Source organism: Phyllostomus hastatus, unplaced genomic scaffold (genome assembly GCF_019186645.2).
Source record: "Phyllostomus hastatus isolate PE091 unplaced genomic scaffold, TTU_PhHast_1.1 phas_scaffold_1066, whole genome shotgun sequence".
Taxonomy (NCBI): Eukaryota; Metazoa; Chordata; class Mammalia; order Chiroptera; family Phyllostomidae; genus Phyllostomus; species Phyllostomus hastatus.
This window is the reverse complement of record NW_025334004.1, coordinates 34,876,637-34,942,727: the sequence shown is the minus strand read 5'-3', so window position 1 is coordinate 34,942,727 and position 66,091 is coordinate 34,876,637. Positions and strand designations below refer to the sequence as shown.

General features: G+C 61.5%; 5 protein-coding genes across 9 annotated transcripts in view; 2 read left to right on the top strand and 3 right to left on the bottom strand.

The window, feature by feature from the left end:
* Positions 1–8,924, bottom strand: part of MTG1 (mitochondrial ribosome associated GTPase 1) — an 11,409-nt gene extending 2,485 nt beyond the window's left edge. Inside the window, exons 1-9 of the mRNA XM_045854458.1 lie at positions 8,743–8,924; positions 7,673–7,737; positions 5,291–5,395; positions 3,222–3,302; positions 2,700–2,756; positions 2,381–2,471; positions 1,021–1,082; positions 521–617; positions 297–378 (exon numbers count right to left, since the gene is read on the bottom strand). Coding sequence (XP_045710414.1) covers positions 297–378; positions 521–617; positions 1,021–1,082; positions 2,381–2,471; positions 2,700–2,756; positions 3,222–3,302; positions 5,291–5,395; positions 7,673–7,737; positions 8,743–8,854 — 752 coding nt within the window. The 5' untranslated portion in view covers positions 8,855–8,924. The remainder of the gene's footprint in view (positions 1–296; positions 379–520; positions 618–1,020; positions 1,083–2,380; positions 2,472–2,699; positions 2,757–3,221; positions 3,303–5,290; positions 5,396–7,672; positions 7,738–8,742) is intronic.
* Positions 8,925–10,269: 1,345 nt separating this feature from the next.
* On the bottom strand, positions 10,270–20,886 carry PAOX (polyamine oxidase). 2 transcript variants are annotated; one of them, XM_045854455.1, is made up of 7 exons: positions 20,614–20,886; positions 19,609–20,095; positions 18,736–18,926; positions 16,663–16,915; positions 13,925–14,037; positions 13,255–13,412; positions 10,270–10,639 (listed from the first exon to the last, which is right to left on the bottom strand). In XM_045854455.1, the coding sequence occupies exons 1-7, from the start codon at positions 20,795–20,797 to the stop codon at positions 10,502–10,504; spliced, it is 1,524 nt and encodes a 507-aa protein (XP_045710411.1). In that variant the 5' UTR covers positions 20,798–20,886; the 3' UTR covers positions 10,270–10,501. The 2 variants fall into 2 exon arrangements, with proteins under 2 accessions (XP_045710411.1, XP_045710412.1); XM_045854456.1 differs by lacking the exons at positions 10,270–10,639; positions 13,255–13,412; positions 16,663–16,915 and having other exon boundaries at positions 13,949–14,037.
* A 4,656-nt stretch (positions 20,887–25,542) lies between these two features.
* On the top strand, positions 25,543–32,153 carry ECHS1 (enoyl-CoA hydratase, short chain 1). Its single transcript, XM_045854457.1, has 8 exons — positions 25,543–25,699; positions 26,561–26,758; positions 27,214–27,341; positions 28,098–28,197; positions 29,268–29,372; positions 29,858–29,977; positions 31,224–31,291; positions 32,007–32,153. Exons 1-8 carry the CDS (start codon positions 25,612–25,614, stop codon positions 32,070–32,072), a joined length of 873 nt encoding a protein of 290 aa, XP_045710413.1. The 5' UTR covers positions 25,543–25,611; the 3' UTR covers positions 32,073–32,153.
* A 4,721-nt stretch (positions 32,154–36,874) lies between these two features.
* Positions 36,875–47,659, top strand: CALY (calcyon neuron specific vesicular protein). Of its 4 annotated transcripts, none has more exons than XM_045854303.1 (6): positions 36,875–37,072; positions 42,810–42,964; positions 43,943–44,056; positions 44,871–44,984; positions 45,888–46,230; positions 46,452–47,659. In XM_045854303.1, the coding sequence occupies exons 2-5, from the start codon at positions 42,830–42,832 to the stop codon at positions 46,206–46,208; spliced, it is 684 nt and encodes a 227-aa protein (XP_045710259.1). In that variant the 5' UTR covers positions 36,875–37,072; positions 42,810–42,829; the 3' UTR covers positions 46,209–46,230; positions 46,452–47,659. The 4 variants fall into 4 exon arrangements, with proteins under 4 accessions (XP_045710259.1, XP_045710258.1, XP_045710261.1 ...); XM_045854302.1 differs by having other exon boundaries at positions 36,877–37,138; XM_045854305.1 differs by lacking the exon at positions 36,875–37,072 and adding an exon at positions 38,013–38,094.
* A 3,926-nt stretch (positions 47,660–51,585) lies between these two features.
* Positions 51,586–59,973, bottom strand: LOC123829076. Its single transcript, XM_045854576.1, has 2 exons — positions 59,936–59,973; positions 51,586–55,547 (listed from the first exon to the last, which is right to left on the bottom strand). Exon 2 carries the CDS (start codon positions 55,515–55,517, stop codon positions 54,306–54,308), a length of 1,212 nt encoding a protein of 403 aa, XP_045710532.1. The 5' UTR covers positions 55,518–55,547; positions 59,936–59,973; the 3' UTR covers positions 51,586–54,305.
* Positions 59,974–66,091: the final 6,118 nt, after the last annotated feature.

The window sequence follows — 66,091 nt, the reverse complement described above, 5'->3', positions numbered from 1 at the left end:
CGCCCCCACGGACACGCCCCCACGGACACGCCCCCACGGACACGCCCCCACGGACACGACACCGCGCACGTCGGGAACAAGCAACACGCGGTGCGGCCCTGTCCGGGGAAATCCCAGGAAGGGACCGAAGGCAGACAGGCCCGGGGTGCGGGTGGGGCAGAGGGTGTGCGAAGCAGCTTCACAGACGCATTCGCGCGTGGAAACGAATCACACGACGCACAGACTGTTGTCTGCCGCACCCTAGCCGTGCCCCTTCTTGAACTACGTCGGAGAGGAGAGGCCCCCGCCGCACTCACCCAAACAGCTGGTGCCTGTTGAGGGTGTAGAGAAGGTAGTCAGCCAGGGTCTCCTCCCCGACCAGGTGGTCCCGCACGGTTCCTGGAAGCAGGCCGCCGAGGGTCTCAGCTGGAGGCTGCAAGGGGCGGCCGTGCCCCCAGCCTGACCACTCTGCCTGTCCGTACAGAGAGGGCACTAAGGGTCACGGTGCCAGGCCCCAGGTGGGGCCCCGAGGGCAGCTCACCACACAGGGCCAGCTTTAGGCCCGTCTCCACGCTCTCGATCCGAGGGGCCAGCACCCCGGGGGTGTCCAGCAGGAACATCAGCGGCCGCTCACACACCTGTGGGCGGAGGGCAGGGCTCACCCTCAGGAAGCCTCCAGCACCCTCTCCCGCCAGGCCTCCTGCCAGGTGGCCCCCCCACAGGAGACACGGGAGGGCTTCGCCACCGCCCCATCTTCCCCACCCAGGAGGAAGGGGACACGCGGGGACGCTGAGCTGTGGCTGAGACGAGAAGCGCCATGTAGCCCTGGCCTGACCGCTGTGTGACCTTGGGCTCCCATGTGCCTGTTTGCTCAACTGAAAACGGGAACAAGCGTGCCCCTCCACACACAGGTCTGGTGAGGCTGGTGCAGGGCCTGGTGCAGGGCAAGGGTCCCGTGGGAACGGAGACGGAGGGGAAGGACAGGGCGGGCACGGCTCGTCTGTGCGTGCGGAGCCCTGGGCCCAGCAGCCGAGGCCCTACCTGAATTCTGGACATGACAGCTCTCGTGATCCCAGGCTCACCGCCCACCCTGGTGGCTTTTCCTGCAGGACAGAAAGAGGCTGTCAAACACGCACCACACACGCCTGGCACGGCAGGCGCAGAATACGCAGTGAGGCGGGCGGAACCCTGCCAGCAAAGTCCCGGACGGGCTGTGTGCAGGGCTCGGCCCCAGGTCGGCTCACAGCCAGGGCCCCGAGTCTGCCCGCCCCCCGTCCCCCCTGCCACTGGAAGGCACCCCGACGCCCACTGGAGACAAGACCAGAGGGCCCTGACCCGGAAGGTCGGGCCACAGCTGCCCCTCCCAGCAGCCACCTGTCTCCCTGCTGGACGGGACCCTGTGCGCCCTGGCCGAGCCTCCAGCCTACGCCTCTGCCCCATGGCTCCGCCCAGGGCAGGCCTGTCTGGGGGCTGCCCGGACCCAGGGGTCAGCCTGTGCTCTGAACACCGGCTGCCCAAGATGTGCCCCAAGCAGGCTCTGCACCATGGAGCCAACTGGAGCGCAGAGGGACTCGTGTCCACTGGGGGACGGACAGGGGCACATGTGGTCCACCCACACGACGCAACGTGTTCAGCCGTCAAAGGAGTGAGGTTCTGACTCCTGCCACGGCGTGGGCGGACCTGGAGGACTCTGTGCCTGGTGACACAGCCCGTCCCAGAGGGACAGATGCCCATGACCCCGCTCACGGGAGCTGCTGCGCTCACAGGTGCAGAGACAGGAAGGACATTCTGGGTCATCAGGGCTGGGGCAGAGGGGCTGCTGAGTCACGCACCTTTAATGCCACCACCCTCCCTAAGCCGCAGGGAAAGAATAATAAACTTTAAAAAGTAGACGGCAGTGACCGCGTCCCAGGGAGCGTGGGGCTGTGTCCGGGGAACAACATTAATGAGGACCACGGGCAGGTGTGGGGGTGACGCCTGCACAGACGTGCTTTACACTTTGGAACACTCCACAGAACAGGGACGGACACAGGGGAGAGGGCTGTGGGCACTCCCACGTGCCTCGTGATCAGAGAACCAGGTGGGGCATGGGGACACCCGGGGCCCCCAGGGGTGACCCCCACAGGCTGCCACGCCAGGGGGCGCTCCTGCCTGCCACCAGACTCCATCGTCTGCAAGGCTGTGGGTGCAGTAGGTGAACAACTTAAATAAACGAAAAGGCAAAATCGCCAAGGTTTAGAAAGGCCATGTGCACAAGGAGCAGAGAGAGAACAGGTTCCGTACAGAGTGTCACCGGGAGGACTGTCTCACGGTGCAGCCGAGCCTCAGGCTGCCAGCTGGGTCCCGCGGTGGCAGGAGACCAGCCCGAGGACAGAGCCCAGGAAGGGCAAGGCCGCAGTACCTTTCCTGAGGTGCTGTCTCCTGATCGAGTTGATGAGTGAGGACTTGCCCACGTTGGGGACGCCGATCACCATGATGCAGAGCTCCACATTCTGCAGGGGAAGAAAAGCCGCCGTCGGGGGCGCCAGACCCCCACCGGGACCCACTGGCCCACACCACGGGACCTGGAGCAGGGGCCAGCTGAGGGGAGAGGCCCCACCCCCACCCCAGCAGCAGAGCCCCGAGGTGCCAGGGCCCGGTCGGGCCCAGGGGTGGAGCAGGCCAGCCTCAGGCTCCTGAGCAGCAGGGGCTGTCCCAGGGCCAGCACCGCCCCAACCAACCTCTCCTCGGTGATAGCGGTAGCTGCTCCGCACCAGCTCCGTGACCGCCGGGATGACCTGCAACAGACACTCACAAGGTGCTCACCTGGGACACGGGTGCCCCTGGGCTCTGTCCGCATCACAGACTGGGACTGCGCTCTGGTGGGGGGGCCCCCGCGCGCCCTGCCTGTGCTGGCCTCCACCAGGAACGAGCGGGAGAGCCCCCCCAGGAGGGTGACAACAACCCCCTCTGACAAAGACGCGTGTCCCCAGTAAAATCTCCAAATCCCACCAGCAAACAGGAGGTTCTGGGCTCTCGGAAGGCCGTCCCCCTCACAGCCCAGCATGCGGTCTGCAGCCCGGCTCCGCGCTCTCACACCCGCGGGCCCTCGGCTCCGGGCGCCGGGACACGCGTGAGCCAGGGACACCCTCGAGTCCTCGGGGGGCCGCCCTGAAGCCCCGCCTCTGGCGAAGGTGTGCAGCGCCTGCGCGTCTCCGAACGCCGTCAGCAGACGCGTCCGGGTGCAGGACAGAAAGGCCCACCTGCTTGATGTTCTCGTCCTTGACACAGTTGGTAAAAATGACATCTTTTAGGCCTTGTCCTTCCAAGTGCTGTATGATTTTCTGAAAGAGATATGTGCATTGCACTTTATTTTTATTTTTATTAGATTTTATTTATTTTAAGAGACAGAAGGGAGGTAGAAACGGAGAGAAACACCAATGTGCAAAAGACACATCGATCGGTTGCCTCTCTCACGCCCTCAACTGGAGACCTGGCCCTGACCGGGAATCGAACCGGCGACCGGTCGGTTCACAGGCCGGCACTCAGTCCATTGAGCCACACCAGCCAGGGCTCCATTTTAAATACCAAATAAAAGCTGGGCTGGTGTGACACTGTGAAGTCCGAGGACCCAAAACTGCCGGTGTACACTTGGGCTCAGAGCCACCGTGGCTGGGGATGAGGGGAAGGACAGGCTCAGGCGCGGCGGACCGGGTGCCGTGGGCAGCACGCACGCACTGTGTGAGGGGCCTGGGGAGGGCGGCCTGGTCCCCGCCGGGGCCCAGGGCAGCTGGCTGCGTGAGGACAGGCGGGAAGGGCCCCGTCTCGGCCGAGGGCTGGGCTCCGTGGGGAGGAGCCTCAGCACACACAGACTGCCGTCTGGGGACTGCAGGCCCCCTAATAACATGCGGCCAGACTGAGTGGTTCTGAAGCCCCTCCAGCACCGCCATGCAGCCAGTCTCCTCTCCCTCCGGTGTCCCCCCCACTCACTCCTGGGGGTCCTGACCACCTGGCACAGCACGAACTCTGCTCTGAGGCTGGAACCCAAACTCATCGCAGAGCACGTGGAGACTCTCAGAGCCCAGGAGTGAACTAAGGCCGGTGGGCGTTCGCCGGTCTTAGCATTCGGGGAGACCGGCACTGCCCTGTGTGACCAGCTGCTGACCTGCACGTGGCTGCTGCTGAGGTGAACGAAGGTCACGCTCGGTCAGTTTCAGTTACGCGCTTCAACGAGGCAGATGAAGACACATTTGAAGCCACGCTGGGAAGTGCATGAACGTGTGGGGACGCCCTGCCCAGAGCTCAGAGACCCACCCCGGGGCCTCGGCCCTCCCCTCCAAGACCTCGTGCAGCAGCACCTGGGGGGAACGCGCTGCAGCCCGGGCTGGGTAACCTCGGGGCGCCCAGCACGATACCAGAGTGAGCGTCTCAGGGCAGAAGCAATCGCTGGTGACGCTCAAGTCTCCTCCGAGGAGGCCACGAGAGCCTTCGCTCAGAGCAGGGGCGGCACAAGCTGGGGCTCTCGGGGAGCAGGCGCCTCTGGCAGCTCAGCACGTGACACGTCCCTGGAAACCTGTGGCAGGGGCTGTGGTCGGGGCGTGAGCAACTCAGGTGTGCAGAGAAACCCGAAATGCATTCTCGCTGCTGCAGTGCAAGGAAACTCTCTGCATCACAACTGGGAAAAGAAGGACTTCAAAAGACCCGGGCTCTTTGCAAAGCACCCGACCACACAGCGTGAAGTGCAGATGCACACTCACAGCAGCGCTCCGGAGCCCCGTCTCCCCCGGGACCCGCAGGGAACGGCCTGCACCCGTCACCTGTGTCCCTGGCCCTGCCTGGCTCTGGAGAAACCCGCTGGCTCCTCAGGGCCTCCCCCCGCTTCCCGTCACACAGTGGGCAGGAGGCCACCTGCAGGCCGGGCCAGCGGTCTGGGAGACTGTGGAATGGGTGAGTGTGGGCACCACGGGGAAGCAGCCATCACAGGAGGCCTACAGCCTCACGCAGCCACTGCAACACAAACTAACTAAAACGAAATAAAACGTGACAGTCAGCTCCGGGGCGCAGGAGCCATGTTGCAACCGCTCAGCCTCACGTGCAGCCAGAGGCCACCAGGGGGCGCTGGGCGGCAGCGGCGGCAGCAGCAGCACATCCTGGCACCGCCCCCGGGGGAGGATGCGCGCTAGGGGACCGGGACCGCCAATCAAACGTCAGTGGAGCACGTAGCCGAGGGCGCAGCGCCAGAGCACGCCTGCCGGGCAGCGGGTCTGTCTCAGCGGTGAGCGCCTTGGGAGCGCAGCGAGCCCTGCGCCAGTGCGGCCGGGCGGGGCCTCACCTGCTGGTCCTTCAGGTCGGCCAAGTCCATTTTGTTGAGGACGAGCAAGTGAGGCTTGATCCCGAGGGTTTCCTTAAACAGAGGGTTTCGGCCTGAAAGGGGGATGTGGCAACATTAAGGCAGAAATTCCTCCAGAGCGTGTGCTGGCCCATCGGTCCGCCTGGTCCTCTGGCCCAGCTCGCTGCTCCCTCAGCAGGGAACCTTCAGAAGGAGCCCAGGCCCGGTCTCAGGGCGGGCGCCCGTGCAGCCTCAGCAGCCTCGCGTCCCTGAGCCAGGACTCTGGCCCAGCGCTGCCCTCCCCAGGTGGCCACGGAGCCCCTGAGGCCGCCTCCTGTGGACCGGAGGCCACCAGCAGGGCCGTGGCCCTACACAGCTTCTCACACGGGAATGGCGGTAACAGAAACAGGAGATAGATCCGTGGAATGTTTTGTACACAGAACACTGTTTGTCCACAAAAGTTCAAAACGAATGACCTGGTAACCCGAAAAAGTGCTGTCCACGAAGTCCTCACTAGTGCGCCTCTTCTCCCACCACCACTGCCACGGAGGAGACAGCCCCCTGCCCCTGGGAGACCCCCACTGAAGCTTCCACCTCTTCACTCCCATCGCTGGGCCGCTCGTCCTCTCGGGCAGGGACCCTGGGCTCACTGCAGGGTCACCCTTGTGTGACACTGACGGGAGGGAGGCCTTGGCCTTCACCTCCTGAGCACTCGGGCCCCTCCTGGTGCCTCATCTCTGACGGAGTCTGGCAGGCCTGGGCTGCAGGCAGCAGGCACCTGCTGCGTCCTCACCCAACACACAACGTCCCACACCCTTCCCTCCGAGGCTCAGCAACCCTGCGCCCACTCGAAACACCAGAAGCCTCCAGGGCCGCGGAAGTCAGGCCTTCTTGCCACGTCCCGGGTAAGAAAGGCAGGATGTCTAGAGACCAGCGGAGATGACCTCCCACCACAGTGCTGAACAATAACCAGACTAAACACTTCTGACCAACATGAAGCAGGACATGAGTTGTTATGCTTGCCTACAACAACGAAAACCGATACTTTATTACAGACTTTCGCACAAGCCTTTGAAATGCTGAAAACTGTCCCTCACCCTCCAATCTAAAGCTGGTGTTCTCACAATGCTCCAACCAAAACCGTCATCACATAAAAAGAATCAAAATGTGGCTCAACAGAACAAAACCCAGGTCTGAAAAGTAAACTCCTGAAGGAACAAGAGCATCGCTTCTTGCTGATCTGTGCCTCAGGCGTGGTACCGGCTCCGCTTCCCACCTGGAGAACCCTGGGCTGGAGCCTGACAGGCAGAGGCCTGGGACAAATGACGCCACCAACGCATTGACAGGGAACTTCCAAAAGCAAGGGCCTGACCCCACACCAGAGAATCTGATTAAGTGGTCTGGAAAGGGGCCCAGGCCGATCCTCTTAAAAAACCTCCCGGGGGAATTTCAACGTGTAAGGAGGGATGAGAACCACTGCATAAGATGCCTGTAACCAGGGCAGGTGAGGCTGCTAGCTGCTGTGGTGGCTGAGGACCTGAGCAGGGACCAGGCCACGGAGGCGGGCGGAAACAGAGCCAGGAATGCGCCTGCAGCCTCAAGCCCTACCCGACTCAGGAGCAGGGCCTCCCCTGCACCACTACAGCTCTGCACCAACTCCAACGGGCCCCCCCCCACAAGCCAGTCCCCAGCACCAGCCACCTGTCCTACTGTCCAACTCTCCTGTCCTACTGTCCAACTCGGCTCCACCTGGATGTGGTGTTAGGCCCCACAGGGTCCGGGCTCAGACCCCCAAGACGGCCCCCCTCCCCCAATCTCAGACTCCACTCACAAGTCCAGGTTGTCACCCAGTCCCATGACGCCCCCCTCGGGTTCGACTAAGAGCGGATCGCAGGACTCAGAGGGACGTTGGCCTCACCAGATCGCCAGGTCACCATAGCAGGGCACACAGGCAAAGCGGGCGGGGGAGAGGGTCTAGGGAAGGGGCGGAGCTTCCGCGTCATCTCAGGAGTGCCACCCCCAGGCCTCCACCTGCTCACCCGCTCTCCCAGCCCCAGCCCCTCAGGGTCTGTGGGGACTTCGTTCCACAGGCAAGAAGGATGGACTCCTCGGTCATGGTGACTGATTCAACCTCCAGCCCCCTCCCTCCCTGGGGGCCTGGAGGTAGGGACTGCACCTTCCAACCCCCAAGTCAGGGGCGTCCCTGACACCAGCCCCCTCCCGAGGGGCTTTCCAAAGTCGCCTCGTTAGCATAAAAGACACTCTTGTCTCTCTCATCACTTTGGAAACTCCAAGGGTTTTAGGAGCTCTGGGCCAGGAGTGGGGACAGAGGCCAAAAATGTATTTCTTATTATAAGTCACAGCATCACAACCAGCAAAGGATATCCGGGCATCGTGGACCTCGATGATGCAGTCCACCAGCTTCAGGCTACTCTGCATCTTCTTCAGCCCTGGAAAACAGAACACCTAAGCCAGGTGTCCATGGCCTTTTGAGAGCACTAGCACATTTCAGCTGATCTGTCAGGAATGACACACCACCGCAAGCACCCTAAAAAAGAGTGCATCTGAGTGACAGGCTTTGCGTAAACACAACCATAATCAGCCCCTGGGCCCCTCCATCAGGTTCAACGTGAGCGCCCTGCCTGCAGGGCAGCCAAATCTGTCTCCACCACCTGAGGCTTTGGTGCCTCTGGGTGGGAGATTTAACCTCTGTGGGTCTTCGTCTGGGCCTTAAGCCGGTGATGCTGTGAGGACCTGAGCTGCAGCCAACTCACCCCTAACCAAGAACACAGCCGGCAAAAGTAACGAAGCTCTTCCGCCCCCAGCCCCGCCCACCCCACCTGCGGCAGCCTTCTGCCCAGCGACAGCGACACTGCTGCTCGGCCTCCCCTTCACAGCAACGCTGCCACTCACGCACACCCTCCAACGTCTCGCTCCTTCTTCCCACCCCACCTGTGCCACCCTCCCCCCCCCCCCCCCGCGTGCATAACATTGGGCAGCAGCCTGGAGTGGTTCTGAGAGACCTCGGGGGCTGGGGCAGGACAGTGGCAACCACGACACGGAAAGGGCTGGTCCGGTCCTAGACGCGCTCTTAGGACCAGATTATGATACTTAGAAGCTCCCAGACAGGTTCAGGCAGAAGATTAGAAGTGACTCTATGTTTTAAGGTGCTGCAGGTATCATAACTGAATACAACTTGCGAAGCGCTTTCCTATCCAGAGTTCCTTTAGTCCTCAAGATATTAAGCAGGAATATTACTTCTTCTTAAAACCCGACGTGGAAACAGGCTTCGGGGAATAAAGTGGCAGAAGGGTCTTGCTGGGGATCAGGGATTAGCTCATCCCGGGTCACCCTGGGTCACCCCGGCCGCCAAAGCCGCCGCCTCCCGACGCGCTCCAGGGCGACCAGAGAGGACCCGGGCGCCGGGAAGCCGCCCCCTCCTGCCAGGACCTCACCCTTAGCCATGTGGCCCGGGAACCAGCGCGCCACATCACGACCTCCCAAAGGGAAGCTCTCCCGCCAGGCGGCCCGCGCGGCGCTGCACAGCGCGCGCGGAGTCAGCCTCATGGCTTCGGACCCCCGAGCGCTGCGCCGTGCAGCGCAGGGAGCCGCTCCCTCCACGGACCTCTCCGCCCAGCCCGCGAGCCCGCCCGAAGGTTCCGGCACTCCAAGGTTCCGCGCACGGCGTGGGGGGGGGGGGGGGGGGGGGCGGGGGGCGCGTGCGCACAACGCTGCCTTGGGCTTCAGACGGCGCTCCAGGGGGTAGGGCCCGGGGCTGGGGCGGGGCTCCGGGACTGCTTCAGTCTGGTCCCATTTTACCTACCAACTTGGTTAAATTTTTCAAATATTTTAACTTTACCGTATAAATGTATTGTCCTGCTTTTCAAGTACTACAAGTTTTAGTGTAACAGACAAGCCCTCTGCAAGTGCTGGCTGCTGTTACTACACAGAGAGCTCGAAGCCGACACCGTGGAACCTAGTCCGGGCGCTCAACGCTCCTCAACCGCGCACTGGGTTATGAGACCCTTCCTCTAACGGAACTGTTGAAGCGAGCTCTTCAAGACCCAACACGCTCAGGTTCTCAGCACGAAGACATCATTACTGCGGTCTGGACGGCCTTAAACCTCCTGACACTCAGCGCTAAGTGTCCTTGGAGTTGAGACAAGCGCGCCCACCACCTGAGACAAGCCCTGTCCCGTGGCTTCTGGGCTCCTGATGAGTCAGACATCGTGGAGGGCTCAGCCCCAGCCCCCAGCCCCCAACCCCTGGGTCCTGCCTTTGCCTCCTGGGATACAGAAATGTCTCCCCAAGGCTCGTGGCTTGATGAAACTGTGGGTGTCCACAGTACAGATCAGTGCACCTGATGGAAGCAGCTTTGTTTCATAGCCCTCAGACAGTAAAACTAATTCTGGGTTCTGCTCACAGTGCTCTGACTGGCAGCTGTCCAACAGAACTATTCCAGCGACACACAGAAGTGGACACACAACTCCGGGGCAGGGAAGACCCCTTTCTTGGAGGGGCCACTTGACCCAAGACAGGAAAGACAAGGCTCTGTGCCAACACTCACCCCAACACTGCCCAGTGCACCCCCAACATGCTCCCCACACTCACCCTGAAACACACAGCTAGCAACTCTGTCCCTCTGCACTCGAGGTCTCACTGTTTGTTCTCTTCTTCCTCAAGACACAGCACCTCCTGGGCCCTCCCATCTTCCCACTCACTGGCCCCTGTCTGGCCCTCTGAGCAGCTGCGGGTGAACAACAGGAGGTCTGTTGGCTATGCTGCGGTCCCAGCCACCAGTGAGAACTCAGGAACTCCCGGACAAGGGGCAACCACAGCACCCAGAGTCCAGGGAACACAGGGGCGGGCGGGCAGGCCGTGTGCCGGGGGCACAGAACCCTGCAATGACCTGAGCCTGGGGTAAGGCAAAGACAGAAGCCACAGAAGCTGCAGCTCTGGGTGTAAGGACGACTCTGGACACAGAGGCTTTAACATGCTTTATGAGCAGCCAGCAGCATCCACGGCCGGCACACCTGTGTCTCGCTTCTCCAGGAAGACCTCCCAGCTCGGCTGCAGTCCAGCCCTGGCCAGACCCAGCAACAGCTGTGGAAACGATAGCCCCAACCCCGGCTACAACGCATTCCAGTGTCCAGCCAGGCTGAGTAAAGGAAAGGGTGGTGAGAGCCTCCCCCAGCACTGAGCGAGCAGGCAGGCTCAGGGCCCGGGCGGCTGCGCCTGGGGGTCCCGCAGAGCGATAAGCCGGTCGGCCTCCCTCCAGCCAGACAGCAGAGCCCCGTGTGTGGTGGAGTAAAAGGTTCGGTGTGTGGCTTCTCCCGCAAACAGGACCTGGAGCTGCAGAGAAGGGGGTTAGAACAGGGTGCCGCAGTCAGTGGAGCTGTTGCATTTGCGGACACGGAGCTGACGGGGAGTGCGTGACTCGGTTCTTCACGGAATCCCACACCCTGATGCAGCCACAAAACAACAGCAGGTGCTGCTCGTGGGAAGTGGCCTCAGACGGCAAGCACTCAGGACTAAACGCGACTGCAAAGCAGAAGACACAGCAGAAGGTCTGGGAGGAAACATTGAGAATATCCCCCGACACTCAGACACACACACACAAAAAAACACAGAGATGGAAATTAGGAGAGAAAAAGATAAGAACACTTGAGGACCAGTCCGAAGTCCACCACCCAAACAGCAGACATCTCAGAAAAAAGATAAAAGAGAAAAGCAGAGAGAAGATGACATAATTCACAAGAACTTCCCAGCTGACTGGGGGGATCAAGGTGAGCCATGTGAGAGGAGAAACACCTGCCGAGGGTGGCGAGCCCGCAGACTCAGTGGGAGTGGGAGCCTTGCACTCTTCCGAGCTTCCTAAGGGTCTGGCACACGGGACACAAGGAAGAAGGAACTCCAGGTGGCTCTGGACTCCCCGCAGAAACACTGGAAAAGGTTCCAACCCCGAGGGGCGTGACTCTCACACTAGGATTTTATGTGCAAAGCGGGCTTTTGCAAGGCTGCAAGTTCTTGGAGACTCCTTCCACAGAAAAGGGGGTCTGTGTCCTGCCCCTGGAATCTGGATAGAATGGCGCCTTCTGACCCCGCTTGGTCACAGGAGGCCATGCAAATGTCCTGGGGCTAGCCCGCTGCAAGGAAGCCCAAGCCACACAGAGCAGCCACAGGAAGGAGCTCCAGGCAGTGTCCCAGGCAAGCTCCACCTTCATGCCATCCTAGCCTGTGGCAGCATGTGAGAGGAGACTCGGGTGACCCCAGGCAGGGCCCTGAGTCACCCACTGTGGTCAAGTCTTCCCACTGAGACCCGAGACACCGTGGGGCAGAATGAAACCACCCCACTGTGCCCACCTATGGGATCATTGTTCCTGCCACTGGGTTCCGGGTTTGTTACCTAGTGACCAGGACTGGACACCTGCACTGTAAGGGTAGAAAAAAGGCACTTTCACACAGGCAAACTTTCTCTAAAAATTCACCTTCCATGTACCCCTTCCCAGGAAGCTACTGGAATTAACAGCCCAATAAAGTGAAGGAGCAAACCCAGAGAGGACGGAGAGGGGACAGGGTCCGGGACAGGAGGAGGCACAGGGAGCACCAGGTGACAGTGGTGAGGGACAGGGCTGGGGGAGGACAGAGGGTGTGGGGTAGACAGAGCACAGGCTAAGCGGGGTTTGGGGCAGGGGCAGGGGCAGGGGCAGGAGGGATGTGGGGCTGGAAGGGCCAGGCTCCGGCTCTGCCTCGGAAACGGAACCTGACAGTCACCAGCACCCACAGTGATGCGAACAGCTAGCAGAGCCCAGGCCAGAGGGCCCAGAAAACAGCCCTGCACATGCTCACTCACACACATGCCTGTACACACTCACCGGTACACACACGCTCACTCGTTCTCATGTAAACACACGTGTGCATTCGCACTCACGTGCCTCACTTGCACACACACATCTGCACACTTGCTCACAGGCGCATGCACACACACCCACACACTGACACCTACAAATGAGCAGGGGGAGACACCACGCGGTGCAGCAAGGGTGTCGGCGGTGCCCGGAGCCAGCCCGGTAACACGAACACTAGCGGTCTCACCAGAAGCCGCCGGCAGAGCGCTGGGCGGCAGAGAGTGGAAGAAACCTAAGCCCTTGCGTGCCAGTGGGAGTCCAGAGGTGGCCCCATCGGTCACACAGACTGAAAAGTGGTGACACAGCTCTCAGAAGACAAGGCTGAGTGTCGGGTGACGTGTTGATTCTCAGGACTAAGTTGTTCATTCTAAATGTGATAACAGTGCTGTTGTTACATGTTTTAAGAGGTTGTCCTGTGCCTTTTAGAGATGAAATATGTGCAAACAAAACGTCGCCAGGGGCAGGCTGAACAGCAGCAGTGCGGGCACAGAGGGGCCCACACCCCTGGAGCCCAAAGGTTCTGCCTGCTTCTGTACACTGCTGACGCCTCCCACAACCAAATGTTCTACAGAAAGTGGTGGAAGAGCCTTGTCTGGGTGCTCAGGCCTTTGCAGTGTGTCTGTCCCCAACACCAAAAGGTTACAGGTTCGACCTCCGGTCAGGGCGAGTGCAAGAGGCAACCAATTGATGTCTCTCCCTCTACCCCTCCCCCCTGCCCCTTCCTCTCCCTGTAAAATCAATAAAAATAACCTCGGGTGAGGATTAAAACCAAAGTGGTGGCAGAAACCTGTTCTTCGTAAGTTTAGAGACCAGAGTCAGCCAGAACAGCCTGGAGCACCCTCCACCAGCCTCCTAAACCGTGAGACGGTGTTAGATGGCTCTAGAAGTCTCGGAGGCCTTCAGCTACGTGCATGGATGATTCTGGTGAAAATGATGCATTTTAAAATTATTCTTAATTTCTAAAAGGGATTCTGAGTCTCAGGGGTCCCAGCCCCACCCACACTCCCTTGGGTTCCAGCAGCTCCCGGGGACACGGACCGCCCAGGGCTCACATCATACCTGGGCCTTCTCTCTGTCCGCAGGGAGGGGCTCGGCCAGCAGGTCAATGTCATCCCCGGTGGTGCCCACGGCCACGTAGCTATAGGAGCCCCTGGTGTACGGGGCGCTGTGCCAGCGAGTCCTCAGCACACTCTTGGGGGCGGGAAGCTGCGGATTCCCTGAACCACAGAGACGCCAGGTGTGAGCCCGGGACTCCTGCCCGCACGGCTGCGCTGGGGCCTTCATTTCCGAGGCTGGCCAGCGTAAAAGGAAAGAACCTACCCAGGAAGGAAGCCAAGCCTCGGAAGGTAGGAATGAGAGGCTCTCCCTGTCTTCTCCGCCCTGCCCCCCTGAGGACACCACCAGCAGCAGCAGCTGCGTTCACCCCCTGCGTGACCGCGGAGGTCGCTGTGCTCCGTCCAGCCTCTGCGGCCTCGTCTGCACGGCCCTGATCAGGGACAGCTGCAGTTGCTTTGGTGGCATATTTTAGAAGGAAGCAGAAAGTGTTTGCAAAGCCACTTCAGTTCCTCAGAAACAAGAACCCCGGTGAGTGGCCCCACCGACATGAGGAAGGGTTGCCCCTAGAAGTTCATGGAGGCAAACCCAGCTCTTCCCTGCTGGGAAGCTCAGCTCCCGTCTGGAGATCAGCCCACACGGAGCGCAGGCAGAGCAGGGCCGTGCTGGTGAGTACCTGTCACCCTGCGAAGCAGGCGGGTCAGAGACAGAAGCACCTCCTCATCCGACAGCGTCTCCATGAACTCAGACTCCAGTCCGGCAATGAACCCGCAGAGCACGTGGGCAGACCTGCGCGGAGAACACCCACTGAGACCACCCACGTGGGGCCCAGCCCTCCGCAGTCCGGGGTCTCTCAGCCAGGACCCAGCCGCCATGCAGGGAGCCTGCAGCACCCACACACAGCGTGCCCCGGGGGCTTTCCCCGAGCCAGGGCGCTGCAGGTGTGGGCCGAACTCCTGGGCGTCCTTTCGTCACACTGGGCGGCTGCAGCCGGGCCTACAGTAAGAGCCGCGGTGGGGACAGGGCTGTCCCGGAGCTGCTCCGAGGCTGCAGCAGCCTGCACGAGCGGCAACCCCCACCGCGCACGCGCAGTAAAAGAAAGCCGCAGTAGCTGAGAGTGTCCTCCACGAGGCAGCAACAGTTACTCATTGTGTTAAGTCTTGACTCCGTGGCACTTGTCTTTCTAAGGTTCCACGTGACGAAAGGGGAAGAGGCAGGAAGCATTTCTACTGCGCGGGGACCTTCCGTCGGCCAAGGGCTCAACCAGCCGCGTCCTTCATGGAGGCCGTTTTAAAACCGCCCACTACCCTGGCTGGCGTAGCTCAGTGGCTGGAGCGCCTGGGCTGCGAACCAAAGCATCGCAGGTTCGATTCCCAGTCAGGGCACATGTCTGAGTTGCAGGCCACGGCCCCCAGCAACCGTACATTGATGTTTCTCTCTCTCTCTCTCTCTTTCTCCCTCCCTTCCCTCTCTAAAAATAAATAAGTAAAATCCCTTAAAAATAAAAAATAGCCCTGGCTGGCGTAACTCAGTGGATTGAGCACGGGCTGCAAACCAAAGCATCGCAGGTTCGATTCCCAGTCAGGGCACATTCCTGGGTTGCAGGCCACGGCCCCTAGCAACTGCACATTGATTTTTTTTCCTCTCTCTCTTTTTCTCCCTCCCTTCCCTCTCTAAAAATAAATAAATAAAATCTTTAAAAAAATAAAAAATAAAATAAAACCACCCACCGACAAGCTGGGTTTGGGCTTAGGTGTGAGGCAAGCGGTCTCTGGACACCCAGCAGAGTGTTTGTCACCAGAACAACTGCAGATATTTTCTGCAGATGATAAAATTTAAGCCTTCGAGCAAAAGTCAGAGTTTTAGAAAACCCATGCCTGCCACCAACAGCTGACTCGGGCCTCACCACGGACTTTTCCAAGATCAGTGGCGACACTAAGTCAGTTCCTGACGCTGCACCGTGGAACACACCGACGTACGGATGACCTCACGGCTGTCATTCCAGAACGGCCCCCTGAGAGCGCGGGCCAGTGAGAGATCCACGGACGTGAGAGACCGCGGCCGGACTTCAGCGGAACAGAGTGGACCTCTCAGACCCCACACGGCAGCCAGCCCTCAGGGGAAAACTGCTGGGTTTTGGTGCCTCGTCCCAGAAGACCCACAGTTATCAAGGCATTTGGACAGCACCCTTCCCCACCGGCCTGCCGGGGCCCAGACCCTCCTCCGACTCCGCCCGGAGGGGACTGCGCCGGAGACACGACGCCGTCCACAGGCAGAGCCGTGGGCCTCTTCTCACTGCTCCACGTCAGAAATAGTTATTTTTCATGAAAAAATATTAGTTACACTAATATGAAATAGGTGTGCTCTCTCTGTAAAAAGGAAGCATTTTGAAATTTCTCAGTTTTAAGCTCTAATGTGGTGCATGGGCAGATACAGCCCACAGGCACAAATGCTCTTTGGGGTCCTTGACAATGTTTAAGAGTGTAAAAGGGGGTCCCGAGGCCACAAAGTGTGAGAGCCACTGTCCTAGGCCACGGCGTGTCCCACGAACACCCCCAGGTGTTCGGGACCATCAGCCCCACGAGGCCCTGACCACAGAGCGCAGCCGTGGGGCCTGAAGCCGGTGACCATGCACACCAGTGACCAAGCCACTGCTCACCCACAGCCCCGGACACAGGTCCAACCCCGAGTGTCAGCTTGATCTTCAGCGCAAAGGAGACACGCGGGTCCCCTCACAGGGTGGAGCATCGCCGCACTCGCATGGCTGTTGGGGACGAGTCTGCACTGCCCTTCCTACCCTGAGTCCCCAGGCGGGGCTCCCCAGGCCCCCCACATGTCTGCAGGGAAGCCTGGGACCACATCTGCCGACTGACCACACGGGCTACCTGAGCCTTTTAATCTTGTCAGAAAAACCAGTCCCCCCGCCCCCACAACGATTCGCATTCTCCTCCCTGGGTGGGCACTGAGCCCACTGACGCCGCTTTACCTACGCTGTGTGTCTGGGCTGCACCACTCAGCCCGAGACTCACGAGGACGGCTCGTTCAGAGCTGCCTCCCAGGCACAGTCACGTCCAGGTCTCAGACTTCCGTGACTACAGCCCCAGCTGCCGAGCGCTTCAGCAACCACTTCCTCACTCACGGAGCATGCCTCCGTCCGTCCACCACACTCTCTGGGCCCCAGCGTTGCTGACCAGCTGCACACGGTGGGGGTCCTTCTGTCCAACCAGCCCAGGGTGCCTATCTACCATCGGCGCTTTGGGGCGCCCTTGGGATCCCCACCATTAAATCCCCCAGGCCCCTCCTGGTGAATCGACACACTGCTGGATCCTCAACAAATCTGTGGCTGACGAGCCAGCCCCTCCCAGCACACGCTCACGCCTGAGGCTGCCTCGGAGAAAGGGGGAGTGCACGTACCCGAGGGCAGGCAGGACCCAGAAGCCAACCAGCTTCTTGACCCACGCGTCCTGCAGGGCGGGGGCAACGTCCTCCAGGGGCGACGTGTTCTCCCACACCAGCTGGATGTGCTGGCAGCCGGGCTCCCAGAAGGGCTCCTCAAACTCCAGGTAGATCTTGTTGTTGGTGCCAAAGCCCATTTTCCTGACGACCTCCGCCTTCTCCGGGGGCAGAGGTGGCTCGAAGAAGGTGTCCAGACGTTCTTTAAGGAAACCTGAAATTCACAATTGGACTCAACTTACAGCACATCACTCTCCTAAACTGGGGTAGATAACCCAAGGAGCCCCCCCGACGCCGCCTGAGGCCTCAGAGGCCTCCCAGCACACGCTGCCCGCTCGGGACCGGGAGAGGCCGGCCACCAGGACTCACAGCCCCGGGGGGCAGGCCTGCAGTGCCCAGGGCATGAAAGGCCCGGCGGCCACCTGGACAGGCCCCACCCCAAATGCTCTGCAGGGACGGAGTCTCGCGTCCATTCCTTCTGCCTCTCAAGCCCTGCAAAGCACATGTGGCTCAGGATCTGTGGGGAGAAGCCACGAGAGGCACAAGCCTCAGGAGGCTACATAAAAACTATTCTGCCTGGAGAAAAAATTAACTTAGCTCTAAGTCAAACAAAAACGGGATGAAACATTCACAGCAGAAGCCACTCTCTTCAGGCGCACACGACCTGCAAGTCAATGCGACGAGGTGGCCAGCCCAGAGGAAGCAAGGCGGGCAGCGGAGAGGACCGGGAGGGCTGCCACATCGGCCGCAGCCACACCCCAACCCCCGTCCAGACCCTCAACGCAGACTCTGCTCCTGGATTCACCCCGCAGGTACGTCCGCAAGAGCGTTCTTCCATACACGTGGAAAACGTCATGTGAAACAGAAAGAGGAAACACAACCCGCAATCCACCCACGTTAAGCAATGACACCCACGTACAAGGACATTCAGTGTGTGGCTGTGAAGAGCAAGTGTGCCATGACATGACAGTCATAACGAGGCACCTGCTGATCACCGCAGGGGCTCAGGAAGCACCCGAAAATCTGAAGGAGCAGAGCCGTTGGGGGCGGGCTCTGCGGTGGACCTGTGTGTGCTGCTGTGGAAACAATGGCAAAGAGACTAAGCCAGCCCTGGCCAGTGGGGCTCAGCAGCCTGGGCATTGCCTACAAAGCGAAAAGTCACCAGCAGATTCCCGTCCAGGACAGGCCTGGGTGTGGGCCAGGTCCCCTGCCTGGGGCACATGCAAGAGGCGACTGACTGATGTTTTTCCCTCACACCCATGTTTCTCTTCCTCTTTGTCCTTCCCTTCCCCTCTCTCTAAAAATAAGTAAATAAAGTCTTTTTAAAAAAGATTAAGAAAAGAAAGAGAGAGAGAGAGAGAGAGAGAGAGAGAGAGGGAAGGAGAGAGAGGGAGGGAGAGAGAGAGAAAAGGCCAACAAAAGGGCAGAACAACATGTTAATTTGTCTGGATGATCCCACTGGTGGGACGTCCAGGAGACTCTTCATCTTGCCTCAGCTCTGGCACCTGCTAGCCTTGTGAACTCGGGCAATTAGGTGACTTATCTCGGTTGACTTTGATCCAATACTGTGGGGCCTGGTAAGGCCCTCAGTCCTCAGGATGGCAAACCTGGATTTCAACATCTCCACCTTGCACCAAATTATCAACTCCTACTCAGAGCCTCTGTCGAAGGCGTCAGCTCTAGACGCCCGCAGATCACATACTTGGCCCCTTCCTTGGCGACTGCCTGGAGCTAGTCCTGAGGTGTGGCTTTCACCCTGTCTCTCAGGCAGACCTCCGTCGCGGGCGGGTTCCCAAACTTTCAATAAATTGCCCCCAAAGGAGAGAACAGCTGACTTGCCCTTTCTCAGTGAAACTCCTGTTTGCAAAGCATGCAGACTGCTCCAAAGCACAATAGAGTAATTCTCTCCAAAACTTAGAATGAAAAATGGGAGCTTAGTAGCCAAGGAAGCCCCAGACCCAGCTGGGGGAGGGGGGGAGAAAGCCAGAGGCAAGGTGGGGGAGGGGGAAGACCTGGCTCAGAAAGTGGCCTTACCCAGCGGCACGGTGACAACCACGTGATGTGCTGGGAAGCAGCCCCCGTCCTCACACTCCACCAACACTGGAAACGTCTCCCCGGCGTCCGGGAAGGACCCATTCCAGTGAATAGTCTTCACAGGCTTGTTAAAAACCATCACGTCCTGGGGCAAAGAGGCCACCAAGCAGTTTGTGACTCCTTGGTAGCCCCTGGGGGAGACAGAGTGTCATTGATTAGAAGACCTGCCTGGAGGCAGGACCTGCTGCAGGCGACCTGGTGCCCACTTGGGGCACCGGACAACAGAGGCGGCTGGGCAGGGGGCAGGGAGGGCCTGGGGCGGGCTCGTGCCAGGCTCCACCCTGTGGCTTCTGAGTCACCACGGGAGTATTAATAACATCCTCCTGGCTAAGGGGAGGGTTCAACGGGCGACGCAGGCAGAGAACAAGCGCCCCTCCCAGCACCCTGGTTCTGAGCATTCAGATGCACAGCGGCCCTCCCCTGTGCGGGAACGTGGGCGACACCAGGCAGAGTCCAGCAGGACAGTCCTGGGAGTGTCTTCCGAGGGCCCAGGATGGGGACCGCCACCCTAAGGCAACAAAGGGCCCCTCACACTGTGCTGAGCACCTAAGGGGCCTTGTGAACACGGACAGGGTGGGAGTTGGGGGGAGGGTTACAAGATGCATTTTTTTTCATCACTTTTTCTTGGAAATGTTTCCTTTTTCTTAAATGAGCAAAACCAGGGAAACAAATGACCGGCTCTCTAAAAAGGGGAGACAAAATGTCCCCTTGTCACTCCCACAGCTCCCCTGCCTCCCAGAACTCCACCTGAGGTAGACAAAGAGGGCCTGGGGAGCGGGGAGGGGCCTGGGGAGCGGGGAGGGGGCAGCATACCCAGGAATGGTGCAGTCCAGCCCTGGCAGCACGGTGTACTCCCCAAAGGGCCCGAGGGCCACCAGGTCCATGCTGTGGGTGCCACTCACACAGCACTCCACGTTGAAGAAGTTGTTCAGAATGGCCAGCTTGAGCTTTTTGGCCTCCTCCCCCTCTGGCCAGCCGGCCACACGCCGATGGATCTCATTCTTAAGGTACTCCCCGACGCTGGGCACAGGGGCCTCGGCCACGTGCAGGAACTCCCGGGACTGGTCTAGGAGGCTGTAGAACAGACTGCCCATCTCTGCCACCAGCTCGAGGCTCACCCTTCCCCCCGAGCTGGCATAAGACTCAGAGGGCAGGCCCACGTGACCTCCAGTCTCTATCTGCTGGTTCTCCTCCGACAGCTCCTGGTCCCCCAGGAGCCCGTGCTTGGCGGCCAGCTGGAAGACAGGGTTGCCCTGGGAGGGCCCGTGGATCCAGTGAGCACCTATCTCCACCACACCACCTGGGAGAGGACAGCGATGCCACCTTTCGGTTCTGTCCCCACAAAGGAGACCCCTGCACCCTTCTCCTGGACCACAGCCAGCCCTGCCTTTCCCAAATATGCTCTGAAAACCAGCCCAAGGGCCACAGGTCCCTGAGGACCACAGTCCCTCACCGAAGGGCCTAGTTTAAGGAGAGCGCCTGAGCGAGGGGGGCGGCGGGGGGCGGGGCTGGCCTGCACCTGCCTGAGTAGGACTCTGGAGGGGTGCCCGGGTGCAGAAGCCCGGCCTGGGAGCTCGTGCAGGCTGCAGTGGGTACAAGCCTAGGCTACCTTCCCGCAGGGCCGGCCCTGCTAGCTACGGACAGCTGAGTCTGGGGGAACCAGTGAACTTTGGGGGGTTAGCTGGGGCGCGGCGGGGATTCACTGGGGCAGGTAAGGCTTCCGGGTTGGTTAACCCCGGGCGCAGGCGGGGCCAGGAGGCGGCAGAGGTCGGGCGGCACAGGTAGGGATGCGGTTAGGAGTTCAGGAGAGGCCGTTACCAAAGCTGCGCTCCGAGCGGATGCGGCCTCCGGCGCGGGCCGTGGCCTCCAGGACCCGCACGTGCGGGAAGGCAGGGTGACCGCAGAGCCTCTGAGCGGCGCCCAGCCCCGCGATGCCGCCGCCCACCACCAGCACCCGTGGGCCGCGACCCGGGGCTTCCGTGTTGCTGCCGCTCGACTTCATCGCGCCGTGCCAGGTAGTCCCCGCGGGTCCCCGCCGCTACGAGGTGCAGATCGCGCGAAGACTCGAGGTAGGCTGAGAAGAGAGGGGATGGGGGCGGGGCGGGGAGGGGCGGGGCGGGGCGTAGAGGAGAAGGGGCGGGCGGGGCGGGGCTGGCGGGGGGAGGGGGCGGGGCTGGCGGGGGGAGGGGCGGGGCTGGCGGGGGAGGGGCGGGGCTGGCGGGGGGAGGGGCGGGGCCGTGTGGGACCCTGGAAGCGGATGTAGTCATGTGACTTAAGGTACCTATTTAGATAATTCACGGGGCTTCGGACTCAGCGGTCAGTGCTGGACAAAACCCCAGGCTTCATGGAGGTCAGTGGGAGGAGGCAAAAAACAGACATATAAACATGTGACAGTTTTCTCCAGCGAAATGTGCGTGCAAGGGATGTGTGCACTTTCAGAGAAGGATGTGGGGAGACGTGCTGCCGTCTCCCGAAGCTGTCTGAAAATTCCTGCGGAATGCCCAGCCTCAGGCTGACGGCGCTCCTGACACCGAGCAGTTTCTGTAGCTGGTCCTACAGGCCACCAAACCGGTCGAGGTGCCCCGGCAGCGGGGCACGGTGGTGTGCACGCTGCTCGCTGGGCCGGAGGCCCTGCGCGCCTCACTCCCCACCCCTCACTCCGCCGCCTCTGCGGGAGCTCGCTGGCCAGTCGGAGCTCGCGGTGCTCGCGCTCCAGGCGGTCAGGGCTTCCATGGCGGAACGTGCGGGTCCCGCGAGGCTCTCCGCGGGTCCGGAGGCGCCCCCCGGACCACTGCACGTCACCAGGCGCAGGCAAAAGTAGCACAAAGTCCCGGGAGGAGCTCCGGTGGCTGCGGGGACCCTGAGGTGGGTCCCGGGTGAGCAGCACCACCTCCCAGCGAAAGCTCTGGGCCTAGGGCTAGCTCTCCAAAAAGCTGACCGCCTGACCCCTGGCTTTCCCACTCAGCCTGACATCCCACAGCTAAGAAGGGCCCGCTGGGCAGCCGGTGAAACAGCGTGTCTGGACTGTGGCTACCCTGGCCGTACTTTGCAAGGGGGGCAGTCCTCCGTTCAGGAGGAACTTCATCCCTCGCTGTCTGAAGCAGTCTCTGGTTGGGAGGGTGTCCTTCCTCAGAGGTTCCCTATAAACCTGGGCCATGTCCCCCCAAGGTTTAGCTGAGCCCAGGGCTGCTGCCAATGTCCCAGGTGTCTGGTCTTCCACTGGGGACACTTTCCTGAGCTGAGCACACTGGCCGCTGGTCTCTGGGTCTCTCCCAGGTACTCCCAGGGTAAGTGCCCCGGAAATCAGCACACCCTGCTGCACGGTTGGTTTCCTGCGGGGAAGGGGGCCTCCTTGCATGGGCCTTGGCTGCTCCAAGTAGACCTCTGCCCTCCCTCCATGTGGCTGGTGGCTGCCACCACTCCTTTCGAGGGCGGTGTTGCTGTCCTTGGGCAGGCTCTGTTGCCTCTGAAACTCTCCTGTGTCATTGTTTAGGCTCTCCTGTCCTTTACAGCCAGTGCCCACCCTGCAATGAGCCCTAGACAAGGTATCGGTTGACACTCCGCCCCAGGCATGTGGCATCACTGTGAGTTGGCAACCCAGGCACATGCCCAAACTTTCGACTCAATCCACTGAGCCACGCTAGCTGGGGCTCTTCCTGTTGATTGACACTCCCCTGCTCTAGGAAAGCAGGGACCACTTGGCTGAGTGCCTGCTCCACAGTCTCCCCACGGTGGCCCACAGGGTAAAAATGCCCCGTCCTGACCACAGGACGTGAGTAAAAATGCTCACACCTGACCACACCTGGGTTGGAGGCTTGGGTTCGGTTAGGGGGTGACTGGAGAAAACAGTTACACAACGGAAGTTGACGTGCTAATTTTATGGCCGGAGAGAAGGCAACAGCTCAGACATCTGTGGAGGGAGCGCCTGAGGCCCCAGGAGGTGCGAGGGGATCATCAGGCCGCGCCGTCCACCGGGTACTGCACCACTGCCTGGACCAAACAGCTGCGACCGGCACTCCAACCAGCAATGGGGTCTGTTATCCTCAGCCACGTGCTCTGAAACAGGAGACTCACGTGGCCATCTGTGGTCAGTGCGGGGCCATTTTTCCGCGTCTGAGGCCTCCAGCAGCAGCTTCAACACACTGAGGACTCACCTCGTTTCAATCTGACTGGCACAGAGTCACGGCTCTTCCTGATGCTGGGGGCCACCTGTGGTGATGAGGCTGCAGCTACCCGTGACACTGCCCAGGTGGCTGAACCAAATCAGGCTGTTCATTGTTTGCAAACAGCTTTAGGGATTAGAATTCTCATATCACACACTGCACCCACTTAAAGTAGACAATTCGCCATTTTATAGTGTATGTACCACAACCAAGCTCAGAACATTTCCATCCTCCAGAAGAAGCTGCCTACCCTTTAACAGTGCTCCACAGCCTGTCTGCAGCCCCCGGCGACCACGACCCCCTTTCTCTCCATGGAGCTATCTGTCCTGGACATTTCATACACACGGCATCATGCTCTCGGTGGCTTCCTTCACTCAGCATGTTTTCAAGGTACATCCACAAAGTAGCGTGTAGTATGCATGTATCAGTACGCTTAATTTCTCTCCACTACCAAACAATATTCCACTGTAAATTCTCACGTACCCATTATATGGATATCTCACATTGTGTTCATCCATTCATGAGTGATGGACAGTTTTTCCCCACTTTGGCTATCATGAATGGTGCTATGAACATTCATGAAAGACTTTAGTGTACACACGAGTTTCCAAAGTGCCTGCTTCCTTTGACATCCCCACTGGTGGCATACGGGTGCTCCAGTTTCTCCACTCCCTCACCAACCCTTCGTTAGCATTGTCTGTCTTTCCGAGTGCAGCCTTCCTGGTAGCTATGAAGTGGTATCTCACTGTGGTCCTGATTTTCGCTTGCCTGATGACGAAGGATGTTCAGCATCTTTTCCTGTGCTTATTAGCCACTTCTATGTCTTTATTAGGGAAACGTTTGTTCAATCCTTTGCCCATTTTTAATTGGTTTGTTCTTTATCATGGAGTTCAAAGTGTAATTTATATATTCCAGACACAAGAGCCTTATCAGATATATGATTTGCAGAAATTTTCTCTCAGTGTGTGGGTTGTCTTCACTTTCTTTTCTTTAAGTCTTGTCTTGTTGTATTTTTGTCCATTACCACTTATCACCCTTGGAGCCTCTCCCACCACGCACTGGCCTTCTCCCCGCACTCACGCTTCACCCTCCTCATTTTGTCCTTTGAAACACAGAAGTTTTTAACTTTGGTGAAGTCCAATTTATACATTTTTGCTTTGTCACGTGTGTTTGTCCCTACATTACTTCAGAGAGGACAGCAGCCATCCGACCTCAACACCAGCCCTGGGGTGTTGGAAAAAAACTTCCTTTACATCGGGCCACCTCCCTTTGGCTGCCTGTCCCACTAACACAGAGGCCCCTTTAGTAAGAGTTGTTGGTAACGGCTCTTTCTGCATGAAAATGTCTTTAGTCTGTCCTCAGCTTTGTCGTGAGTTTTGCTGAACATTAAATTCTGGTTTGAACTTCATTATTGCTTACTTAAGAATTTATCAGTTTTGCTTCCCGTCTGCAGGGGGCGTCTTTCATCTCCAGCCCCGCATTTGCAAAGCCTGGGCAAGAACACCAATAGGGGGGACTGATACTGCACGTCCAAACACTTTAAAGTTACAAATGACAATCATTTACATAAATAAAACTTTTCATCGTTAAAATTTAATAAAATCTTGTTTTCGTAAAAAACGAAACTATTCACAACCTAGTACTAATAGCTACCTAGTTGCCAATGTAAAGATTCAGTATTGTGCTTCATGCCTGTTCCACTTAGACCGATACACATTTCAGAGAGATATGATTGTTTACTGTTCCTCAGTCCCCTTGTGCCTCTGGGCCACGAGACATAAATGCAGAGGAGTAAAAAAAAAAAAAGAAAAAAGAAAGAAGAGGGGGGTTTCCACCGGCAGGGGAAGGGAAGGGAAATGCTGGGGCTGAGCTTTGGATCCTGAATACGGATCCCAGGGTCACAAGTTGTGTTCCGCCCGCGTGGAGCGCTGTTTGCATTTGTGGGCCCGACGGCCCGAGTGAGCTCCGAGTCTGCGCCTCCGGGAAACCGAGGTGCGGCCGGAGGTCGACACCTGGGAAGTGGGGGCCACGTGCCTGTCCCGCAGACACCCGGGAAAAAGATGGGGCCAGGGCCGAAGGCCGGGCGAGCGCCCACCACTGGTGAGGAGAGGAAAGGGGGCGATGCTGCCGGGCCCGGGGCGCGAAGCTGCGGGCCCGCGCGCGCGGGTTGCGTTCTCCTGGGGGCCCCGCGGGCCACGCCGGGGGTCCCGGACCCGGGCCCGCCCAAGTTGCCGAGGATCGCCCGCGGGCGCTCAGGCCCAGGCGCGGGCGGACGGGGGGCGTTCTCAGGTGGGAAGCAGCGCGGTCCTAGGAAGGTGGCGCTGGGTCCACGCGCGGACCGACCCTACGGTACGGCGGGGCTCGCTCGCTCAGAAGCCTCAGGACTACTTCCTGGCTCCGGAGTTCACCCAGCAGCCGGCCCAGTGGGGGTCCAACGTCACAGATGTCGCCTTCGGCCCCTTTAACCTTATCCCAAAGCGCAGCCCCTCCCTCGGCGCTCTCCCTCCGGCTCGGGGCCCCGCCCAGTTTCGCTACGTCTCTTCCGCTTCCCGGGCGCGATCTCGCGAGGCCTGCCTGCGAGGGGGGCGGGCCGTGCTGGACGCGGCGGGGTGGCTCCGCGGGCCGCGGGCGGGGCCAGTTGTCCCCGAGCGCCATGGCCGCCCTGCGCGTCCTGCTGTCCCGGGCCTGCGGCCCGCTGCTCCCCACGCTCAGTTGCGCGGCGCGGCGCCCCTTCGCCTCGGGTGAGTGCGGGTGGGGCCGCCGCAGCACCGCGCTCGCCGAGCCCTGGGGACTCGGTCGGGGCCGCGCGGCGCAGGTGGCGCCTCTGGAATTACAGGTGGTCGCCGTCCAGTCCTGCCCGCCCGCGCCCCTTCCCGCCCTCCTGCGGCGTCGCGGAGCCCTGCTCGGCTCTCTTCTCTCACTCCTGTGCCCAGTTCACGACCCAAGCACCAAGTCGTGTCGGTTTGACCCCAAGCTGTCTTTGACACCGCCCCCCCAGTCGGCACCCTGCAATCATGCGCGGGTCTTGTGACTGGCGCCCTGCCGCGGAACACTACCTGTTAGACCCGGTGCTCGCCAGCACGCCCTCGGGGCAGGCACTGTGATCCGTGTGTTCCCTGCCCCAGAAAGCAGCCACTCCGACAGGCAGGCGCTCGCCTCTCGTCCTCGCTGGCTGTTACTGCTCACCCGACATCCGATTGGGCGGTGCAAGCCACCTGCGCCTGTGTGTGCCCCCAGCAAGGCCAGAGCTCCGTTTTGTTCCCAGCTAATTCCCTTCTCCTCCTAGGCATTTGTTAAAAGAACGAATCCCGCTCATTTCTGCCGATTCACAGGCCACCTCTCTGCTGACGGAGGCGTTCAGAAGGAAGGCTGCTGTGGGCTGCTGTTCATTGCTGGGTGTTTTTTTTTTTCTTTTTAACTTAAGAAAATGTTCAAACATTGGTAGAAGCAGAGAGTGGTGCAAAGACCACCCGGATGGTGGAGAGCTGCCTGCTGCGGCCACCGTGGACTGGTCAGGGTCACTCTGTCCACTAACGGAGATACATCCCCTTAGTTTGGTGCCTAAACAAATAAGAAAACCTCCTTTTCTCTTCTTGCCCCAGGCGCTCGCTTTGAGTACATCATCACGGAAAAGAAGGGGAAGGACGGCAACGTGGGGTTGATCCAACTGAACCGCCCCAAAGCACTCAACGCGCTCTGCAATGGGCTGGTCAGGGAGCTCAACCAGGCGCTGGAGGCCTTCGAGGAGGACCCGGCCGTGGGGGCCATCGTCCTCACAGGCGGGGACAAGGCGTTTGCAGGTGTGGGGGGCCACGTGGTGGCAGGTCACCCAGGTCTGACCATGGTCACACCCACAGTGTGTGGTGTTGCGGACAGACTTACATGGGTGAGATAGTGTCAGAAAAACTCCTGCAGCTTGGGGTTTATGTGCACATGATGTGGGGAGGGCTGGGGAGCTGCTCGGAGGATGAGCTGCTCTGCCAGCACGGTTGGTCTGCTCAGAGCGGCCCAGGGCCTGCACAGTCAGGTGCTGCATGCTGAGGGCTCATGTGACCGCTGGAGAAGCCCAGCCTTCTCTGAGTTCACCTCGAGTCCATTTCTGGTCCCGTGGTCCCTCCGTAGCACCTCTGAGAACACATGTCACAGTGTATCTCCACGTGCGGGTGTCCTCCCGAGCCCCGGGGTCTGCTCACGGCAGACTCTCAGGAGCTGCTGTGGAGTCTCTGCGCTCTGGTGACGGGGCTCCTCTCCCCAGCTGGAGCTGACATCAAGGAGATGCAGAACCAAAGTTTCCAGGACTGCTACTCCAGCGGATTCCTGAGCCACTGGGACCGAGTCGCCCGGGTCAAGAAGCCGGTCATAGCTGCTGTCAACGGCTATGCGGTGAGTCGGCCGAGAACCCCCTCGCTCGGGGATCCTCGTGGAACCGCGCTTATGAGGGCGATATCCACTGGGCGTCACTTGGAAAAGGCCTAAGTCTAGTTCCCAGGCCAGCAGCCTCTCCCGCTCGACGCTGAGGAGCGGGGGGCTGTAAAGAGAGGAGGTGTCTCGGCATCCGCACTTGTCAGCGGACCCCTGCGATCACAGAGAGCACCGTGACTCCCTGGAACGCTCCTCCCCTCGCCTGCGTCGAGGGTGCACACGTTGGCTTTGTGCAGCTTTAATGACGTTCCATCCTGTGCCGCACCTTTCACCTTCTAGCTACTGCTGAAAGCTCTGTGTCCTCTGTGTGATGCTTTGGGGTGTCCTGCAGGTGCGCAGACCGCTCAGAGGTGCAGGGCTGGCTGTAGCCCGTAGAGAAGTCACATTTCAGTCTGTGACTACTTAATCAAGCTCCCTGGGGTAAGCCAGGGTCAACAAGTGAAGTTTATTGGGACGCCCACGCCCACTGGTTCACTGAAGCCCCACAGCAGGGACCTGAGGGCCCGAGAAGCCAAAGGGCTTGTTGTCCAGCCCTTTGTGCAAGGGCTGGGCGGCACTGGCCTGCAGTGGGTCGTTCACGGCAACGCTGAGCTAACCCTGCGTGGCGGTGTTGGTGCGTGCCGTGCCCCAGACTGTGTTTCACTGTAACAGGATACTTAAATAAGCAAGTACAGTGGTTTTATGGGGGTTCCCCGGGTGACGCCTCCTGTTCTGCAGCTTGGTGGCGGCTGTGAACTCGCTATGATGTGCGACATCATTTATGCTGGAGAGAAAGCCCAGTTTGGGCAGCCGGAAATCCTCCTAGGAACCATCCCAGGTAAAGGGGGGGACACCGCCGTCATAGGCTCTTCAGGTCACTCCCCAGAGTGTGCGCACCTCGTAGGGGCAGAGGGCTTTTCTGTGTGACGAGGGGCTGGGGGTCGTGTTGGCACTGGACGGGCAGTGCTCCCTCTGCCCCCAGGACACTTGGTGTGAGTGGTCACCACACTCTCCCAGATGGCCAGGGAGGTCACGGACCAGATCCCATGTCACCTGCTGGTAGGATGGGCTGACCACACACTGGCTTAGGGTCCATGTAGGTTACAAGCTTGGAACAGGGTGACCAAGGGCCAGCCCCGAGAGCTTGTGCCCGGAGGTGACACATGTCACATCTGCTCATGTTACAGTGACCAGAGCAAGTTTATGGCCTCACCCAAGTTCAGCAGCACAGGAAATCAGACCCCCACACACAGAGGTCAGCAGGAGCAGTGGGCCAGCGTGTGACCTCTGCCCCTGGGGCCCGCCTGACCAGGGTTCCGGGCTCATGTCCCATGAGGTCTCTGTGCTGCGTGTGAGCCTGGAGCCCAGGGCGTCTCCCGAGCCAGCCGGGGTGGGCAGGGCAGCGTGTCCCGTTGGCTGCGGGCGAGGGCAGCCACCACGAGCTGCACTGACCACTGGGCTCTTCCAGTCCCAGTGCCCAGGTGTCCACGTCAGCAAGGCAGCGCCTGAGCCTGCTGCACTGTGGGTGTCTCCCTCAGCGGTCCTCTCGTGCCTGGGGTTCACCGTGGGGCAGGTGGCTGGGCAGACTGCTCCCCTTCGAGCTGGGGGGTGGGTATGTGGGCACATGGCAGGGAGCATCATGGGCTGGCACCGGCGGACCGCCGGACAGAAGGACACATTTGGAGTGTTGCTGGAGGCGACGCTCTCCGAGCATCTGCCTGCATCCTGACTCCCGCGTGAGAGGCTCTGACGCAGGGGACTGAGGTGCCGGGTGCGGGGACTGAGCAAGGGGTGCTTCTTGGGTCTCCCGCCTCCCCAGCTGCTGGCCGCCTCACCCCACCTGAGAGGCCTGTCATTGGCCCCTCGTCACTGGCCGCAAGCCTGTGACCCGCAGCCTCCGCCCTGCAGGTGCAGGGGGCACCCAGAGGCTGACCCGCGCTGTCGGAAAGTCTCTGGCCATGGAGATGGTCCTCACTGGAGACCGGATCTCAGCCCAGGACGCCAAGGAAGCAGGTGTGTCTGGGGGTGCCCCATGGAGCCCCTCTGGGGAAGGGGAGTGGGGAGAGTCGCCTCCAGGGCTCCTGCCTCCAGGGCTCCTGCAGACGGTCAGCACAGTGCTTTCGGGGGTCCTGACAATCCGGGGGACCGCCGCCTTTGTTGACATCCCACGTGTGAAAAGAGTAGCTGAAACATACACTCAGGTTACAAAATGACATTAAACCATGTCGTATCCCAAAGCTCAGCGTACACAGCGGGGACTGGATTCCCTGAGACCCCGCAGGCCCACTCTGTCCCCGCTGCTCGGTGACCTGCCTGTCAGAGTCCAGTGACCCCAGCATACAGCCGAGAGCATCGCCCCACTTTGGGGACGGGCGGAACCTCCCCTGTGTTGCTGCAGCCCCTTGCTAACACCGAGAGTCCCCCGCTCTCGGAGTGTCACCGTCACTCAGAGGGAAATGTAACCAGTGCTGTGCCCTTGTCCACCGTGTCACGCTCAGGTCTCGTGAGCAAAGTCTTTCCTGTGGAGAAACTGGTCGAAGAAGCCATCCGCTGCGCAGAAAAAATCGCCGGCAATTCCAAAATCATATCGGCGATGGCCAAAGAGTCCGTGAATGCAGGTAGGGCTGTGCCAGGGGCACAGAGGGGCCGCCAGGACCTGTGGGCTCCGTGGCCCGTCCCGGACAAAAACTGCTGTGGCTCTTTGAGGAGCTCTGGTTTCTAGCTGCTCGCTCGCAAATTCTGTCGAAATGTTCTGAGCTCCCACTGGTGCTGGGGCCGAGCATGTGTCACCCTGAGGGACAGGCGGGGACAGGTGCTGGTGCGCAGGGACAAGGCCCAGGCGGGCTCTGACCGGACACAGGTCGGCTCCGGAGAAGCCGAGGGCCCCTCGGAGCCGGGGTGCAGAGGCTCCTCCTCAGCTGGCCGGGGGCTGTGAGAATGGCCAGCGGGGTGGCCCAAGGGGCGCGGGCCCCCCGGACCCCAGGGGGGCCAGGACAGGGGCCTGGCCCTCGCCTCCGCCCTGCCCTCCGTTCTCTCTGCTGGCGCAGCAGCTCCGTCAGAGTTCACAGAGCTTCCACGTGGCCGTGTCTCTCAGCGTTGGGGCAAGACTGTCCATTTGCTCGGTGTGGCCTGTTGGGAGGACAGGAGCCTGGGGCAGACGTGTGCCCTCGAGCCTGTCCGTCCGCAGGAAAGCAGCCGCCTCGGGGTTCTGCCGGCCGGGGTGCGGTGACCTGGTGCTTGCGGGGCGTCAGACCGGCACGCACGCAAGAGGAGGTGCTGCTGCTGGGTGTTGGTGAGGCCTGGTCACCGCACCTGCTCTCCCTCCCGGAAGACACGTGGCCCCCGGTGCTGCCAGAAAGAGATGGCCCAGGCCAGGGCCACCGCACTTCTGCTGCTTTTCATCCTTCATCACTGTTACTTTTTTAAAGGTGGTTTTCAGAGAGAGGGGAAGGGGGGGAGAAAGAGAGGGGGAGAAACATCAATGTGTGGTTGCCTCTCACCTGCCCTCTGCTGGCGACCTGGCCCACAACCCAGGCAGGTGCCCTGACTGGGAGTCGAACTGGAAACCTTTCGGTTCACAGGCCAGCATTCAATTCACTGAGCCATGCCAGCCAGGGCCATTATTGTTTTTAATACTGTTAAAATACAGTTTCACGGGCTGCCTCAGACGCTCTGTGATTGGACAGTTTGCATTCCTCCTTTCCCGCACTCTCTCACCCCTCCCTCTGGGAGGGGACTGAGCTGGGGGCCGGCCGCGTCAGGGTACGTGTGTGGGGCTGTGAGACTGTGTCCCGTCCGTCCCCGCAGGAGAGGGCTCCTCCCAGCTGTGGCCTCTCAGTTCCTGACGTCAGGTCTCTGTTTCAGCTTTTGAAATGACACTGACAGAGGGAAATAAGTTGGAGAAGAAACTCTTCTATTCGACCTTCGCCACCGTGAGTGAACACGTGCACGCGAAAGGTCCCCCGTGGTGCAGCCACGGGGCTTCCTGGTCGGCCTCACCGGCAGACCCCACTCCCCTTGGGCAGAGCTGCTGGCGCCCTTGGCTGGGTCAGCGGTCCGTCAGGGAGTGGAGGTCAGGAGGACGGGCGGAGCAGGGCCGTTTCCTGGCAGGAGAGGCCTTCCGAGGTGGCCCTCAGACGCGGTCCACTTAGCCCTCATTTCCTGTCACGCCAGTCACTTGGAACAGGGTTTAGAGCAGTGCCGTCTAGGCTCTCGGCCAGTGACTGAAGGGGTGTCATTCTCCTGATAGTCATTTGAAAGAAGGTGACACTAGGTGTTTTGGAAGACAAAGATAAAAAGCGGCTCTAGCTCTCGAGGAAGCGAAGACGTGTGTGCATGCATGTGCACACACGTGAGCACACAGGGAAGGAGGCAGAGGTGGAGTCTGGACCCCTGCCTCGTGAGGCCCCAGGTACTGCTGAGTCAGGTGACCCTTCAGCGAACGACCCAGTGCGTGCACCTGAGGGTCTGTGGGCGGGAGAGTGTTGGACACACCCGTCCCCGGGCCAGCCCCGCTCCAGCAGGAAACCAGGCCCTTGCCAGGGGTCCAGGTGGTCCCACCGCAGAGCCCCCCCACCCCCCCACACCTGACCCACGGGACGTGTGACGTGCAGCTGTCCAGCTCTGCTGTGTTCCCTTTCTCACCAGGAAGACCGGAGGGAAGGGATGACGGCATTTGTGGAGAAGAGAAAGGCGAACTTCAAAGACCGGTGAGAGCTGCCACCGAGACCTCCAGCCTCCGCGGAGGAGGGGACACAGTTTCAGGGGCCAATAAACCCTCTGTCTGGAAGGGCAGTGCAGGTGCCGTGCACTTCTTCCTCGGCCGCGGGGCGGCGGCCGGCACAGCCACCACGTTCCCACCTGCGCCGCCTCTTCTCCATCAGAAAGGGTGCTCGCGACCCCGCAGCGTGTTGATGCTTTTACTAGATTCCAGGAGCTGAGGGACGTGTCAGGGCCACCGTCCCTCCGGGCAGCATGTCCCCGGCTGGGCCGCGTGTGGTTGGGAGCCAGGGAAAGTGGTTCGGGGAAGGCTGGGCGGGTGGCCCTTCAGAGAGACATGCCGATCACTAAATGACAGGCCTCAAGTCACATCACGCCTCCCCGCTGATGCGCTGGAGCCGGATGTTCTGTCACTTCTTCCAGCTTCTGTTTTGTCGTCATAGGTGACGGCATCCACGCAGGACGGAGGTCCTTAAAGTCAGCCACCCCCGGCACACCCAGGGAAACCACTGTCAACAGGCATGTGGCTTTTGGAGACATTTCTGTACTCACACATGTCCACATGTCCACACACGCTCACACACATGTACACAGGTGTGTAGAGTCCAGTTTTCTTTCTACAGAAATGGGGTTCCATGTTTACCCCTCTGCAAGCACACTGGCATCTTCCTCAGTCTGTCACACTGCGTGCCTGCCTCTCCTGTTCGACCAGAACTTTTTTTATCGTGGTAAAACACGTGTACCATAAAACCGACCTTTGACCCATTTTTAAATGTCCGCTTCAGCGGCACTAACGTGTCCACAGAGTGCTGTGGCCGTCACCACGTCCACTTCCCAACTGCTTCGTGCCCCAAGCAAGCTGCGTCCCCACCAGCCCCGGCTCCCACCCCCACCAGCCCCGGCTCCCACACCCGCACCAGCCCGAGCACCCTCTGCGCTGCTTTCTCCCAGCCTCTGGGAATTCAGTGCGATGTTTTCGGGGCTGTAACATGTGATAGTTTCGCTTCACCACCAAACAGTGTTCCTATGGCATTCCTCTAAGTGGCCCTGAAATGCCATATGGTATCAGTCCCTTGCCGTTCACGTTATCCCGGGTGTTGCGTGTTTGCACCGCACGCGGTTCCTGGTTACCAGCACGGTGGGGGACAGCTCTGCGGTGACAGTGGTGTGCAGGCAGGAGAGTGGGGCGTGTCTGAGGCCGAGAAGGGAGCCTGCGCCCGCGGGACTCAGGCAGGAGGCAGCAGAGCCCCTTCTCAGAGCTGCACCAGCTGCATCTCCGAGGTGGATGTCCCGGCGGCCCGAGTCCAGGGCCCCGGCCTGGGTCCCAGCTGCACGGAGGCCCTGGGATCCCGCAGCCTGTGTGCGAAGGAGGTGCTGGAGCAGAACTGAGCCTGGTGGCGGTCCCACCGTGTGCTATTTGTGGTGGGACACGGAGTTTACACACCAAGGTCCCCTGGTGGCACAGGACACTGGGTGACCGAGTGACCCTCGTTGTAGGAAAGCCCCTCTGCCCCCACTGGACGCCTGCCTTTGATTCCCGCATCCCAGCGCAGCTCAGCGCTCTGGACCCTCTGTCCTACCCCAGGCTCCCCAGTGAACTTCCAAGGGTGGGGGTCACGCCATGCTGGGGTTGCTGGGACGAGTCCCACGTCCTGCCACTGGGGAGGGCTTCACAGGTGAAGGGGCAGCTACTGCCCGGGTCAGTCCCCAAGTCTCAGCACGTCCTCGGACCCTCCAAGGTGAGGCACCCGGGAGCCCTGCAGGCTTCCCGCACTGGCGCACATAACAGAGCAGCTTCCCCGATGGGCCCCGGCAAGGCCCTGCTGGCTGCCACGTGCCCTCCAGTCCCACCCCTCAGACTTGCTCTGTGGAGACGGCCCCACCTGTCAAGGCAAGAGTGGGAGCCACTTCCAGAGCCAGGGTGGATCTCCGCAAAAGCAAGGGCTCCCCAGTGGGACGTGCGCCCAGCCTGTCCCTGGAGCTGAGCCTCAAATCCCTCCCCAGGAGCCCACTGTCCCTGCAGCCAGGTGGAGCCCGAGAGCACCTGTCCAGGCATTTCCTCCGCCCTTCCTGAAGCTAGGTGGGCAGGGAGTCCAGAGGCCTGGCGCTCTGCACGGCGGTGGACGTGGGAATGCTTACGGAAGCTGTTATCACAAACCCCAGACGGGCCTGTCAGGGACACAAACCGGAGTATCTTGCACTCCTTGGGCTAGTTGACTGCAGGCCCGTGTTGTTCCGGGGGCTTGGTTTTCGAAGCTGAAACCTTCCCTTCTCATCTATATAAAACCAGCTACCGGCCCTGGCTGGCATAGCTCAGTGGGTTGAGCACAAGCCTGTGAACCAAAGGGTGACAGGTTCGATTCCCAGTCAGGGCACATGCCTGGGTTGTGGGCCAGGTCCCCACTAAGGGGCACATGAAAGGCAACCACACATTGATGTTTCTCTCCCTCTCTTTCTCCTTCCATTCCCCTCTCTCTATAAATAAATAAATGAATGAATGAATAAATAAATAAAAAACGGCTTCCCCCTCCCATGTTCATGCTTAAAAGATGAAACTTTGGGGAAGTTAATTGCAAGTCTCTCCACTCACATCCTGGAGTAGAAACTGCTCAGGCACAACCCTCAGCCAGGGTAGATTCAGCTGCTTTGGACGGCCCGGGTGCTGGACCCACCAACCAGGTTCCCCAAGGCCGTTCCCAAGTCCACTCTGCCCGGCACGGTGGGGCCAGGGCTGCGTGTTCAGGGCAGACTGGGTGCCAGGCTGGGTTTCCAACGTGGCTCCTCCACCAGCTGAGGCTCCCAGGGCCCAGCTGGAAAACGTGGAGACGTCTTTGCTTTCTCCAGGTTTTCCAGTGTGGCTTTGTCATCTTCCATGTGCAGGACTTTCCAGGAGCTGTCGGGCCTCAGAGTGTATCATGTCACCACAGGCCGAGGGCCCTGGCCACAGCACTGGTCACAAAGTCGATGGTGTCACTCCGGGGGTGACAGCCCAGCCTGGGCAGTCCCATCTGGGCCCTGGGTCGGGCTGTCTCCTGTCCTCCTGCTGGGCAGGCAGCAGTGCACACTCAGGTGGCAGCTGGGCAGGTGAGCAGGGCCACCTGCAGAGTGACACTTGCGTAGCCCTAGCTTGAAGGGTGGGGAGTGAGGGAGAGCCTGTCCACAGCCTGGGCAGTGAGCTTGGGGTGGGCTTTTCAGCAACGGTATGACCAGGCCAGCACACCTCTGGGCACTGGCCCTGGCGTCTGCCCCCAGCCTGAGTTGGGGGCGGGGGAAGCTGGGAGAGAGCGGAGACAGGGCTGCAGGCCAAGGGCAGTGTCCACAGAGCACGGGAGCCACCTGCACTGGTCAGATGTTGCTGCGTAAGAAATGATCCCTAGATTCAGGGCTTCACACAGCCACTGTCAGTCACTCTTTTGGACACTCTGTGTGGGTCAGGACTCCAGACAGGCCACGGTGGGTCTCAGTGGACGCTCCTGACTGCCCCCCACCCACCAGGCATCTGGTGGCTGGCGCTGGAGAGAGCCCCGTCCAGGTGCTCCCAGCTCCCAGCCGAGCGCAGGGCCTGCCAGCCTTCTGGGTCCCCTCCAGGCGGGCAGGGGTGAGCCCACCATCTGGTCTCCCACCCCAGGACACAGGGATCCGGCGGGCTAGGGGCGTAATGCTGGGTGGGGAGCCCTGACCAGAAGCACAGTGGGTGTGGAGGTCTTGAACCTGGTGAAGGACAAAGGCACTGAAAGACGCCTTCAGGGCTGGACCCAGCGTTGCCCCACCTCCCCAACCACAGCCTAGCCCCGCCCACCCTCCCACAAACCCCACCCACTACCCACAGGCCCCGCCCCTTAGCACGCATGGTGGTGGTGAAGAGCGCCCCTCGCTGCTGTCCCCAGAGCTGCTTTATGCCCTGGCATGCGTGGGGCACGGAGACAAGACTGGTGAGCCGGCGGGGGTCGGAGGGCAGGGGACAGGCCCTCAGGAACCCCCGCCCTCAGGGCAGAAGTCGGGAGAGGAGTGCCGTGGGGGCTCCTGGCCCAGACTGTGCCCGGCGGGGCGAGGAAGGGGGGTAGCTCATAGCGACGACCCCAGGAATAAAAACTAAAGTGACAGGTGCTGACAAGGGTGCGGAAAAACAAGCTCATACACTGCTGGTGGGAATGCACCTGGTGCAGCCACTTTGGGGGCAAGTTTAGTATTTTCTTAAAGAGTGAAATGGGAGCTACTGCCCCACCTCGCCTCTCCACTCCGAGGCCTCTACCCCGGCCACCGGAAAGGCCCTGTCCGCACAGGGCAGCGCCGGCGGACTGAACCAGCCGCGGTGCCCAGGCCTGCGTGGGTGGGCGGATGGATAAAGGGGCGCCGCTGAATGCCCGGTGCCATTCGACAGCGAAAGGGAGCGCTGCCACAGCCGCGGCCATCGCTGCCCTCCAGCGGTGGGAGCGGGGGGCAGGCTGCCCTGACACCAGACATCTGCTGGGTGCCTTCTCTGCCGCGCTGAGCAGGTGCTGGGGCACCTCAGTGACCGGGAGTGACAGGCTTGCCCAAGGGAAGGGGACAGCCGAGGAGCTTTAGATACTGAACCGTGAGAAGGAGGCCCCTTCTGAGCGGGAGGGGGCCAAACCCAGCGGTACCCCAACCCAGCTGACCAAGGGAGGCCAGGGACAAAGTCTGGGGCCTGGCCAGCCTGAGAGCAGAGAGATGCCGAGGCAGAGGGGCGGCCAGGGCTCAGCTGGCCAGGGCATCTGTGCCCTGCAGCGCGGTGTGTGCGCGCGCACGCGCGGACACATCTGAGTGGGTGTGAGGCTGCGAGGCCCGGTGTAGCTCCGGTGCGGGGCAAGCGCCGGGCGCCCCTCCCCCAGCCTCCGTCTCCCCAGCAACAGTAGCCTCGGTCTGGGGCTCAGCCCCTCCCCCGCCCCGCCCCAGCTGCGGCTGCGAAGCGTCTGGAACCGCATCCCTGCCGGGAGACCGCATCCCGCCGCAGCAGCCCGTCGGAGCCACCCGTGAGCCATCTCCACACTTCTCCCTGTGGAGCGAAGAGGGGGCGGGGGGCGTGCGCAGGTGACCAGGTGCGTGTGCAGGGGTAGCGGTGTGGGGGTGGGGGGCACCGCGGCGGACCCGTTAGCGGGCAGGCCGAGCCCGGGGGGTCCTTGCGCAGGGGCGCCGCTGATCTGAGCTGGACCGTGGTCCCCGGGCCTCCCTCACGACTGGGACCCCACGGGGCGAGCTGCCGTGTGGACCTGCCAGAAGGGCCGAGGTGTCTAGCCGCGCACACGTCCCCCGTCTTCAGCAGAGTGGGGAAGCTCGGGTGGGTTAGGGCTGCTGGACACCCTCCCCCTTGCTCCGTGGTGACTGCAGCCCCTCCCTGGGAGCCGGCCCCACCCCTGCAGATGGGAGAGAGCCCGCGGGAGCTGGGAGTCCGGAGATGGGGAGGGGGCGCCAGTTCCAGGACCCCGGCTCTGGGTGGGGGGGTGAGGTGAGGAGAGAAGGGGTTTGGCAGAGAACGTGCCGCAGCACCGAGAAACGCTGGGGGCATGGGAGCGGGGCGGGGGCGGGGGGTGCTGTGTGGCGGCTGGAGGCAGCCTGGGGCAGGGAGGGGCGTTTCTCAGAACCACCTGCCGCTCGCAGCCAGGCGTTGGATGCGGGGCCACAGGTGGCTGGTGCGTGGGAATCCAAAGCCATTTGAAGACCTGGGCCTCCCCTACCCGCCCCCCTCTTCTGGGCCTCTGAGGGCTGGGCTGCTAGCCTGCAGTCCACCTGTCCCTGAAGTAGGAGCCAAACGCACTCCGGGCCTGTCGGGCGAGGGGCGGGAGGGCACCAGGGTGGGGGCTGGGAGATCCGCTGGGTTTCAGCCAAGCCAGCCCGCCCCCTGCGCTCTGCAGTCACACGCACGCCTGTGCGCGCTAGTGCCCGTGCGCGCTAGTGCCGGAGCGCGCACCTCTCCTGACGCAGCATCCCGAGTGGGGGGCGGTGCGAGAGTCTTTGACGTGACCTGCAGCCGAGCTTCGTGGGCTTTCACCTAAGGGTCCGTATCCATCCATCCATCCATCCATCCATCCATCCATCCATCCGCACCGACTTGCCGCTCTTCCTGTGCCCCCTTCCCAAACCTCGGAGAAGAGGCCTGCACCTCCCCTCGCCGCAGGAGCCATCAGCAGGTGCGGAGCGGGTGACCCGCTGGAGAAGACACAATTACAGCGCGGTGGTGGTGCGGCGGAAAGGGGCCGGCGGGAGGAGTAGGGACGACCCCTCCCCCTTTCTATGGCGTTCTGTCTGTCACGTGAATGAGCTCCGCCAGCCTTCCCAGTGGGTCCCGTGACTCAGCAAAGGAAAGACATGTTGGGGGGGTCTCCCACATGCGGCCTAGCCCCTCTCCCAGCATTCTGCCCGGGGCATGGGGTCTGCAACCAGATTCGGAGGGTCCAGAGGGCCCCCAACAGCCACTTTTCTTTATGGAGAAGAGTCATCGCTGGCCCGTCTCCGTTGCCATGGAAACCCACCACGATGTAAAGTGGCTGTCATGCTGCGTCAGAGGAGTCGGACCTTACGTTTGGCTCAAAGGGGACCGAGCCTTACGGGGATGAGGGGAGACCCCCCTTCCAGTTCATGGCCGGAACCCACCGTTCTGTAAACCACAGCCCGCGTGTTTGAACCACGGGGACGTCAGCTTCGTGAAGACCGCCCAGGGGAAGGGGGATGGAGCCCCCCCAACCTCCCCTCAATCTCTGGGCACTTGCTGACCCCCACATTTCACCGCCCCTTCTCCTGCATGTCGGTCCTCATCCCTGGCCCCTTTTAGGCGGGACCTCTCTTTCCTTCCTCGCACCGGAGGGCCCGACCTCTGTTTCTATTCTGATGGCCTCCGTGACCACCTCTGCCTCACTGAACACGGATATCGGCCGCACGGCCTCTGCCAAATGCCTGCCTGCCGGCCGGCCAGCCTGGGCCAGGGGCCGAGGCGCCTGAGCCCTTCTAGGCGGAGCCCTGGCCAGACCCCGCCCACCTCGGGAGAGCCCCGCCCCCAGCCTGGGGGCGGGACTAGGGGGCGCTGTGCCGGTCTGTGGCCTGTAAGGGCCCCAGGCCGGGCGTGCAGGGTCCCGACTCAGGGCCCTAGGAGAACCTTCCTCCTCGAGCCCCCCTCTCTGCATTGCAGTGGTGGCCCTGTGCGATGTCCCTCTCTGCCCCTCACCCTGCAGAGCCCTGACCTCCCTGCCCTGCGCCTCTCCTGGGCGATCCTCCTCTGTTCCCATCCGTCTGGCCCACCCCCGGAACTGCTTCGGGGAGAGAAAGAGGCCACCTGAGGGCCTGGTGGCTGCAGGTGTTGGTAGGGCTGCCACAGGGAGAGCGTTTGTGGAAGGTGAGGTCGCCCTAGGACAGGACTTTGGGGGTGGAGAGGCACAGCAGCCTGCAGGGGTGCAGACAGGGGCAAAGGAGGCCCCTGTTCAGAGGCCACTGGCTTCCTTGGGCCACAGTAACAAATGGCCACGACTGGGTGGCTCAAAACAACAGACATTTATCCTTTCAGGGATCTGGAGGCCAGAAGTTGGACGTCAAGGTGTCGGCAGAGCCGTGCTGTCCTGGGGGCTCCTTCCTGCCCCTCCCGGCCTCTGGGGGCCGGTGTCCCTGGGCCTGTGGCTGCGTGCCTCCATCTGTGCCCCGTCTCCGAGTGGCTGCCACCCTGTGCGCCTGCGGCCAAGCTCCCCCTCCTTGTGGGGACTCCGTCATGGGAGCGGGGCCCCTGTAATCCAGGGCGACCTCGACTTGAGCGCATCGTATTTCCGAGTAGGGCCACACGCACAGGTGCCGGGGGTCAGGATGCAGGCAGGGCTTGTCGAACCCTCAGCAGCCCTTGGTCCCTCTCAGGTTGTAAACACCGTCCTGTTCTCTGTTCCTGCTCTTTGAAGGCTGTGTTCTGATGTGCAGGAGTTCATAGTTTTAATGCAGTCCCTTTATCAGTATTTCCTTTATGGTTAATGCGTCATTATGGTATGGAAGAACTCATTCTCTCCATGAGACCCGAGAAATATTCTATATCACCTTCAAGACACTTCACCCACTCGGGGTGACTTACCGAGAACAGGTTTTCCCCTGTTCTGGGTGCGGTGGGAGGTGGGGATCGGGCCCAGTGTTGCCACCTGGGCATGCGTTTACCAACAGGTGGCCGTCCCCCTTGCTGTGCAGCCTCATCTCTGTCATGGGCCCACGGGCCGCGTGTGTAGGGTGTCACCTGGGTCTTTGTCTGCCTCGTCACCACACGGCTTAATCCCCCTGCTGCGAGGCGAGCTGGGCGCCTGGCATGAGACCCCCGTGTCTTTCTCAAGCTGTCAGGGGTGACCCTCCTCTGACTTCCGCCAGCGATGACAGCAGTGCTTGTCGAGGTCACACCAAAAAGGCCTGCTGGGGTTTTGACTGGGATTTTTGAGTCTGCAGATACATCTTAAGGGGACTTGAGATTTTAAAACATGAAACCTTCCAAGAGCCATGACCACGCCTTCCCCACTTACTTAAGGAATCCGGGTCTCGTGTGCTCTCGGTCAGTAATGTTCCGAGCGAGTTTTCCATGGCTTTCTACGTGGAGGGACTTCTCGTCTCTCACCAGACCTGCTCCTGAGCTTTGGCTATTCAGATACTGTTTAAACAAAATCCCCCCAAAAAAAAATTCTAATTTTTTGTCACTGATATAAATAGAACTGATTTCTGAATACCTTAAATCCATCAATGCACTGAACTTACTTCTCAATCTTCAGAATTTACCTGTAGATTCTCTCGGATGTCCTACCTGCAGGAGGTGTTTTACCTGTGAATGATGTGCATGTGACCTCCTCTCGTCCAGGCCTCTCCTCTTCCTTCTTTTCCCCGCCCCTCGGCATAGCTAAGGCCTCCGGCACCACAGTCTGCAAAACTCATAGTAAAGGCCCCTTCTGTCTCCATCCTGATCTTAAAGGCAAAGCTCTTACTTGTGAGGGTTGGTGCGGGGACTTCTGTGGGTGACCTTTCCTGCCTGCTGTGCTGATAGGTTTTGACACAGTAAACAGCCCTGGCTGGGGTGGCTCAGAGGACTGAGTGCCAGCCTGTGGACCGAAAGGTCACTGGTTTGACTCCCATTCAGGGCACAGGCCTGGGTTGCCGGCCAGGCCATTTCTCTCCTCTTTCTCCCTCCTTTCCCCTCTCTCTAAAAAACAAATGAACAAAACCAGTAAACAAAAGCTGAACCTTATCAAATACTTTTTCAACTACGACTGATGAAATTGATAAGATGATTTGTCTTTTTTATTCTGTCCACATGGTGAAAAATAGTAATAGTTTCTCAGATATTAAACTAAATGCCATTTCCAGAATAATCCCCACCTTTTCGGTCACAATACCTGTATCTTGCTGGGTTCTGTTCGCTCGCGTGTCCTCTGGGGCCTTTGCACGGATCTTCGTGGGGGGGCTGTAGCCAGGGTCTGAGAGCCATGTGATCCCAGCCTCAGGAGCTGTTCCTTCGTTCTCTTCTCTGGAAGAGTTTTGTGTGGAATTCGCGTTATTTCCTCCTGACGTGATTGGCACCTGTCAGTGGGGACGCCATCTGGGCCTGGCGTTCTTTGTCGGAAGGTTTTCAGCACCGAGTTGAGTTCTTAGTGGACATAGGATGTCCCTTTTTTCTTGTGATTGACTGAGTATAGTTTACTCTTCTACTTGTTCAGTGTGGAGGTCATTTGCTGTGTTTCCCTGAAAGTGGAATTGCCATGCCCACCCCCCCCCCCAAGTCTCAGGGGCTTTTGCCCTCCTCCAGGCCCTGCAAACCCCTCCGCCTCCCCGACCCACCTCCTGCCTCTCCGCTCCTGTCAGGGTCTCCAGCCTGTGTGCACCACTGCTACTGCCTCTGTCGGCGAGCCTCGGGTTTACTCACGAGGTCCTCTTCTGTGACTCGTGTTCCTTCCTGCATCTCCAGGAGGGTTGCCAGATAGAACACAGGACGCCCAGTTAAATTTGGATTTCAAGTAGATATGAGTAACTTTTTATTTTTTAAAAAGATTTCATTTATTAATTTCTAGAGAGAGGGGAAGGGAGGGAGAAAGAGAGAGAGAAAGATCGATGTGTGTGGTTGCCTCTTGCACGCCCCCTACTGGGGACCTGGCCCACAACCCAGGCGTGTGCCCTGACCGGGAATCAAACCAGGGACCCTTTGGTTCCAGGCACACACTCAATCCACTGAGCCACACCAGCCAGGGCGACAACAAATAACTTTAGAAACAGTGTGTCCTACACTGCAAGTCTCGTGGCGTGTGCTTACGCTAGCAAGCGGCAGCAGCACCCTTCTCATCTGCGATTCAGGTCTGTCTGGGTGTGCTGTGTTTGTATTTGCCAAGTCTGGCGGCCGCACCCTCGGGCTCCCGTCGGGGATTGTTTTCTGTTGACTGGACCCGCCGCCCCTAGAAGGTCCTGTGGCAGGCTGGCTGGTGGGAAACGCTGTCACTGTGGTGTGGCTGGTCTGGGCAGTGGCCAGTCCCAGGTGCCATGCCCTGCACGGCTCTGTGACCCGCAGGGAGCCCAGGAACCAGGAAGGGACCAGGAGCCTGCGGCTGGGCCCGCCTGGCTTGTCCTAGGGAGTCTGGCCTGACCCCTCACAGCCCGTCCCCGCTCTGGTGTGAGGTGCATTGGGGCCAGCCCTCCCTGGACCCTCTCTGTCCGGGGGCAGCAGGCGTGGACATCTGCTAGGTGGCCTTGGGCAGCGACCCTGTGTCTGCTTCTGGACAGGACAAGGACCACCTCCCACCATGGTGAAGCTGGGCTGGAGCTTCTCCGGCAAGCTGGGCAAAGACCTTGGGGCCCAGGACGGGGCTGCCATGGACAGTGTCCCTCTGATCAGCCCCCTGGACGTCAGCCAGCTCCAGCCGTCGTTCCCTGACCAGGTAGGGTTTGGGGCCAGTCCGGGATCCTTCCCAGCCTGCAGGGGGACAAAGGGGTGGGGAGTGTGGTTTATTTAGAAGTGGCCCCTCCAAGTGCCAGACAGCTGGGCGGAAACCCCAGGGCCACATGCAGTCTGCTCCCTCGTCACCCAGGGCCTCCCCTTTGCTCGTCTGTGAATGGGGTGACCTGGCCACAGGTGACTGGGAGTTCGCTCACTACCTGGAAGACAGTGCCTAGTGCATGGCACTGCCCGGCAGGGGCTCAGGAGACAAAATTCCCACCCTCCCCTTCTGGGCACACTGTGTCTTGATTCAAGCCCGAGACAGGGTCCTGGGGCAAGTGGCGGGGGGAGGGGAGCTTTCAGCAGGAACCCTGGGGAGCAGAGCTCAGCACAGCCCCCGCCCGGCCCCACATGAGCTCCGGAAGATGTTCCTAGCTGCGGGGTCAGGGGGTGGCCATCTGCACCCAGGTGTGCCAGCTGTGGTCTTGGGACCATGAGGACAGGCCCCCGATCCCCAGGCACTGGCTGAGGGCAGCTCTCCGGCAACCTGGGCTTCCGCTGCATCTACAACAGTTGCGGCCCTGGGTCCCAGTGGGAAAGCTCTGCCCTGTCCCCAGGGAGCCCACAGAGCACCTGCCTCTGCCCCCTGTGGAAGGGCCCTCCAGACTCTGGGAGCCAGAAGAGAAGTCAGGGGCGACTTCCTGGAGGAGGGAGCCACACTGTGGGGCCGCAGAAGGGGAAGCTCCCGGCGGGGAGAGCTGGCACCCTCAGAGCTGACGGCAGCCCAAAGATGAAGGGGCCCCACCCGTGGCCCGGCCTGGCACCGTGGCTGCCATGGCTCCAGCAGACTTGCAGCGTCCCCTTCCCTTGGCCTCGGCCACAGGGGCCTGGCCGTGGGACAGTCCAGGCAGCTGAGCCCCGGCCTCCGCCCTCCCCAGCCCTCCCAACGCAGTGCGCCCCGGGTCATCTCTTTGCACAGGTGGTCATCAAGACCCAGACAGAGTACGGACTGCCCTCCACAGGCCAGCTGAAGAAGTTCCCGGACCTGGAGGCCCAGAAGTTGGCTGGCACCAACTCAGAGGAAAGACACGGGGTAACCAAACCCCCCTCCCAGTGCCCAGTGCTGCCCGGGCCAGTCCCTTGGGGAGTGAGATCAGGGCCAAGGTGCCAAGGCAGCCATGGGCCGTGAGCACCCAGGGCTGGGGCCCTCACTCAGGCGCCCGCTGCCAGAGAAGTTGGACGAGGACTCAGCCATTCAGAGGCACGGTGGGGTGGGGACCAGGGACCGGTGCTCGGGGGTGGGGGTGCTGAGGGACGGGGCGGGGCGGGGTGGCACCAGGCTGACCTGGGGCTGGCAGGCCTGCAGCCCCCGCCTCCCAGTGGGCTGTTTCTCTCCCTTGGTGACTGGTTGGTTTTCTACACTGTGCAGTCACTTTCCCTGCTGTATACTCTGGCAAATATTTTCTCCCACCCTTTTTTATATTTTTTAAGATTGTATTTTTTTTTTAGAGAGAGGGGAAAGGAGGGAGAAAAAGAGGAAAACATCAGTGTATGGTTCCCTCTTGCACGCCCCCTACTGGGGACCTGGCCCGCATCCCAGGCATGTGCCCTGACTGGGAATTGAACCGGCGACCCTTTGGTTCACAGGGCAGTGTTCAATCCACTGAGCCGCACCAGCCAGGGCTCTCCCAGCCTTTTTTAGCTCCTCACTTTACCAGTGGTGACTGTTCTCATTCTTCCATTTTTCAGTAGTAAAACCTATTGTTTCCGAGATGGCGGCAACCCTGCCCCTAGGCCAGCAGGGCGAGGGGGCTCAGTGGTGTGCGCAGGCCCACCCTGAGGGCTGCCCCAGGAGCCCGGGCTGGGTTTGGTGCCCCCCAACCCCCTCCTCTCCTTGCCCACCGCAGATGCCCGCAGCGCGGATGATCGCCTTTGCCATGGCGCTGCTGGGCTGCGTCCTGATCATGTACAAGGCCATCTGGTACGACCAGCTCGCCTGCCCCGATGGCTTCCTGCTGCGGGTAAGGGGGGCAGGCGGCCCCAGGCTGGGGTGGGGCCCCAGAGGGAGGGCCGGGCGGGAGCCGCAGGCGGTCTCCTGGCGCAGCATCCCCCTCCCCTGGGGACCTGATCGCCAAAGTTCCTGTGCCCCCATGACCGCCCCCCGCACACTCAAACCCTCTTTCGAAGGAGTCGAGGAAAAGGTGTTGTGGCGAGAGATTTTACCTCCCTATACTTGAGAAGTAAAACCTGGGCCGGGAGGTGCAGGGGCTGTGGGGGCAGTGAGGGGCCACCAGCCCTTCCCCGCTCAGCACCTGCCCTGCCCGGAGGCTGGTCTCTGCCTCACCGACTGGGGCCTGGCCTGTCTGGAATGGGACATTAGCATTTTCTCCATAGTCTGTAAACAGTGTCTCCCTTCTCTGTTTTCCCTCTTTAACAAGGATTTTTATCATTTTTAGTGTCTTTTTCTAAAGCCTCTGACCTGCCAGCAGTGGACTAGGCTCCTTTCACCCTAACCCCTGCGTTTCTGAGACCAGCCCCGCTGGGGCGCCGAGGGCTCGCTGTGCTCCCCCGGGGTCCCTGTCTGCGGTGCGGGCGCCCGCGGCGGGGTCCCCTCGGACCCACGGCCCCCTCCCTCCCTGCCCTGGGGGGCAGCGGCCACCCCGGGTCTGAGAAGGGTTGACTCTCCGTGGAGCCTGCCCTTCCGAATGGGAGGCACACCTGTGGGGGCTTGAAATTCGGGCGGAAACGAATGTGTTGAGGGCAGTTGTGCGAAGCACCGCCGAACCGCACAAAGGCAGCTGGGGCGGCCGTCCTGGAGACCCACAAACGTGGCTCCCGCGTCCCGTCAGTTCCCCGCGTCCTCGCGCGCCCGGGCCCGGCCGCAGCGCCCGGGCCCAGCCCCCTCCCCGCTGTCCCGCCTGCAGCACAGGATGTGCACCCCGCTGACCCTGGAGATGTACTACTCGGAGCTGGACCCCGAGCGCCACCGCCGCATCATGGCCGCCCTGGGCGCCTACCAGCCCAGCGGAAAGCCGGGCGCCGAGCTGCCCGCGCCCTGGAGGCCCAGCCGCCGCGCGGGCAAGGAGGCACCCAAGGAGGCTCCGAAGGAGGCGCCCAAGGCGGCCGCCCAGGCGGGCACAGCCACGGCCACCGTGCCCCCCGGGAAGCCCGCCACGGGTGGAGAGAAGGACCCCGCGGTGCCGCCGGAGGGGAGCGCGCCACCCCCCGCCCCCGCCCCGCAGTGATGGCCCGCGCGCAGCCCGGCAGGTGAGCCCCCGATGGTGAGCCATCCCCGACCACCGCTCAGACCCAGGGACCCTCCTTCCTTCTGCCCAGCCACCGCGCCCCCACAACCCGCCCCGCCGCCGGCCGTACCTGGGCATGCCGTTCGTCCGCGGGGCCTCTGGGGCCCGGGGAGGGGCAGAGGGGGCGTCAGCAGAACAGGGCGGGACCCTCCGCCCTGCTCACCCCGCCCCGTCGTCCCGCAGCGCCCCGACCGCGGCACCTGTGACCGCCCCTCTGACGCCGCCCCGCCTCGTGGTCGTGCCCCGTCCCCTGGACCCCGCTGACGCCCGCCGCCCGGCGCCCCACGCTCTGTCGCTTTTCTCTGAGTAAAGATTCACATCCACGCCCACCTGACCTCCGTTTCTCCTGAGCATGCTTGTCCCGCCGACCTCTCCCTGCACTCCCGCCCCACCTGGGTGACCCCGCCTCAACTCCCCACTGCCGAGGGACCCCTGGACTCCGGGGGCGGGGCCGTGAGCTGGGTCCTGGGCACCCGGTTCACGCAGGCAGGCAGAGAGCGGCCCTGCGCGTCTGCCTCGGGCCGGAGCCACCGCGTCCAGGGCCTGTGGCTTCTAGCGGCTACAGTGCAGTCACCTCGCCTGCACCCACGGGAGCCCGGGGTCTGCCCTGGCACCAGGCAGCACCCACAGCTTCCTGCCCCCAACCGTTCCCCCAGACTGGAGGGGCACATGGGGCCTGTCAGAGGGGTGGGGGTGAGGCCATTGCTGGGGTTTGGGAGGGCCAGGCGGCCCCATCACACCCCCCTCCCCTGGCCTTGGAGGGGAGGTGAGGGTCTGAGGGGCCACCGACCCCAGAGCTATCAAATGTTCTCGCCCATCCTGGCGGCTCGCATCCGGCAGCTCCGGAAACAGCCCCCTTCGTGGCAGCCCCCACCCCCCTCTGCTTCTGGCCGTGGGGCTCCCTGGGTATGCCCCAGCCTGGGCAGGCCAGACCTGTGTCCCCCTCACCCCCAGCACCTGTCCTCCTCTTGTGGCTTTGATGCTGGGCCCAGGTCCTCCACCTGGTGGGAGGTGAGCACAGGCCTCACGACTGGGCGCAGGCTGGAGGTGGGGGTGACAGAGCCTGGGGAGCTCTCGCAGCCAGAGGAGCCAGCTGCTGTGCCCAAGGGCACAGGTGTGCACAGCACGCAGGGGTCAGGGTTCTGGGGGAACCCCCCCACCCCCAGCATGGAACCCCGTGACATGGATGAGAGCCCGGAACAGTCTCAGTGGGTGTTCGGGGACCCATCTAGAGCCAGTGTCAGTGAGTCTGACCCGGAGCTGGGCACTGGGGCCAGGCAGTTCCCGGGGTCCTGGCAGGGGGACAACCTCCAGGCCTGGGTGGCAAGCTGGGGGGTGCAGGCAGCACAGGACCAGGGAGCGGTGCCCAGGAGGTGGAAGTGTGAGGGAAACCGTGGGCACACTGGGGGGCGAGGGGGGCAAGGGGGTGGGAGCAACCTTGGGGGTATGGGGGGCGGGGGTCAGGGAAGGCTTGGCCGGGCCCAGTGACCTTCATTGCTGGGCTCATGTCCATCCTTCCATCCATCCATCCCTCCGTCTGTCCATTGTTACCACCTATCCCTGTAATATTGTATATCAGCTCATTCATGTCTGTTTATTATCTGTATGTCTCTCTATCTGTCTGTGTGTCCTGCTGGCCTGTATCATCTGTCTGTCATCGATGGAAAGTTTCTTGAGTCCTTTGAGAGGTGGTTGCCTCTTTACCCTTAAATACCTGTGTGGATTTCCTAAAAACAAGGGCGTTTTCTGTTATGACTCCATACAGTTACCAAAATCAGAATTGAACTTTCATGCCAAACTACTATCTAATTGACCTGCCTTACTAACAATTTGCTAATTGTCCCAATAATGGCCTTTGTTGCGGGAAAATGCGACCCAGGATCTGACCCGGGGCCCACATCTCGGGGTCTCTTTCCCTGCCGTCTGGGATGGCGCGGGCTGTCCTGGCCGGGGCAGTTCTGGGGTGTCACCATCAGCTGCTGGAGAGGGTGTTTTAGGGTTGCATCCCTGGAAGTGAGCTGTGCCCTCCTCGGTGTCACCGGGACACACAACAGGTCTGGTGTCCATCCCTGGAGAGGTCAGCCTGGGTCACTGGGCTGGGGCAGCTTCTGACAGGGCTCTTCCCTGGAAAGCAACCACTTTTCCTTTCCAAATCCATGCACTGTTTGTGGGGAGGTGCTTTGAGACTGTGTAAGTGTCTCATCCCGCAGCACCGCACCTGGCTTTGCATCCACCGCTGACTCTGGCCGGCACCACAGACACCGTCTCCAGGGGGCGCCGCTGTGCTTGCCATTTCCTCTCCCGTCACGAGTGGACTCTGCTCGCTGACTGCAGCGAAAAGCTTTCCTTTCTCCCCGGTTTGCCTCATCATTTACTTATATCCGTGTGACCCGTGACTTCCTGTCTTACTCAGTGGTGACATCTGGGACTCCAGATGTTGATTTTTATGCTCACTGCGCTGCACACCTGACAGGCCCTGCCCTCCGAGGACTCCAAACGTCTCCGGCACAAGGACGGTGCGGGCGTCTCGTGCTGCCCAGAGCCGGGGCGGGGGGGTGGTTGTGCCTGCTGCCTCCGGGCAGGCTCAGCGGGCATAGCTGGGGGGTGGATACACACACACACAGACACACACACACACACACACACACACCACACCTGTATCTCCATCCTCTCTGAAGAATATGTGTGTGTGTGAGTCCATATGCATTTGTAGACATGATGCACCTAAATCCACACAGTGTGTCCACACAACGCACACTGTGTGCATGTGCAATATACAGGGGTCTCTGCGAGTTCACAGTGAAACCCCAATCCCAGCCCCACACCCCAGAGCCGGTCCTCACCCCCCGCCCTGTGATGACGACACCCCTCCCCCACTGGAGAAACCCGGTCCCACTCGTCCTGGGAGTGCTCACTGGCTCAGCCTGAGGATGCACCGGAGCTCCTTTCGGAGCTGGTGGCCCACAGCCCTGGACAACCGGCCCCCAGCCCGGCTGGACTCTGTGTGGAGGTGTCTTCAATCTGAGCCTCTGCGGCCACATGCTCCGTCCTGAGTCGTCTGGGCCCGTGTGCCCGCGCCACTCCCCAGAAACGGTGCGGTCACTTCACTCCTCCCGAGTGTCTCTCCTCCATTCCTGTCGGTCTTACTCGGTCACTTTTAGAGTGTAAACACCCTGACAACCTGTTCTCCTCCAACGCCCCAGCGCCGGCTGAGCGTCCTACAACCCCAGCCTGACGCTGATCGCCCAGGGAGGAGGGCTCAGCCACACCTGAGCCACCACTCCCACTGTCGGTCCCAGCCCACCCCGCTCCTGCCTGACTGAGCTTCTCATTTGGTGGTCCCTTCAGATCCAACAACTCCCTCAGGTGGCTGAGAACTCAGGAAAGCACCACTTTGTAGATGACCAGCTAACTGTAAAGGATACAGCTTGGGGACAGCCAGATGGGAGAGACGCAAGGGTGGGGCGGGGCCGCTGCTGCCAGTGCCCCAGGTGTGCCCCCGCGGGAAGCTCTGCAGTCTCCTTGACCCAGAGAGAGGCGCCCACATTCTCAGGAGGCCTTTGGTCTCCGTCGGAGGCTGGCGGCCCGCTGCTGAGTCATCACCATCAGCTCAGACGTGATTGTGAGCGACCAAAGGCACTCGGCCCGTCACTCAGGAAATTCCAGGGGTTTTAGGGACGCTGTGCCGGGAACCAGGAGAAAGGCCCCATCCGCCTCTTGCTATGCCGAGTTCACTTAGCAGCCTACGCGGGAGGTGGTCCCATGCAGGTGCCCAGGGGCCCCTCCTCCGTTCCAGGGCCGCCCGGCGCCCGCGAGCAGCAGACGCACCCCAGTCTCGCCACCGCCCTCCTGCCTGTGGCCGTGACTTGCCCGCACTGTGCTGCGGAGCACGCCCTGCTGCCAGGAGAAACGTATGCTCCCGTGTTCCCTGGGGCTGCAGATCTACCTTCAGGGCCAAGTTCCTGGAAGGAGTGTGGCCGGCTACGTTATTTAAATTTATCAAGTTATAAAATTCTATAACTACAAATTTAAAACCAGCGTTTCTCAAGCTTTAAAGCTCCCTTCAAAAGCCCGTTTATCAGTAAATCCAGCAACTCTAGTGTCAGCGTGTGCCCTCACTGATTCTTTAGAGAGCACGCTCTGGAGTTGTGAAGACGTTTCACGGATGGGACAATCCTGATCGACTCGGCTCCCTAGGTATTCCACACGCTGACCACACATGGACAGATCTGACTTTCCTGACCGCTCTGAATGTGCAAGGCGGCAGGCCTCAAACCTGCCGCACGAAAGCTCTGTGGGCAGTGAGACCTCAGGCTGAATTCGCGCACTCCAAAACGAAAACCCAAGGCTGCTGAGGCAGAATTCACACCACTTCCAATTGAAACGCGTCCCGGGTGCCACGCCCTCCTAAGAGCTTGTCTCCCACAGGCTTTGGTGGGAAACAAGGTGAATTTGCAAGGCTCCCACGGCCTCGGGGTGAACCTCAGGGAGGCCGAGGGAGCCGAGCTCCACGCCCGCATGCCCTCCCGACGCCTGTCGCCTGTGACCGTGGCGGCATCCAGAGCCCCTCGGGGGGGCAGGCAGTGCCCCTGCTGGTGCTCTGGCAGACCTGAGTGTGAAGAGGCTGTGGGTGTGACCAGGCTCGGGGTGTGGAGGGGCCCCGGCCAGGCCCCTGCAGTAAGAGTCGGGCTCCTTCTGCAGACTCTGGGCGTCCTTCATTTTGTCCACACTCAAACTGGACAGAAGCCTGTGTAAAAACGCACAAGTTAGATGCTCTGGAGTGGAACCCCACGCGGCTTCATCGGGTGGTCTGCAAGGGTGACAGGGAGGACACACCACCAGAGGACACGCGCCAGGCCAGCCACCTGCCGCAGTCCTGTCTCAGCCTCCGCCTCAGTCCTCGGGGGAGGTGCCTCGGAGACGCTGCAGGGTGTTCCCCTTGGGTCTCCTCGGCGAGGTGTGTGGCGTGGTACTGTTGCCGGTGGGAGTGGGGCACGTTCATGGGATCGTGAGGAAAGTGTTTCATGGACCCACACGTGGGAGACTGTGGCGTGGCAAGATTTATTCAGGCTGTCCCTGTGTCCGATCTCTGTCAGTCCTGCATGGAAAAAGTCCAGCTGTGCCCAGCGAGGCCAAAAGGAAGAGTGTCTGTGTCATTTTAAAGCTTAGCCCTTGGGCTGCCACGGACTACTGCCAAGTGGTCTCAGCCCCCAGGCCGCCTAGCGCCGCTCCCGGCTGTGCTGCTGCACCCGGCTCCCGCCCGGAGCCCGCACTACGAACGCGAGAACAAATGGGGCAATTGCAGGCCACTGAGCAAGAGAGCCGGGTTGGGGGGGCTTTTTAGAGATTTTATTTATTTTTAGACAGACGGGAAGGCAGGAAGGAAGAGAGGAAGAGAAACGTCCATGTGTGGTAGCCTGTCCTGTGCCCTAGGGGACCCGGCCCGCAACCCAGACCTGTGCCTAGGCATCGAACCGACAACCTTCTGGTTCCCAGGCCGCGCTCTACCCAAAGCCACACCAGCCAGGGCGGCCCACGAGCTTTTTCAAAACAACCAATCGACTTCCCAAGCTTTCACAGGCTTCTTCCGATGGGTCCACCCCCTACCCCCCTAGCCAATTGATGGCTTGCCCAGGCTAGACTGACAGGCTTCTATGGACCAGCACCTCCCCCTGCGCCATTTTGGCTTCCATTGCGCATGTGCTCACCTCCACCTGCTCCCTGTTCCCCGCCACAGTCCGGTACCCGACGGGGAGGGAGGGGTCTCGACCCTCGTGGGTGTCGCCGCGGTCCCCTGGGGTGTGAAGCTGTGGCCTCCTGGAGAAGCGGGCCGGCTCCTGCTGCCCAGCCCGTCAGGCTCAGCAACCTGCAACTCGCTTGGCCGCCTTCCCTGCCGACAGCTCACCAACCACCGATGCCCTCAGGGAGGGGTCCTGGAGCCCGGCCCACCGCCCCGAAGAGCCTCCCGGGGCGTGAGAGCTGCCGGGGCTTCGGTGGTGCGAGAGAAAACGTTCCCAGTGGGAAATGTCGCACAGCGCGTCCGGTGAACAGGATCCCTGATGAGGGACCCCACGGCGCGGGCGGTGGGTTCAAGGAGAACAAGAGAAATTCCATGTGCTCCTCGGGGACAGTGGCGTAGGGGACAGTGGCGTAGGGGGCTGGCCTCTCCCTGGTCACACCACTGCCACCGGCTGCTCCTTCAGGAGCCAGCCTCCCCCGCGCCCCTGGCTGCCTTCCTCACTTCCCGTCGCACCTGCCACTATTCACGAGTCACAGCCCTCAGAGCCCTGGTCCTCAAGGCCGTTTCAAGGTTAACACCTGGAAGTCAGGCAAACACTCGCTGAGGGCCAGGCCCAGGGACACAGGGACGGGGTCCAGGCGGTGGAGACCCCACTCAGGTCGGTCGCTACAGCCCACACCGAGGTCGCCGTCCCAAACACAGACTCTGTGCTCGTCAGGCCAGCCCCTGGCACAGCGGGTCTCCGGCAGCACCGGCACCGCCGTGAAGGAGCTGCAGGAAGAAAGGTGGGGAGCCTGGGACCTGGGGGTCAGAAGGAGGCCAGTTCCCATGTGACTTCATGCCTGTGCCACAGAGCCTCCAGAACTGCAGGTCCCTATAGGACTGGGCAGGTCACACTGAGGCTCACAGGTCAGGAAGGTCACAGCAGGATGACACAGGCCCAACCCCTACGGGAAGGTCGCCCACAAGGGCGGCTGGGAAGGTGTAGGAGGGGCCTCTGCTGGTTGGTGTCTGCAGCTACTGGAGGCCTGTGCCTGGGGCCAGGGGGCAGCGAGGGTCGTTCAGGGCCCTGTGGGCCAAACAGTGGACGGAGGCAGCGATCCACAGAGCAGCTGAGCCAGTCTCGCCAGTACCGAGCCTGGCCATGGCCCGAGGGTTCCAGGGGAGACAGGGACACCTGCCCAGCGCTGGACTTCAGGTCTGCTGGGACATCACCTGCCAACTGCTCATTCAGTGATGCGTAAACCAAGGCCCAGGCCAGAGCCCCAGGGCCACCCCTCACCTCCCAGGTCCTGCCTCTGCTTGGGCTGGAGCTACAGGCGTTCTCTGGGGAGAGGCAGGAGGCAGGAGGTGAGGGTCCCGCTCCCTGCGGGTGCAGAGTGATGAAGGCCGTGCAGCTCAGGGACGGTGCAGCCTGCAGTGCTCCCTGCTCTGTCCCCAATGTCCAGAATTGGTTCTCGGTCACCTTGTGGGGGTGCCACCTGTTCCTGTGGGATGGTCAGAGTCGGCGGTGAGGATGAGGACTCTGGCACGGCTGCGGCTCCGGGGGGCAGTGTTGAGCATCAAGCACACCCTCCCCAGAAGGTGGGGATGGAGAGAGGCTGGGTCTTCCTTTCAGGACCTGGGGCCAGGGCGGAGCAGGCAGGGTGCACTGGTCTGGAGTCAACAGCCAGAGGCACAGGTCTGTTGGGGTGTCCACACTGAGCACCGCGCAGACCTTCCCCTGCTCCCACCCCTGTTTCTGGACGAGGACGGCTCTGCTTGGCAACCCAAGGCTCTGGCACCGAAGGCGGGAGCTCGGAGTGGGGTGTGTCTGTGCCCCAGTCTCTAGGGGTGAGCTTGTCTCCATCTCCTTGTCCAAGAACAAAGGGCAGGTGCTTGGAGGAGCTGCTCAGAGAGGGGGCCCAAGGGCGCTGCCTCTGGCCCCTGGACATACACTGGCCATCCAGACAGGCAGTGACTGTGTCCTCTGAGGGCAGGCCAGTCCTCCTGGCACCTCAGGGCTCCTAGGTGAGCCCACTCCTTCCCTGGCCTCTTCTCAGGGAGTTTGACCAAAGTCCCCCTCCCCAACCTGTCAGGCCAGAGCAGGACACCAGCTCTGGTGGGCTGACAGCAGTCACCTCTGCCCTAGAGCAGGCCATGCAGGGGCCGTGGGCTGCCCCACTTCCCACGCCTAAGCAGAGGTGAGAAGCTGTGCACCAGCCAGGCCTCCCATTGTCATGTCCACAGTGCGGCCTAGGGGCGGCTGCGAGTCCCACACGAGCCACTGCCCAGGGCCCTCCCATCATCCCCTGGGGCTAGCCTCCGGCTCCCTCCAGCTGCACAGAGACGTACTGGCAGAAACACAGGCCGGGCTGCAGGTGGCTCCGAGCTGCTGTGACATCCCCACAGTGGGGGAAGTGTGCCTGCACCAGGCAGCAGGCATAGGCGCAGGAGAACTGCAGCAGGGCCTCCTGGAACAGGGCCTCGCCCTCGGGGGCTGCAAGGAAAACCTGCCGGCAGTCCTCCAGCCGCACGAACACGAAGGACAGCTGGTTCAGGGTCTCGCAGCCCATCAGCACGGAGTGTGGCGCCAGCAGCTGGTTGGCCTCCCCCACCCTGAGGACCAGCTCCCGCATCTTCTTCCTAGAAAACCTTCTGAACCAACACAGGGTGTTAACTGCTAAGGTGATGAAGAGAAGGCTTAAAAACAGACAGGTGGTGGCTGGTAGGAGCTGCAGATCCCGGGGATCAGGCCGGGCAAAGGAAACCACGGTAAGCATGATGAAAACCCCGGAGAGAAGGAGGAGGAAGATGCCGAGAGGCACCCTGCAGCCCAGGTACCGGAGGCAGGACCTGGGGGACTTGGCCCCATTCAGGATGCCCACGGCATGCTTGTACACCTCGGGGTCCTGCAACACTTCCTTCAAGGGGTCCGGGACACCCAGGGTGCTGAAGGTCCCCACCTTCCAAGAGGGCAGGCTGGTCCTGTTGATGCAGTTCACGGTCAGGAGGGTCTTCCCACTGTAGAGAGCAGGGACGGGGTGCCGGCCGGGCAGGGGGCACGCCATGCGGTGGCTGGGCGTGCACAGGAGCCGCGCCACCTTGTTGTAGAAGCTGCTGTCCGTGGCCTCCAGGTAGGTCAGGTGGCTGAGGTGCAGCGGGACCTGGCAGGGCCGCAGCAGGACAGGGATGACTGGCTTCCTGTCCAGGCAGTAGCCGAAGAGGGACAGGTCGGCCTCTAGGAGGCACCACCGGCTCTGCACGAAGTCCTGGCTCAGCACCAGCAGCACCTTCTGGCTCTGATGGATGCACTCGGCCATGTTCTCCAGGACGTTCCTGCCCGGGGTGAAGTCCCTCTCGTGCAGGCAGACCCTCAGCCCCGCGTGGTCGGCTTCCAGGCGGCCGATGAGCCCGTGGGTCCACGTGGCGTCCACGCTGCTGTAGCTGACAAACAGGTGGAACCTCTCGTTGGGCCCCAGCGGGGGGATGGCTGGGGCCATGGCTTCCTCCTCACAGCTGGACTCCATAGGGGCTGTCCCCGAGCTGCTTCTGGTCTCCTGCAGAGAAAACCACCCTCAGGCTGCAAGAGATCAGGACAGACAGACTGACTATGCAGACCGACAAGGTAGACCATCCATAAAGGTGGAAGAGGGTCCGGAACCCGCAGGTATGGCCACAAACAGCCCTGTGATGACCTAACAGCTGGCCTGAGCCCCCCGGGACAGGCCCATGACCGCCAACTCCCTGAATGGCTGCTTCCCTTTCCAGCTCAGGGCCCACCGGAAAAGGCCAGAGCACACCCTGACCCCTCTCCAGGTTCCCCGGCCCAGGCTCCGCGGGCCCCGCCTCCCTCGGGGCTCACCCGGAGCCCCTTGTCCCCTGCCAGCCTTTGGGTCCCTGCCGAACCCAGGACCACGGGCCCCTGCCCCCGGGGGCCGCTCTGACAGAGCCGCCCCTGCCGTCGGCGCCTGGGGTCCTCCAGACATTTGATGTTGAAAGGGCTGGGCCACTTGGAGCCACACTTTCCAGCCTTTCTTTCCCTTCAGACGTGGTCATGGGGGGTTGCTGTGCACTGACCTTTGTGCCCCCGCCCCGGTCTGCATGTGGAAACCCTAACCCCCAATGTGACAGTGGTAGGAGGGGGGCCTCTCGGGGTGATGAGGTTGTTGGGTGGGGCCCCCACGATGGGATTAGGGGCCCCAGGGAGCCCCCTGCGCCTATCCCCCGTGAGGACACAGCCAGCCAGGACCAGGAGGCGGGTCTCCCCAGGACCCGGCTGCGCAGCACCCTCTGCTCGGGTCTGCGGCCTGCAGAGCTGTGAGAGACAACTGTCCGCTGAAGCCCCCTGGTCCGTGGCTGCTGGGGGCGGGAGCGCACCCAGACGGGGCCTCTCCACAGCACTTGCACCTGCCAGAGAGCACTCCAACTTTCCCCACGCGGCTCAAGACCCTTGAGTAGAGGGCCTGCTGCTCCAACCCTGTGAGCGAAGGGCAGAGATGAACAGTGGCGGTTGGGGTGGATCCACTCCTTTCCTGGGCACTCGAGGCAGGGGCTTGCTCGTGTGCCAGCTGCGTTGGACCCAGGAAGCGGTCCTGGCCTCAGGGCCAGCCCCGCAGACACAAAGTGGGCTGTGACCTCACTCTGCCAGGTGGTGCCCAGCTGAGAACGCTCCCCACTTGGGTGAGCAGCAGTGGGGCCAGAGGAGGGGCGGCCAGCCCTGCAAGGCCCCTGTGCCCTCTGGCCAGCAGCTCTGGGAATGAAGGAAGAGGGAGTTCACTTCCACAGGGTCACCCACCCCCACCTGCTCTGCTTGGCACCTGCACAGGTCGGGGTGAGGGGGGGACAAGGAAAAGGCGTGCCCCTTAGCCCACCCAGCATGGCCCAGCAGCCTTTGCAAGAGCCCACCATGCCCACCCTTCCGGCCCAGGGAGCCTGTCCACCTGGGGCACCACTCCCCTGACTCTCGTCCCTTTTGGAAGGTGGCAGATGACAGAGGCTCGGAGGGACAGGGTCTCTCTTCACCCCCTGAGTGAGTGAGGGTGGGTGAGAGTAGGCACCCTCCCGTGCAGCAGGAACCTGCTGGCCCCCAGTCTTCTCACCTGCTCAGGCGAGGTCTGGCACCAAGCGCCAAAAAATGTCACAGGCTCCCAGGCAGCAGCACTGGCAGTGCTCGAGGGGCTGGGGGCAGCCAGGGACCCTCCCCCAGAGAGAGCTGGCGAGCCTACTTTCCAGAGGCTGAGACTAAGGAACAGGAAATGAAACCAAAAGTGGAAGGGGGAGGGGGCGGGGGCGAGGGGTGGAGCCTGACTGGGGGAAGAGGCAGAAAGGCAGGGTGGCCAGGCAGCCTGGAAATCTGACTGCTGCTGACACTAGGTGCTCCCAGGGCACTGGAGCTAGGGTCCCTCCCGTGGGCGGCTGCGACTGGAAGGGCCACCGAGACAGAGGAGCTCCTGGATGGGTGCAGAGCGGCAGGCCGGGCCAGGATTGGGGTGGGAGGGACAATTCCAGCCAATGGGCGACCCTCTCCATGTGGCCACACCCTGGACTAAAGGCAGGCAGCAGCCTGGGGCCCATGGCCCCCTGGCTCGCCTAAACCCACTTACAGCCAGTAACTGGTGCCTTCACCAGTTCTGCTCAGTAACCCAAGGGACTGGCCGTCTGTGTCCCTCTGAGCCCTGCCTCAGTGTCCTCCTCGGCTCAGCAGAGGCTGTTGGGGGCCTGGAGTGATCATGCCTGCAAGGAAGGGAGAGAAGCTGGGCGGGTGGGAGGGGGCAGGGGTGGGTTCAGGGGAAGGCGTCTCTGCCCTTCGCTTCTGTTACCTGTGCCCAGGAGTGGGGTGTCCTCGGGGAAACACACCAGCCCCGGAGTGGGCAGCGTCGGTGGCTCAGAAAGGCGCAAAGCCAACAGCGCTAATTTCAGAATTGATTTTAAAAACTGATCTGTCTGTAAAAAAAAATGCAACACATTCCAAACGGAAATAAACAACAGAAATAGTGTCTACCTTCCAAAATACAAGTAGGAAAATCATTATTATTTTTAAATAAGACTAAAGAAAATCAGGGTAGGAGAAAAACGAAGCAAAGACAAAGGAGTAAATAGAAAGCACAGAAAAGATCACACAACTAAATCCAAATATATCGGGAATTATATTACATATGAAATGTGCTTGATATCTCAGTGAAAACGTGGAGATTCTCACGTCGGCGAACAAGTAAAACTAAGCTACATACTGTCTTAAACACGGGTGCCAGAAGGGTCCTGGCACTGGGTCGCTGGGGTGGCTGCACAGCGTCGTCCAGGACATGTGGGGGCAGTTAGCCAGGTGTGAGCAGGTACAGGTGACTAGGGCAGAAAGCCCTGCAAAACTGGGAAAACAAGGACCTCACCCCAGGACCACCTTTCCTCCCTTAGCTTAGGGGCTGGCCACGTGGTTAGCTCGCCGTAACAAAGAAGGGACAGGAGAAGAGCCCGGAAGCACGAAGCCCCCAGGACCAGGAGGTTCTGACCCACAGCAGACACAGCTGGGCCTCAGCTGTGTTTCAGCTCCAGGCCCAGGAAAGCAGCAAAGCCAGACACGTGACTCCGTAGCTGACATGCGGCTCAGCTGCGGTGACCAACGACCCCTGGTGCCGACCAGTCAGTGGAGACCACACCCTGGAAGGACACGCCCGGACAGCTGATGACCAGTCTGTTGACATCCTGCCCTGGGGTCGCCCCTAAAATCCGCACCCTTAGGCCAGAGGGCCAGGAGTGGCCTTCCTTCCCAGAGTGGGCAGGCGCCTCCCCCCCGCCCCGCCCCCGCCCGCCACGAGCACGCCACCTTCGCCCTTCTCTCTCCCAAGCTCCAAGGGCCCTGCCTTGGCCTCTGTGTCTTGTCGTCTGAGCCCGTCTCTTCCCCTCTGTGGCTTTTAAAATAAACTTTCTCTTATAGTTTGAGTCTCGGCTCTGAATTCTCCCTTAGCCAGGGCTCCAGGGCCGAGGCTGCCGAACAGAGGTTGGGCCCGACCCCGCACCTCTGGTCTGACTCCTGGTGCCGTTCTTGCCTCACCAATAGACGCACTAAAAACCGCTAAAATGTTTACTGTAAAATGGTCAGTGTTATGTGCATTACATCTCAACTGATGATAAAAACAAGATGGCACGTGAGAGAGAAGGTAGCGGAGCCCACTGGTAACCAGAAGCTGAGGGCCACCCCTGGGCATGCGCACTGGAGCCTCCGCGATGCAGCCCCTGCAGATGCCGCTGAGGTCCAGGGAGAGGAAGCGCCACCTGCTGGAGCTGCGCCGCAAGTCCCTCCGGCGCTCCGTGTGTTTTGTTAGCACGGAGCCGAGAGGACCCCTCCTGGGCTGGGCTGGGGCTCTCCTCCTCCTCCTCCCCGGACTCTCTGGGCCTGGAAATACACCCCCAGGCTTGGCCCCCATCTTCCAGCCTGTCTGTCCTGCTCCATCCTGGCCTCGAATCCTGTTTGACCACTCCCTCCCGAGGCTGGTGGTCACCTCTCCCTCCTTGTCATGAAGGCTGGACTGAATGACCTCAGCCCGCTGCTCCCTGAGCCTCTTTGACCAGGGACTGGACAGCCGCAGGCGCTGCAAGGGATGGGTAGTGGACCTGCTGCTTGCAGGACCCAGAACTGGCTCCCCCTGGACTCCTGGGTCCTGTGGCCCCTCCTCCGCACACCTCACACCCAGGGCACAGCAAGTGCTCCGCCCCCAGGTCCCCGCTCTGCCAAGTCTTGGTTCTCTCTGCCGGTACCCCTTCTCGCTTCACTTCCAGGTCCTGGGTTCAGCCTCCCCATGAGGCCCCAGGGCATCTCACCCTCACCCAGCAGGGGTGCTGCGTCCCAGCTCACTGGCCCTGCCTGGTGGGGCTCCACAGGGTGGACACGGCACCTGTGCAGCTGGCCCAGTCTGTCCCCCTCTGCCCACCACACCAAGCTCTCTCTCACCTTCGGGGCCCGGGAAGCCCTGGCTGTGGGAACCAGGCATTCACTTCCTCCCTGTTCTCAAGGCCACAGCAGGATGGGCCTGGCACTTCCTGGTGGGTGGCACAGTCAGCTTTCTGCCAAGAAGGGACATCGGGCTCTCATCCAAGAGTGGGTAGACAGTGTGCTGCTCACAGCCGGGGCCTGCATGGCCGAGGTTGTCAGGGTCACTCGGGGGCTGGGTGTCCTCACAACCATAGCCTCGGGGACAGAGGAGGGGAGACCCGTGACTGGAGCGTCCCTCTCAGTGCTGCCTCCTGGTCTTTCCTCCCGGGGAAGCCTCTCCAAGGGTTCCTCCAAGGACTCAAGGGTGTCTGCGGTTTTACCAAGGTGTCACACGGACAGCTGTGGCCGGTGTCTGAGTGTGGGACCGGCAGGGGGATGGGCCAGAGCTGACCTTGAGGTCAGAGGGCAGGAGGAAAGGTGAGGGGTTCCTTGTCAGTGGGCCTCGGCACTGTCCCGACACAGACCTGGGCAGGCTGGCACTGACCAGGTTAGTGGCTAGGCGGGGCCCTGTGAGTCTCAGCCGGACTTCAGAAAAGCTGAAGAGCAAAGGCTGGAGGGGACTCTGGCACTGCAGCTCCCGGGCAGGAATCCCAGCTGGTTCTGACATGGCTTCACCTCGGCAGGGGTCAGAGTGTCAGCTGCAAAGAGCGTGTACAGCCCCTCAGAGAGCCTGGCCAGTCAGTGCTGTCTGTGAGGCCCAGTGTACCCCGCCCTGCGGCGTTTCTGGGTCTTCCCCAATGCCTGCAACTCGAAACACACCTACCTCCTGTGATGTGGGTCCTGCCGGACATGAGGGTGGGGCCGGTTCTGCAGACCCCCCCCCCCACCCAGGGACTGCCTCTGCCCAGCGACTGGCAGAGCACCACCACACCAGGCCGCCTGCCTTGCACCCCAGCCCAGATTTGGTCGCCGATGTGCTCTCAGGAAGTCAAAGGCCCAAAGGCCAGGTGTGTGTGTCCAAGGCCGGCACCTCCTTGCTGGGCATGCTTTCTGCAGCCACTGGCTCTCAGGTCTCCCCTCCCAGAGTGGGGAACGGGGTGAGACGTGAACCCCAGCGTAGACTGCACAGGTCCCAGCCCAGGGCTGTGACCCTGCCCCCCACATCTGCTCTGCATCCATCACAGCGTTCCTTTTGCCTTCTTCCAAACCAAGAGACCAGCTCACACGGGAGAAAGAAACCCTGGTGGGAACTGAGGGGCTGTGAGAAACTGTGTGTCAAGGTGCACCGGCCTCCAACAGCCGCTGTAGGTGGGGGTCCCCGGGGACAGTCGTCCATGCGGTCCAAGTTAATTCGCTAATTTGCTTGGGGCTCGGTGCTTCCATCTTCCCGTTTGTCCCTAAAATGGGTTTGGAAACAGGCTCAGCTTTCAGCCACCCCCGCTGGGCCAGGAGTGGGGTTTGTGGTGCCGCAGCTGGAGGCGCGGAACAGGAGCTGGGCCCTGGCCCAGAGTGCTTGGCAGCCCAGGACCAGTGGGTGCTGAGCCCGGCTCCACAGACTCTGCCTGCCAGCCCAGCCAGGTGCACAGCTGGACACTCAGGTGAGCAGTAGTAGCACCCCCCACCCCCGCACACACAGCTGCTCAGGGCTGCGAGGTCACTGCTCCCAATCAGGCTGTGAGGCCCCAGGGGAGCCAGAGCCACGCCGTGCCCACCTGGCTCCATGGAGAATGGGCTCTGGGGCTGTGTGAACCTACCAGCTCGGAGTGCTGGGGCTGCCAGCGACATGACGCTGGCCGGCGTCCACGACAGGAGTCTCGGCCTTGCTCCTTCTCACAGGACATCAGCAGTCGTGGCCCATGAGCCTCGTGTGGGATCAGAGGTGACCCCATGCAGGCTGCACCCTCTCTGATCACCAGAGGAAACAGGCCCACAGCCACATGCCCCCGTCCGGTGAGGAAGGGCTCAAGTTGTGTGGCCCTTGGGCGTCCTGGAGCAGGATGCCGGAGGATATATTTATTAAATCGATAACTGTATCCTCAGTTGAGGATTTAAAAAAATTTAAAACTACTGTAAACATACATTTTTTATTAACAAACTTCAGGCCTACATACACACCAGTGCTGTGGTTTCATCTGGCTCAGGATGCTGAGTGGATACATTTGTGACAAGTGGCCACTGGCTTGCAACATCTCCATCTGAGCTGCTCACCCCTGAGCTGCTCATCAGGGGGGTGGTCTTCCCCACAAGACCCAGTCCTTGGATAGTGGCACCTGAACTCCCAGAGCCCCTGAGACTGGCACCCAACCCAAAACCCCAGGGCAGGAAACCCCATGCAGAGCTGGGGTTGGGGGCAGAGGCACTGCCTGCTCCCAGAGGGCCAGAGCCAAGCCCTCTGTCCAGGGCTGCGCTCCAGGGCCTGGCCACGCTCAGGCGGAGGGCCCACAGGTGCTTATCCGCTAATGAATGAATGAGCTAACAGAAGGTGAGATTCTACGCCACACACACTCGGTGCCCTTGCAGGAAGAGCTGATGTGTTCCAGGTGAACAGGTGCCCGAGAAACAGGTGTGCAGACAGCAAGTGCCACCTCTCCGACCTCCTCTCACCCCATGTCCGCTGACCGGGCCTCACCTCAGGCACAGAGCTGGCTGCTCGGAGAAGAGGAGACAAATGCCCCTTCCACCACCAGCTCGAGTCCCAAGCGCAGGAAATGTGGGGTCCTTCACACCCACCCACGCACCCCTAGACGAACCCAGCACAACCTCTGAGGCCTGGGACCCCATCCAGGGTGATTGCGCTGGGGCGCTTGGTGTCACTGTCCCCAGAAGCTCGGGGACTTTCTCCCACCTTCCTTCCCCTTTCATTCTTTCAGCAAGCACTGAAACAAGAAAGACACAACCAAGAGGATCAGAGCACTGAGATCTCGCGCTGCTTCCGCACCGTGAGTCCTGGGAGGGTTGCCTGGTCCCACTGGGACCCCTGGACTGAGCTCCAACTCGCCCACTGGGGTTGGGGCTTTGGGAGGGGCGGACCATCTCCGGAGAGCCTAGGCCGTCGCCCGCCTGGGCCCCGCCCCTACCAGACTGGCGGTCCCGCCCCGCGCCCGCCCCAGCACTGGCCCCGCCCACCCTAACAGGCGGCCCCGCCCCACCGTGGCCCCGCCCCAGGCCCGCCCCTCCAGCGAGAGGCCCAGCTGCGCAGAGCTGCGGCCGCGGACACCGGGCTGGTTTTAATAAAGTTGAAAAGAAAAGGATGAAAAGGAGCTGAAACCGAGCGGCCGGACGGCAGCCCCGCGCGCGGGGTGGGGGCGCTCCGGGCGCCGCGACGCCGGCCAGGACTTCAAAGAAGCAATTACCCGGGTCGGGCGGCGGGAGGCCGGGGAGGCGGGGCTGCGAGGTGGGGAGGGGCGCGGAGGGCGAGGACAGCGGCGGGAGGAGAGGCCGAAGGCGCCGGGGAGGCCCGGCGCCCTCCGCCGGGAATGCCGGCCCTCCCCACGGAAGCACGCGCGGGCGGGGCGCGCCGGGTCGCCCGTTGAGTGGCGCGGCCATTGTGCCGGCGCTGTGAGCGGCGACACGCTCAGAGACCGCTTCCCGGTGACGTCTCAAAGGGCCTTTGACGGGGAGCCCCTGGCGGGAGGGCTCACCTGCAGAGAGGCTCTATTGAGCCTTTGAAAGCGCAGCAGCTGCCAGGGGCTGTCGGCGGGGCACCTACGGGGACAATGAATGAGAGGCCACTTGGAAACAGCAGGCTTGTGCCAAGCCCGCAGGCTGGGAAAGAAAAGTGCTCTTCATCAGCGACTCGGGGTTTGAAGGGGACTCTTTCTCAGCCGCGGCGCCCTCATGTGCATGACAAAGGGGCCGCGGGCGCGGGCCGCGAGGCGACAGTCCCAGCCGGGCAGCGGTGCGCTCAAGTGTGGCGGTCCGTCCCGAAGTGGAACCCGGCCCTGCGCCCGGCGGCGACCCGGGCCTGTGCGGGTGCTTCTCCTAGCCCTACGCTGGGGCGCTCGGGCTGCGAAGCCGAGGGTCTCCCGGGAAGGAGGCAGAGCCAGCCCTGGCCACAACCCGGCAGTGGGGCCTGGAGTCACCACCTCCGTCTCTGCCCAAACCACAACTGCCTGTCCAATAACCACCGAGGAGAATTTGAAGTGGGGGAGCCCTCCAGGCCACAACACCCCGAAGAAGGAAGCCTGGTTTTCCTTCCACCCCCTGAGGTTGCCCTTGGGATCCAGAGAGGTCAGGCAGTGGCTTTCTGAGGCCCAAAGAGGGGGAGGCTCTTCTGCACCCTGAGCTGGGGGAGGGGAAAGCAACCTCCGTCACCCAACACACTTAATAGACCCCCAGGCGCGGGACCTGCCCCGACTTCCCCACTGCCTCCTAACCGCATGCCCTTCGAAGGAGGAGCAGGAGGACAGACGTGGGGACTGGGGGGGGGGGTGCGGCAGGGCTGTGGAAATGCTCTTCACCAACGTGTCCACACCGGAGGCACAGGGGAGCCCCCTGGGGAGGGCACCCCAAGTCGGGCTCACTGCCCAGGGGATCTCAGTGGTCTGAGCTGGGTTCTCTGCCCCCCATACCCACCCCATTCTGGATGGGTGGGGTGCCCTTTGGAGCCCCGTGTACCTGGGGGTGCACAGGGCAAGGCTGCCTGCCTCCTGGGGCTCAGCATACCTCACAGGCAAGAACCTGGGTCCTTCCTTGGGTCTCGTGAGACTGCAGACCACCCAGCCCTGCCCTGGGGGGGGGTGGGAGGGACTGGCTCGTCCTTGGTGACCAAGAGTCATGTGGCAGCAAGAGCATCAGCCTGTGGAACCTTCAGGCCTGGGACATCCCTCAGCTTAGGCTGAGCCCCTTTTTGAACCTCGGCCGAGGGTCCTGCCCCTGCCCCTGACGCCCAGCAAGTCTCCCCCTCAGAGCAGAGAGAGCCCTCGGCCTTGGCCTGCAAGCCTGGCTGCCCGGCTCCTCCCTGCCAGCGGCCCGTTGGACAAGCACCTCCAGGACTCCACGCATGCCCCAGACGGGCCAGTGACTCCGTGCCAGGCTGACGAGCAACAGCCTAACAGGGGCACAAAGCATGAGGCCCCTGCTCAGGCCAGGCCACCAGGGGGGCAAAGAATGATCTAGACCGCAGGCCCTTGACAAAGCATGAGGCCCTGGCCGGCCCGGCACAGCGCAGTGGTGCTGCCAGTGGCTGGGCACCACGTGTGGGTCCGCCCGCGCAGGTCAGGGACCCACACCCTCCGAGCAGACAGGTGCCACCCTCCGAGGCACCGGGCAGCGAACTTCCCGACTAAGTGCCTGTCACCCTGTCCCACCTGGGGTCTGGGAGCACCACAGTGTGCCTGGCCCCAGCCCCAACCCAGACACCAGCCCATCAGCCTCCTGCCCCCAGGCTCCCAGGACCAGGGCCCAACGCAGTGGGTGGGCAGCTGAGATGCTGCTCAGCCGCTCAGTCTCCAGTGCTCTTTCAGACCAGCATTAAAGTGGATGCTCGATGCGTCACGGCCCCGGGTCTTAGGTTGTTTTCCAGCGTTGCCAGCCCTGGGCCACGAACCATCTGCAGACGCACACCCCTGCCTGCTGCCTTTGATCAAGGGGACTTCCGCAGGACCCCATCAGCCCTAATTGGCCCCTAGTCTCTGCAGAGCCCTGATTGCAGCTCCCACCCCCCAGGGAGGGGGAGGGCTCTGGGTCGGGTCTCAGCCTCCCCGGGGACCTGAGGGGTGGGGGTAGGGGGAATCTGTGAGGCAGGACAGGTAACAGCCCTCTGATCTCAGCACAGACTGATCGCTGAACGCCCCCAACACACACACACACACAGAACAAAACTCACAGTCCCAGCCTGCTTTTCCTGAGCCTGTGATCCTGCTTCCCCTCTGGCCTCTTCTCCCACCATGCAGCCCACCCGGCCTTGTCTCTTTCTCCACAATGCTCCTAGCATCAGTGTCCTGCTCAGGTTCCACACTTCGAGTTCCCCCACCCTAGCATGTCCCGCCCCCCGTGTGCGGAGCAAGCTGGGGTGACTGCCAGCTCATCGCCGCTCTCATTTACTCTGACCTGGAGAAGCCACTGTGGAGGGTGGACAGGGCCCAGGTGACCAGGCCTGGGCCTCGTCCGGTTGAGCAGGAGCCATGGAGAGGCTGGCCTGTCAGCTCGATTCCTGTGCTTGTGGGTCCCGGC

Bases quoted from the DNA above. Each gene is read 5' to 3' on its own strand.
- PAOX (XM_045854455.1), bottom strand. From the start codon at position 20,797: ATGAAGTCGAGCGGCAGCAACACGGAAGCCCCGGGTCGCGGCCCACGG. The intron at 20,096-20,613 runs GTAACGGCCTCT...GTCCTCTCCCAG, and splicing joins CCGCTCGGAGCGCAGCTTTG to GTGGTGTGGTGGAGATAGGT. The intron at 16,916-18,735 runs GTAAGGCCACTT...TGTGAATTTCAG, and splicing joins GGTTGTCACCGTGCCGCTGG to GTTTCCTTAAAGAACGTCTG.
- ECHS1 (XM_045854457.1), top strand. From the start codon at position 25,612: ATGGCCGCCCTGCGCGTCCTGCTGTCCCGGGCCTGCGGCCCGCTGCTC. The intron at 27,342-28,097 runs GTGAGTCGGCCG...CCTGTTCTGCAG, and splicing joins CTGCTGTCAACGGCTATGCG to CTTGGTGGCGGCTGTGAACT. The intron at 29,978-31,223 runs GTAGGGCTGTGC...TCTCTGTTTCAG, and splicing joins CAAAGAGTCCGTGAATGCAG to CTTTTGAAATGACACTGACA.
- CALY (XM_045854303.1), top strand. From the start codon at position 42,830: ATGGTGAAGCTGGGCTGGAGCTTCTCCGGCAAGCTGGGCAAAGACCTT. The intron at 42,965-43,942 runs GTAGGGTTTGGG...CTCTTTGCACAG, and splicing joins AGCCGTCGTTCCCTGACCAG to GTGGTCATCAAGACCCAGAC. The intron at 44,985-45,887 runs GTAAGGGGGGCA...TCCCGCCTGCAG, and splicing joins CCGATGGCTTCCTGCTGCGG to CACAGGATGTGCACCCCGCT.
- LOC123829076 (XM_045854576.1), bottom strand. From the start codon at position 55,517: ATGGAGTCCAGCTGTGAGGAGGAAGCCATGGCCCCAGCCATCCCCCCG.